The sequence below is a fragment of the Gadus morhua genome, chromosome 13 (assembly GCF_902167405.1).
Source record: "Gadus morhua chromosome 13, gadMor3.0, whole genome shotgun sequence".
Classification (NCBI taxonomy): domain Eukaryota; kingdom Metazoa; phylum Chordata; class Actinopteri; order Gadiformes; family Gadidae; genus Gadus; species Gadus morhua.
The window spans coordinates 1444514-1499513 of NC_044060.1; the positions used below are offsets into that span (position 1 = coordinate 1444514).

The 55000-nt window shown below is 45.5% G+C and overlaps 2 protein-coding genes across 2 annotated transcripts; one reads left to right on the forward strand and one right to left on the reverse strand.

Annotated features, from left to right (window-relative positions):
• Positions 1 to 28682: 28682 nt before the first annotated feature.
• On the forward strand, positions 28683 to 45551 carry LOC115557741 (putative beta-lactamase-like 1). Its single transcript, XM_030375811.1, has 8 exons — positions 28683 to 28987; positions 36318 to 36389; positions 38498 to 38663; positions 38922 to 39028; positions 40266 to 40423; positions 41674 to 41921; positions 42259 to 42364; positions 42848 to 45551. The coding sequence occupies exons 2-8, from the start codon at positions 36330 to 36332 to the stop codon at positions 43824 to 43826; spliced, it is 1824 nt and encodes a 607-aa protein (XP_030231671.1). The 5' UTR covers positions 28683 to 28987; positions 36318 to 36329; the 3' UTR covers positions 43827 to 45551.
• Positions 45552 to 46432: 881 nt separating this feature from the next.
• Positions 46433 to 50089, reverse strand: LOC115557085 (neuromedin-U receptor 1-like). The gene is made up of 3 exons (XM_030374670.1): positions 50080 to 50089; positions 48561 to 49340; positions 46433 to 46833 (listed from the first exon to the last, which is right to left on the reverse strand). Exons 1-3 carry the CDS (start codon positions 50087 to 50089, stop codon positions 46433 to 46435), a joined length of 1191 nt encoding a protein of 396 aa, XP_030230530.1.
• Positions 50090 to 55000: the final 4911 nt, after the last annotated feature.

The window sequence follows — 55000 nt, forward strand, 5'->3', positions numbered from 1 at the left end:
AGGCCCGTGTTGAAACTCTACCCTCGTGGTTCTTTGAAAATGATCCAGACGTTTCTAAACAGACACAAGCGTACATGAAAGGCACGAGATCATCCTCGTGGTTCACAACGTTATAAAAAGTCTGGTTTTCCCACATATCACAACATGATCGCTGAAATATACCTGAACCTAAAAATACCAACCAATGTGTCAACTGTTGAGCAGATGTTTATACATGGAACAGAATAATACCCATCCGCTGTGCTTTGAATGATGTTTAGAAATATACAAAACAATGCACAATAATGACATGCAATCTTTTTAAACACACACGCACACACACACACGAACACACACAATTAACAGTCCTAAAGGGATCCATCTGTTTCCATAACCAGATTATTTTTTAAGAGAATGAAATATAGCCTCCATAATGTGAGTTTACAGCCCATTTGATTGCATTTAATGGCATTTTCTTGTATTTGTTCATGCTACATGGAAACCAAAATTTGCCTTGCGGGGACAATAAAGGATCTATCTGGGTTATTCACTTGAAAATACAACCTAATGGCTGATTTGAATAACATGGTCGAAAGAGAACCGAATAAGAATTAGGTTCATTTTGTTTTCCTCAAGAGTCGACAAACGTTCATTGAGAAAATATGGTTTATGTTGGGATTCCTTCGGCAAACAGGACTGCCTCAAGTTCAGCTGTTTTGAATCCTGTAACGCAGGCAGCGGTCGACTGCAGCTCCTCACCTCACATTCATTTATCTATCAGCATCTGAAATAGTGTGGTTAGGACGGGACATATCTGTATTATATTTCCAGTCAACTCCCTTTACTCCCTTTAAAGAAAAACAAGAAAAGTCGATAAGTGAAAAATAAGATCTGTGGAAAAATAGTAGTTTGTAAGGACATGTCTTGGATGTGAACTTTGTAAAAAATAAATAAAGAATATGGGCTTAATTTATAATTTAATATATTGTGTGTTGGTATCGGTTCATACATATACAATATGAGAGTCAAAAACACACAATATATTAATAAAGGAATCATCTAATGAAAGCAATGCCTGAGGCAAAAAGCACAATGGATGGCTTTTTTCTCATTTATTTGCTAATTTGTTTTTGACTTATCACATTAATGAAATAAATGCTGCTTTGGATTTCAATTCAATTCAATTAAAAAACAACTAGGTGATGGAAGAAAATGATTTTCCTTTTAATATATTTTATATTAAAAGGACAATATAAATTAATTAAATTAATCAACAAATACCATACAATCTACTCAATATCCTCTGACAATTAGTGCATAATCTATTGGTGAAATTGAAAATAACCCATTTCTAAAAATACATAAAACCCCTACAGACTCAAAAGGATACGAGGCCCATAGACCCACCAATAGATTCCCCAGTGTGTTGTTGATCTACCAATGTTCATACTTTTTGTTTTGTCCCTATCTGACCGGGCCCTATGGCCCCCAATAGCCCAGCCACAAAGGTGATGCTTCCCCCGTTCACCAGCGTATGCAGTAGCTCCCGGATGGAGGCGCTGCCATTGATTTACACGTCAATTAGAGTCTGTGCGGACACTCCGGTTTGCGACATGGGTTTATTAATTCCCTCAGGTCATTTCTTTAGTTTGACTTCACAGTTGGCTCTCTTCATACACTCTGGGTTACACACAAATCAAGTGACAAACCAAAGCCGTATTTCACCCCAGCCCATCCAGCCTCTCACGGCACCATTTGGACCCGTTATTCCCTCGACAAACATGGCTGGAAAGTGAGATATATGAGGGTAACAGGATCCGCCCAGGAGGAGATGACATCATGCCAGGCATCCAGAGAGGGCCGGCCCCAACCAACAAGCATCCTCATTGTCACCGCGACACGGCATCGCTGATCCACGGGGATATAGCCCTCGCCTTAACCTCGTCCTCAAGAAGGTAGCCAAAGATGTTCCCCTGAAACAGGACACCTCGCCGCTCCGCTACTGGGACAACTGGTGCCAGTACTAATTGAAATTGTGCATGCAAAGTGACAATAGCCGGCCGTGGGCCGCCGGGATTAGAGGGTGAATAGAGAGAGATTCTTTGTGAAAGCCCGCAGTGGCGGTTTGGCGTGCTGGCTCTCTGCATCTGCTCATTGGTCAGACTGAGAAAACATAGGATTGTATTCGCTCGCTCATTTCATCTTCCGTTTAATCCTATTTCAGAGTCCGCTGCCCCCTTCCCCGTGTCTTCTGTAACTCTAACACAAACGCCGGTCCTCCCGTGTTGCACTACTCAGTGACCTCTCCTCGCACACGCACACATGCACACACGCACACGCAGACACACACACGCACACACACAATTACGCTTTGATAACCGCTCCTAGATTAACATACGAAAGCGGCTTCACAAACTTCTTGCAGAGATGGATTTACCAAAAACATTATGGAATACTGATCACGCTGAGTTAAATAAAACCAAGGAATGATGGAAAAGTGGATGACATATGCTCTACATATGCAAATAGTATTTATTATTCTAGGTGAATTTTCCGGGGGAGCTGAATACGAGTCAAATGCGAGTTCAGCGGAGACAGTGTGAATGGGACACCAGGCTACTGCAAGGTCTAGCAGTCACATAGTGTAAATCCACCAAGGTCTCCTGTAGGCCTGACCTTGGTGGATGCGATGGTGGAGGTAACCGGAGTACCCCATCAGAGACCCTGGGAGAACAGACTATACGGTACCCCCACTATGGAGATCCCACCGTAATGCTGTCTCACGCCATACAGTCAACAGAAAAACGGATGCAGCCAAAATCCATAATTAATTAATTTCTTTCAAAACAGAATTGTTCAAAAATTGTTGAGACTGAAGTTTTTTATCGATATTCCCCCCCGAGATCTCCCATTTCACTGAAGATGAAGCGGTCTATTTATGCACTTCTGATTTGTGGATGTTGGCTGTAAGTCTCCATGTTTGAGGTTACTCGGTATTTACCACCTCTTTACCTTATATCCCTGAGGAAGAGGCTGAGGAAGGAGAGCACACATGGATATGCTATCAGAGGAGAGTGGATGATATTCCACCAGGCTTTCGTGCCACGCTGCGTTTCCTTCAGCACAAAAATCTTAAGTATGGCGTCTACTGTAGGACAGAGATCTGCTCCTATAGAAACAACCCGCTACAAGACCATCCAGTCTGGACGAAGTTATCGGTGACAACTGAACTGAAATATGATAATAGTGTGAACTAAGGCAACCCGAAAGGACCAAAGGTTGGAGGCACTTCTCAAATGAATCATGGTGGGGACTAATGAAGCCAATGTTACAGTCCTTAGTGGACTAATGTAACTAGTGTTACAGTCCTTAGTGGACTAATGTAACTAGTGTTACAGTCCTTGGTGGACTAATGAAGCCAGTGTTACAGTCCTCAGTGGACTAATGAAGCCAGTGTTACAGTCCTTAGTGGACTAATGTAACTAGTGTTACAGTCCTTAGTGAACTAATGGAGGACAAGTTGACTAATCCGGTGTTACAGTCTTTAGTGGACTCATTCAGGAAAAGGTCATTATATTTGCATGATTAGAATTCCATTTTATACTCCATTTTATACGTCACTGTAATGCTCTAATCATAATGGGAAGGCTCTCTGATGGATACTTTTGATTGAATTGCGACAATGATTTTTATTTCATAAAAGCTTCCCTTTACATTAACTAATTGTATTATAGCAAAAACAATATCAGTATGAGAAGGACAATGGAGGCTATGGTTTATAAAGTTATGGTGCCGTGTTGTTCTCTGGATAGTTCTGCAGTGACCTCCTTCTCAACCCTCCACCTCTATACGCATGGCCTCGCTGACGTTCTCTTGGTTCTGATTGGTCGTTGGGTTGCAAAGTATTCTGATTGGTTGTGTGGTAAATGGCGACCACTGTGATGGCGAAGGGATCTCCTCGTTGCTCTACGATGAAAGAATATAAGGAAAAATGAATAGCCTCAACTCGCCTCTAGGTCAGCGAAGCATGCACATCTTAGCATACTTAAATCAGGAGCCACTATGGTATTTCTACGGGGGCCTTCTGAAGCTGATCCCGGCTCCAGGATACGCTGCAGAGAGGAAGGTTCTCAGTCGGCAGAGATGCTGCCACGTTGTGTGAAGCCTCAGAGGCTATTGGTTTGTCGTCTGAAATGGCACACAGAATACAGGCTTCCACTGGGTCTATGCAGGGCGATAGCGTTGCATATTGTTACGTCGCTGGGTCGACTCATGAACCAGTGGTTCGGCGGGCACTGGAGCGTGGTCGGGGACAGATGTAATTATGTTTGGGGATGTTGTTACTTCCTGTGGGATAAACTTGAGATAAACAATTCAGAGGAAGAGCTTAGATATTCACGTTTGGAAGATCTTTCTCAAATAAATAATAGATTGTTCAATAAACAATGATTATTTGACAATGGAAGTGTTGTCTGGATATAACTTCATTCTTTTTAATGTATTTTTTATGAAATGCATATTAATTATGATTCAAAACAATATATTACTGTAGATTTTGCCAAGGATATTCTTAAATAATCTGTCAGATGTATATTTATAATTGATATTTAACTCTGGATGCCTTATATAAAAAAACGTAGGTGTATTTGTATTTAAAGTGTTAATAACATTTTTGAAATTAACGAAATAGAAATTTCTTTATTTTTTAATCTAGAATGAGCATTTCATTGATTACAGCCAACGTATATTGGCAGGCCTATATAATATCTAATAATTAGATGGACTATTTTAAAAACAACTCCAAACGAATGAGTGTACCAACCTTTGAATTAAGAATAACATATTTATTATCCATCTATACTTGATCTTTTCTTATACAGTTCCCAACTGAACGTGTAAATATAAGGTCAGGTCCTTGTTGACAGAGAGGAGAGCCCTTAGGAACCCTACAGGACCGATTGCCTCCCCTCATAATTACATACCGGGCAGGAACCCTTCACCGGAGACCCCTGAAATCACCTGCTTATTTGGCTTATTTAATGCTATTAAGGGGAGATTCGCTTGCGTCCAACAGCCAAACACACAGAAAAAAACAACACTTATTCAACCTGTTTCATTGTCTGCTCGATCCGGGCTTCGCGTCCCAGTGCAGTCCGTGGCTATACGAGACTCTGAAGATGGACCCAGTCATTAACCACTCGCCTTCTACACAGGAGCCATCGCTTTGTTGCGCTGTAAATCGTTTCTCATGACGGCAGTGTTGTTATTCACCTTTGGTCTACACAGGGGTTGAACCGCTACACGTTCAGTCATCTAGGTTGAGAGTCATCTGTCACTTTGTGTGTGAGCGGCGGTCCTGTGGGCACCACCGCTCGCACACTGCACCGTGCAGCGGGCAACAGCGCTTACACACTACACCGTGTAGCGGGCCTACGGTTCCCACCTCCGGGTCTGACAATAGCGTGAGGCTGAGACACGTGCGGGACGGGTCTCCCACAGGTAGAGCGGCTGTTAGTCCGTCGTACATCACTACCTGAGCAGGCTCCAGTCATGGCATGTTCGCCCCCCAATTCCACACTACCAGGCTAAATATTGCATGGTTTTACCACCTGCAGAATGACAGTAATGCAAGCTTTGTTCGAATGTTCAGTGGAGAAGTAGGGAAAAAACAACCCGTTGATCTGAGTTCAGCAAAGAGCAGAATTCCACTCGTGTTTCATGATCCAAACGCCGGCAAGAGAAGTGAGATATCAAGCTTACCTTCAACAGCTATTACGGTGTGTATTATCCATAATATCCATAGAATATCCATTGTTGGTGACTTTGGAGAGAAGATTTGAAGGCCCAGACATTCAAATAAAATAGGTCCTGAAAGCCATTGACAGCCAAAGCCGAGAGAGGAGACGCGGACCTTTGCCTCCGAAAAGCTCTCAGAGAGCAGGAAAAAAGAACTCAAATCTCGACCGAGTTTGGGCGAGACCAACGTGTGCAGACAGAGGGGAGCGCGGAGCAAAGAATGCACTTTGCACGATGCTAAACGTTTACAGAATGTATTATCCTTTCAAAATTCGTTAAATATGCAAATTATTAAAAAAAATTAAACACAGTTTCTCACATAAAACGAAGTTCATCCATTTTAATGAACGAATCTTCCGCACCTAATTACGAAGCGACCCCCCTCTGTGGCCAGTAATTTCACCCTGCTGTCAGTCAGCAGCAGAAAGACTCAACAAACCGCCTCACCTACCAATAATTAAGTACTTTGGGACCATTCGGAGCTTTTGTAATGATTGGCCACCTTACTTTGTCGTTTCTTGCCCGGCGCTTTACAGCTATGTGGATATCGAGTTCAAATTGCTCTCTTAGTGACTGAGCCCTAACGATGAAACCCATGGGGGACTGGGGTTCCGCTCTAACAGGTGAAGTACTGAGATCGTGTGAAGCGTAAGTGCATAACCGTCTTATTATTACTATATTAATATTACTGCACAACGTGTTCAGTATCCCGCATTGACTATTAGTGCTGAGCTTTAGGCCTAGTAATGCACTGTTAAGTAGTGTAGAATATATATATATATATATATATATATATATATAAATATATTGATATTGATATATATACAGTAGAATATATATATATATATATTTATAGTAGAATATATATATATATATGTATATATATATATATATATATATATATATATATATATATATATATATACAGTAGAATATACATATCTGGCTACATTGTGGAATATATCTAGGCCTAAATAAAAAAGAATTGTTCCTGGATTACCATGGTCGAAGTGAATTTTACTATAGGCCTAATGATGAAAATAGAACGTAGAAAAAATTAAATTATTTAATATTTAGTCCTATCCATGATTGTTTTGAATACGCCTAGGACTGCGGTTTTTCCGACTGCCTAATTGTAAAATATTTGTCGACATTGGGAGGTGCAGTGTTAGTACAGCAAAAACACAAGGAACTGGTCCTGGCGTGTCGCCCAGCCTGGCCGGGTCGGTCTGACGTTTCGAACGATCCCGGATATTTACAATTCTCCCGTGGTCGAACACATGCATTGTTTATAAAGTATGTTTTCATCGCTGTGTATATTCAATACCAATTCTTATATTTGTAAATGCATTGTTAGATATAGGATCTTGCTCGAGTTTTAAACAGTGTCGTCTAATAACAACATCTATGGCTGCCCAAGACATTGTTTAGGATTTACATGGAACATCCCAAAAAATAATAGACTATTAATAGACTAATATACGTTATACCACATGAAAAGTGGTCCATAAATACATTACACATAACTGCCATACTTTCGACATTATTATATCACAAATATACACACACACACACACACACACACACACACACACACACACACACACACACACACACACACACACACACACACACACACACACACACACACACATACACACGCACACACACAGTCATGGATATATGAATCATAATTATAATATACAATTATATACAAATTGTATCAACCATGTTTGTACAATAACTCATCAATTTAAACAGCGTTCGTATACATTCTCCTAGCACCGATGCATACCTTCCTCCCTTATTGACATTTTTTCAGGTTGCATTTCCATTGCAACTGTAGCCATGAATCTGATACTGAGGCCAATCTGACTGTTCTGATGTGTAGGTTCCTTTAACTGGTTTGCAGCTAAAGGAAATGTGTCCACTTCCCCCCACAGTGTATTAAAAATGAGTGCTACAGCCTCTAGGATGGGCTCTCTTCTCTCCTTGAGTCTTTTGTGCTTACTGCCCATGTTTGAACGTTTCCCTATAAGAATCATGTCCCCCCCATTGTCTCCTTAAAGATGCTTGGTAAACCGCTGCCTCTATCTCCCCATGATCATGCTCCAAAATGAAATCAAATACAGGTGTCCTAAGGTAAGCTATTCTTCAGTCCTCATTCCATGAGGTAATCAGCATTTTAGGGCAGCAAGCACAAGGTTTCATCAAGTTATTTGTTACTGTATCCGAGTGGACACCATGAAAAAACATGATGTTTTCACAGTAATTCTGCTGCTAGTCATTCTCAATCGACTTCCCATCAATACAGATGCAGCGCATCTGTATTGATGGGATGACATATACTCCAAACCACAACTCATCCAATTGTGGATGGCTGTTCTTAAAGCTCTTCCATCGATGTTTAGCCAACAGAATGACCAAGGTGCTCCAGCAAGACTATAACTGACGTTTCTATAAAGTAGATGAGAACAGGTTCCTCTGGCGGGGCAGCTGCTGGGCTAATCCAGCAGTACTCCCGCCATTCAACATGAACAATAAAGTAAACAAAATCCAATTTGGATTTAAGGCTGTGTGTATTCAGGAGAACAGTGAACGACGTTCAAAAGCAGGAATCAGGCATTAAACGTGCCATAAAACCCACCATAATGGGCACCTGGTTGTTAGAATACATCCCTGTCCTCTGAGAGCCAACAAGGCTGTAGATCTCCCGGGTGAGTGGTGGTTTACATCAGGCCCCCACAGACCCAGGCCGTATTGATCCCAGGTCGATCGAGCGGCTCCCAGAGACAGCCCAAGTGGCCGGGGACAGGAGGGATGTATCTATGGGGACGGTATCAGGCAGCGGGAGAATGGGTCTGCAACCCAAACCATGATGGCAACCATCTTCATCAGATGGTCCAGGCTGGTCAACAACAGTAAAAGGTTTATCCTTAAGGCGGAGACTGGTGGTGGCTATTAGGACGGGTTTTAACCCGAGCTAACGGGTTAGTGGTTATGGTATTGAAACAGGATGATGGAACTGTAATGTAACGCTGCGCTGTCGTCCTATCTTGAGTAATGGGAGAGAGGTCACGTAGGATGCTTTAGACACGATGAGACAAACCGGGCTGGACATTCAAAACAAATGTGGGATTGGAAGGAATAGATTTTTCAGTCTAGTTTAGAGTCTAGTCTAGTATGCTCCAAATAATCCAGTTATCAACTAATGATGGAATTGATATCAAATTGTATCATTATATTATCTTTCATAATCATCATCATTCATACTTTTTTTGGTTTGTTGCAACAGCCCAGCAGCAGTGGAAAAACACAAGATAAAAATACAATACAATACGATAAAAATACAAAGCACTAATGCAAACCAAACATTTATGGTGAGGTAATGCTAAACTAAATGCTAAAGTAAAGACAAAACAAGACAAACGGTACCAACAGCGCAAACAGAACAGAAGTTAATGTTTTATTATTATTTGATATACAAATATATTCTATTTTTAAGAATTGTCATTTGCATATCATTTAAATAAAACTGGCTTTATTGAAAATCGAAAAAAACGAGTTTAGATTTAGATTAATTTAATGTATATATAAACGCATTAATCGAGCATGCAATATTTAGGATAGTTAAATATAATAATAAAACATAATTGTTTTGCCTTATACTGCTTCAATAGACCTTACATTTAACTTTCAGTAAAAATACCCAAATACAGTAGTTTTAACCAATTTCATGAGCAATTTGCAATGACTTGTTTGTGTCATTAATCTACCAAGCCCCATTATATAAGAAAAAATACAAGTGGTTTAACGGAAATGGAATGGATGAATTCGGCTTGGATTTTGTTGGAAGTAAAGTATGGCTCCAAGACACACAGATGGAGTGGTGTGCGTCTATATTGTGCGAAGGCCTACTTGCGTGTGTAAGATAATTTTTGTTAGATATGAATAATTTAAATGGTTAAATGGTTCACAGAGATCACACGAGATTTTCAAATACATCTTATCATTTTGGAAATAAACTGATGATGTATCGTTGTCGTTACATTGAAATACAGTGGAGGGAATATGCTTTCTATTTTTTTTCGAGTACATAGCGTCATTGCTTCAACACTGCCACCTAGAGTCTATAAAATGTAATGTGTACTCCAGTTCGTGGCTGTTGTGGTCAAACAGTGTGTGTGTGTGTGTGTGTGTGTGTGTGTGTGTGTGTGTGTGTGTGTGTGTGTGTGTGTGTGTGTGTGTGTGTGTGTGTGTGTGTGTGTGTGTGTGTGTGTGTGTGTGTGTGTGCGTGTGTGTGTGTGTGTGTGTGTGTGTGTGTGTGTGTGTGTGTGTGTGCGCGCGTGCGTGCGCGCGCGCGTGTGTGTGTGTGTGAGTCTCTCAACCTTGAAGCCGTTTGGTTCAACGTTTTATCAAGCAACTGATCGCAGGGGCATTAAATGCACTCAACAGACCCATAACGTTTTTATTTGCCTTCTCCACCAAGTTAAAAAACGATTCCCATTATCTCCCAAACCTCAAGCCTTGAGATATCATAGCTGTGTCTGACATAGCCTATCTCTATCAGCACAAACAATCCCTCCTAAATGAAGCACTGCCAGTACCCCCACGGGAGGGTTAAGGCCCCTTAGCCCTCTCGTGGGGACCCCTTAACTTAAGGGAGATAACCACCCATAACCACACCTCTTAACGATAAGCACGCGCGGCTGGCGCTGGTTCACCTTCCTCCCCGTAGAGCCCAGCGCGGGGCCTGGGGTCAGCAGCTGCAGGCAGCATGGGAGGAGGGAGCGATGGGGACTTATACTGAGGCCGATGGGCCCAGGACCTGGCTGAGAGAGAGAGACGTATGGAGATACATGGAGATGCAGCGGTCTGGATGGACGCTTGGCATCATGTAGATGTGAAACAGAAACGCTTTGATTGGCAGTATAGCATAGGGTAGGCTGGGGTTTATTAGGAGGTCCATCAGGAACCAACGAATGGCTCATCTGGCTCTGGTGTGCAAGATATGGCCTCAATTCACTTGTATATTTAAATATTAAAAGATATGCCCTGAAAATGTAACAAGTTATGTTTTCTTTTATTCTTCAACACACTCACGTAATTCTATGTTCCCCAAGCTGGAAAAGCACAGTTTAAATGAATAATTAGATGTCAAAATAGAACACCATGACGCAATGACGATTTGGTAATATTCCCATTGTGATATTATTTTAATCTCTCCATAAATCATTTTTACTGCCTACATTTAAACTAGGCTGAAGATAACGACACAAATACAGATATGTTTAGGATGGATTAAAATAAATGCTTTAAAATAATGATGTACATGACTGCTGACCCGCTAAGCATCCATAATAAACGAGTTATTCCATGCATTGATACACTGAGTGATGTTGAATCATAAGTTAGTTTTATTTTTTCTCCATTCAATTGCCCGCAATAACAACAAATACAGCAATTAAAGTGGTCAATAATAATAAATCATTCTATTCCAAATAAAACAAAATCAAACATTGTATTATCTGACCAGAAGAAAAGGGTATGGCTGAGGCCTAAGATTATTCTGCCTAAATAAATAAATGTAATAAACACAACCGCACGAGACTGAACAAAGTAATTAATTTTCCTTCATTCCTCAGAGTTGGTCCCAGCCTTTTCAGATTTCAAATGTAGATATTTTTGAGAAATTGATGTTATCACTTCATTATTTTTTGATAATTATTACAACTATTCCGTATTTGCCCCCTTTAACTGTCAAATTGTGTCTGTTTTTTTCCCACAACCCTAGGATACAGTCAGGAAGGGATCTGTCCTTTGCGCTCCACATTATTTGTGGAGTTTTCCATACAGTAAGGCACAGGAATTCATAAATAATGAGTTGGTATGATCAGCTGTATGTGTCCTCTTTTAATTTTACTTCACAACAAAAGGGATCTGTTTAGACTAAAGTAGACGTCTTGGTAGAGATTATGCACATTTGTAGTTTGTGCCTGACATTTTTATTTCATATTTAATATATTACAATAACAAACAAAAACAGACTATAATATGACAATTTAGCTTTGACAGAAATTCAGTATAGCATATTAAATGTTGGAAATATATCTTGGATTTTTTTATTTGTTTTGACGTGACTAAGATCATAATTTAATTTAGAAAGCAAATTTGAGGCGTTTCATGTTGGAAATGTAAGAATTGATTTGATTTGAAAGATGATGTGCAATGTACACATAGCAAATATTTCTGTTAATGTATATCCACATTTAACTGCCATAAAACAGAGGCTCCAAACGTCATAAATATTGTTAGCTGATACATGATTTATTATCACCAGAAATATACAGAAATGTACCCAATATATCATGTCAGTTTATGAATTCATATTTTCTATGTAGAATTAAACTTACGAGTTTTATATATATATTGATGCATTATATATCTGAGGAAATATGAACATGTCTATAGATTTAGAAAATGATTTACATTTTTTAATGATTTGTATTTGAAAGAATTCATCCAGTGAACAGCGAGCAGCTTCCCTCGACTGTCAAAGCGTTAACCCGAGCTGCGGACTGTAACCCTAACCCTCACCTCCGACCATCGCGGTCAAATCAGTAGAGATGTCCGATATTATCGGCCCACCGATATTATCGGCCCGATATTAGCATAAAAATGTAATATCGGTCAATATCGGTATCGGATTTTTTTTTTGCCTTAAAACCGATTATTTTTTTTATTTTATTTTTTTAATTTTTTTTTATTTACAGCTCAAATAAATGTTTTCAAAATTGTGCAGTACAGTGCACATTGTAATTGACTCATATTTGTGCATTTATTCAATTAAGGTTATTGAGTTTTAGTTAAAGAAACATACTGCTATGTTGCACATAGTTGTTCAGGTACAATGTTTTATCATTTGTGAAGTCAAGTTTGCCCTATTTGTTGTGGGCATTGTCAAGATTATCTCAGGGAGAGTGTAATCCAAACTGTTGTCTGAGACCATTAAAAAAATAAAAATAAACATGGCACTTTTCCCTTAAATTAAGTTGAAGTATTTTTCTTATTTTGCACAGACAATGTTAACATTTGGAAAGCCTTGTTACATTCAAGAATGCATCCAGTGGGGCATCACAATAACATTAAGCATGTTGTGTTAATTCCACAACAGGAGATATGTAATGTTACCTAAATTAGGTTTGAGGAAAAATAAATAACCCAAATATCGACATCGGTATCGGCTGATATCGGAATCGAAAATTTAGAGTTGGACAATATCGCATATCGGATATCGGCAAAAAAGCCAATATCGGACATCCCTACAAATCAGTATACATCAGTATACATTATAGCAGAAGTTACAACATTGAGAGAATTATCTTGGATATACAATTATGTATATATTTATTCTATGATATCCTTAGATATGAAATTAGAATTAAAGTCCTTTAAATATTGTCTTTGACAATCTTCAAAGATCTATAAAATGAATAATAATAATAATAATAATAATAATAATAATAATAATAATAATAATAATAATAATAATAATAATAATGATAATAATAATAATAATAATAAAATGAATATTTATTATAATTCAAATTATTATGATTAATATTATTTGAATATTCATATTATCAATAATCTTCATATTATTCAGAGTTACTAGAATAGTAAAGGTATTCAGTTCATAATTGACATTAATTGAGGGGTTCATTTGCCCCGCGTGGAGCCCTCCCCAGGGCCGCGCGGCAGCGAGGGGCAGCTGGAGGAGGGGCTCCGGGACGGCCACTGAGAGGATTCCCCTTCCTCAGCCCTCGTCTTCCACACACCACTTCCTCCACTGAGAGGATTCCCCTGCCTCAGCCCTCGCCTTCCACACGCCACTTCCTCCCGGTGACCCGGCCGGGGTCGGCTTACCGGGGGGGTCCAGGGACCAGAGCCGGGGAGTTAAGCCCCGATCTGACCTCCTTCTGGGGGTCGCGACCTCTCCTGGCAGAGCCACGGCCGACCTTTGACCTCGGGCTCCTTGGTGTGAGGGTCAGGGTTAGGGGCACAGGGCACCCCAGCAGACAGGGGTGGAGGGGGAAAGGCTTCAAGTCTTTGGCCATAGCCCCTCTCTCCCTCCCTCTCTCTCTCTCCCTCTCTTTCTCTCTCCCTCTCTTTCTCCCTCTCTCTCTCTCCCTCTCTCTCTCTCTCTCTCTCTCTCTCTCTCTCTCTCTCTCTCTCTCTCCCTCCCCTCTCTCTCTCTCTCTCTCCCTCCCCTCTCTCTCTCTCTCTCTCTCCCTCTCTCTCTCTCTCTCTCTCTCTCTCTCTCTCTCTCTCTCTCCCTCCCCTCTCTCTCTCTCTCTCTCTCTCTCTCTCTCTCTCTCTCTCTCTCTCTCTCTCTCTCTCTGTGTCTCTCTGTGTCTCTCTCTCCCTCCCCTCTCTCTCTCTCTCTCTCTCTCTCTCTCTCTCTCTCTCTCTCTCTCTCTCTCTCTCTCTCTCTCTCTCTCTCTCTCCCTCTCTCTCTCTCTCTCTCTCTCTCTCTCTCTCTCTCTCTCTCTCTCTCTCTCTCTCTCTCTCTCTCCCTCCCCTCTCTCTCTCTCTCTCTCTCTCTCTCTCTCTCTCTCTCTCTGTGTCTCTCTGTGTCTCTCTCTCCATCCCTCTCTCTCTCTCTCTCTCTTTCTCCCTCTCTCTCTCTCTCTCTCTCTCTCTCTCTCTCTCTCTCTCTCTCTCTCTCTCTCTCTCTCTCTCTCTCTCTCTCTCTTTCTCCCTCTCTCTCTCCCTCCCCTCTCTCTCTCTCACAATATTAAACTGCGTTTACTTAATTTTACATTCTTCAATTGCATTTGTTATAATTGTATATGAATACGGTATTGTATCGATTATAATGCATATCATTTAGAGCTGGGATCTTAGGACTTTGCAAGTTACAGTAACTCAGATGTATTATTTTCCCGCCATACATTTTTAATTTCTTCTATTCCATAAATGTGGACACAAATAGAAATGCCACTGAAAGACTCGCTGCATTTTAATATTTGATATGGTCTACGGTTTAACAAATCTCCTCAGGGTCACGAAAACATGAACACATGAACAAAAAAAAAACACACAAACACACAAACACATGAACAAACGAACACACAAACACACAAACACACAAACACATGAACACATGAACAAACAAACACATGAACACACGAACAAACCAACACATGAACACGTGAAAACATGCAAATGTTGGAAGAAAGAGGACCAGAAAATAGTCGCTTCTGCATTCATGCGGAATTCATGTGTGTGTGTTTGCCCACGAGCGCGCCAGTCAAACGTGCACGTGCACTCATGGAACCATTTGCATGGAGCCCGTGCGAGGGGGCGAGTCCCCAGAAGCGTCAGATGGAGACGGAGAATTAGAGCAGAAAGAAGAAGAAGAGGAGGAGAGGAAGGAAACATGACGGGAAGAATACAAAATGAGCGCGCTTTGAGAAAGAGCGAAACAGCAGGTCGGAGCATCCAGAGGTCATCGCCATGGCAACCTTTGCCCGGGGAGTACGGCTGACCCCCCCGCCCAGCCGTACAGATTGTAGGTCACACATGGCCCCGGCGGTCCAACCACGTCTTTTCCGGCTGGACCCCCCCGTAGTAACGTACCGCGCAGCCCCTCTGCACCAGATCCTCCAAGACACTGCGTGATAACAGGCCAGTTTATAACATCATGTTGACACAGTGAGCCCCCCCCCACACCCACACACACAGTGAGCCCCCCCTCTCACCCACACACACACAGAGACACGCAATGCCCCCCCTCCACAACACTGAGCAGGTCCCGGCGCAGCCCAGGACGAGCGCCGTGTACTTTATGGTATCACATGACCAAACATGTAGAAAGACGGCACAGACATTTTCAATGGCAGTTACGAGTTTAAGAATTGTTGCTTTGGGCCCACGGGCGAGAATAGCAGAGGAAGGTTCCATACGACGCACACACACACACACACACACACACACACACACACACACACACACACACACACACACAAACACACACTCACACACACACACACTCACACACACACACACACACACACACACACACACACACACACACACACACACACACACACACACACACACACACACACACACACACACACACACACACACACTCAAGAGGTAATGTACAGCTGAGAAACAACACAAATAAATGGTTAAAACGTGAACACAGATTCATACGTATTCTTAAAATAATAACCTAAAAACCCTTTTTTCTAAATTCAAAACATTATTTAAATAAATGAATAAATAAATATCTATAAATATATATATTTATAGATATTTATTTATTCATTCTCTTCAAACAGATGATGATTTCATTTTCTCAAAAAGAAGCAGGCCTCAGTCAGTGTAGCGTTGAGTGTGGATCTATAGAGTAGAAGAGTTCTCCCAGATCAGATAGAGCGCAGCTCTGTAGAGCGTGGATCTAAAGAGTAGATGAGTTCTCCCAGATCAGATAGAGCGCAGCTCTGTAGAGCGTGGATCTATAGAGTAGATGAGTTCTCCCAGATCAGATAGAGCGCAGCTCTGTGGAGCGTGGATCTATAGAGTAGAAGAGTTCTCCCAGATCAGATAGAGCGCAGCTCTGTGGAGCGCAGCTCTGTAGAGCGTGGATCTATAGAGTAGAAGAGGTTTCCCAGATCAGATAGAGCGCAGCTCTGTGGAGCGTGGATCTATAGAGTAGAAGGGGTCTCCCAGATCAGATAGAGCGCAGCTCTGTAGAGCGTGGATCTATAGAGTAGAAGAGGTCTCCCAGATCAGATGGAGCTCCGCTCTGTTCTGCCTTAGCGCCGCATAACAACTCATTCTGCTCTGAATGATTCATGGTGTTAGCATGCAGCAGGGAAGGCCACCACAGCCCAGCCCCCCGTTTTACCTGTTAAAGAGCAGAGGCATACAGCCCTCCGTTTTACCCGTTAAAGAGCAGAGGTATACAGCCCCGCCATTTACCCGTTAAAGAGCAGAGGTATACAGCCCCCTGTTTTACCCTTTAAAGACCAGAGGTATACAGCCCCCCCGTTTTACCCGTTAAAGAGCAGAGGTATACAGCCCCCCGTTTTACCCGTTAAAGAGCAGAGGTATACAGCCCTCTGTTTTACCCGTTAAATTAAAGAACAGAGGTATACAGCCCCCCCCGTTTTACCCGTTAAAGAGCAGAGGTATACAGCCCTCCGTTTTACCCGTTAAAGAACAGAGGTATACAGCCCCCCCGTTTTACCCGTTAAAGAGTAGAGGTATACAGCCCCCCGTTTTACCCGTTAAAGAGCAGAGGTATACAGCCCACCGTTTTACCCATTAAAGAGCAGAGGTATACAGCCCCCCGTTTTACCCGTTAAAGAACAGAGGTATACAGCCATGGAAATGGAGAATGTGCTGTACTGTCCAAACGAAAAACAGACAAAGTGAAACCCAACGGTCAATCTCAGAATGCTCCCGTCATGAATATTTCATAAACTCAAAACGAAAAATCAGTTGATGCAACACCAGTGACCCCCGGGCCCCCAAAACAGTCAAAGCCAAAGTGGATCGATTCGGGCTTGAATGAATTTTCAAAGCCCAAATCGAGTTTGTGTGTGTGTGTGTGTGTGCGTGTGTGCGCGTGCGTGCGTGTGCGTGTGTGTGTGTGTGTGTGTGTGTGTGTGTGTGTGTGTGTGTGTGTGTGTGTGTGTGTTTGCGTGAGAGAGGGACCCCTGCCGTTTCTCGTCCCATTGGTCCCCGGCCCGTTGCGAGTGATTACATGAGTGAGCGGGCAATAAGCGAGGGTGACCGGGTTCTCACCTCGGCCGACATGTCACGGTGTCGGCGAGGGGCCCTCCATTTAGCCCTATGGAGGGACGGATGGCCCCTTCCAGAACACACATTTCTATCAAACCTGGAGCTACGCTTGTCGCCGCTGTAGCAGAGGAATGATAGATGACACACACCTCGACTGTCAACGCACCAATCATAAATCAAGTGAAGAAGGGCTTATATTTTATGTTTCTGTCAGAGCTATAAAACGTGAAATACAACGGGCGTCAGGGCTCATCAGAGGTCAGCTCCTTCTAGCTTGTGATTTACTTTGGAAGAGGTACTGGTCTGTGTTCACTGAGGGGCACTCGTTGAACTGGAGGGTCGAGTTGTAGAGTAGTATTTGAAAGATGTGTTAAGACCAAGTTATTAAAAGGAAGTAAAGCTGCAATTGATATCAGGTTGCTTTTTGGGGTTTTGTATTATGAACAAAAGTAATTCCGAAAAACGGAATTTGATGTCCATCGCGTTACATTTGTATAATTTCCTCCTGTACAGCAGGCATCCGTGTCTTAATGTATTAACGGAGCAGAGAATGCCGCGGAACTTTCCAGGGAAGTCAACTTCACTCAGCGTTCCACGGCTGAACCCCTCGATGCTAACATCTCACACGGAGCGTTTCTCAAAGCACAGCTTCTGAAACGCCGGCGAGATTAAGGGAAACAACTAAACTCAAATCTAAGAAGCGCCATTCGAGCGAAAAGGTGACTAGTTCAACGACGTGACGATAACGCGATCCGAAACCGCTTGGAAGCGTCTCGTCTGCAAGTTGAAAGAATTGACCTTCTGCGTTGGGGCGACGCGAGGCTGCGCGGAGAGATGCCGCGGCTTAGTGGAGTTCTCAGAGCGAGACTCAGCCTGGAGGAGGGAGAAATATTTCATGAGTAATTTAATATCTGGCACACGAGGACACGACCCTCTATATCCGGTCGGGATCAGAGCCGGATCTTGGTAGAAGGAGCAGCGCTGATTGGACAGAGAGGCAGATAGTGTGATGTACTGTACACACATCCACCAATCACCTTCAAGCCTGCTCCGTGTGTGTGTGTGTGTGTGTGTGTGTGTGTGTGTGTGTGTGTGTGTGTGTGTGTGTGTGTGTGTGTGTGTGTGTGTGTGTGTGTGTGTGTGTGTGTGTGTGTGTGTGTGTGTGTGTGTGTGTGTGTGTGTGAGGTGAAGGGGGTTTGACTGTGGTTGGGCTCTTATAATCGGTCTAGTTTGGATGCTCTTTGAACTGAAAGGATGCACTCCTTCCGGCCCGGGGACCAACTCTTTCAGCGGCTCTCTGCTGTGCGTTACTCAACAATGTGTCCCAACGTGGGGAGCTCCTTATGCCTTCTGCATTAGGTTGGTCTGCTGCATGTCCTGCTCATTCCCAGGAGATCAAACCCGGCTTTGAGGTCATGTCCTTCCTAATCCCCCATCGGGACCTCACCGTACCTACGTGTTCACCTCTGACCCCACGAGCCAATCAAAGAAGCAAAAAATAGGAAGTAGTAGACTTTACGCTAGTAGAAAGTGGACGCTATCCTATAGTATAACTAGGTGGGGGGGGGGCTCTGGCCCAGGGGGGGGGGGGCTCTGGCCCTTTGGGGGGGTCTCTGGCCATGTGGAGGTCCTGTGAAGGAATGCTTTCTCTCAGGCGCCTCTGAGGCGAGAAATCGATTGGCCGCCATCAGGCATCACGCCGATTGGCCGGCCCAGACAACACACGGGCCGCTGACATCGTTGGGGTGCATGTGTGCATGTGTGTGCGTGTGTGTGCATGCGCGTGCTTGTGTGTGCATGTGTGTGCGCGTGTGTGCATGTGTGTGCGTGTGGACGGTGTGCGGCTCATATTTTACATTAAGCCCACAAGCTGCTTGTAAAATCAAATAAATATAGTTTGTGTAAACCTTATTTGCTGAATTGGTTTTCATTAAAGTATTATCTTGAGCACATCCATGTGTATTAAGACGGATAAAGTAGGACACATCTGCATGAAAATATCACCAGCAAACTCTAGCCTTTTGCACTTAATAATTCAAAGATTGGAAGCCAGGCTTTATACAGCTAGCATTCTTACACTTTTAAAGCTATGCTATTTCATTCATCCCGTGTTTGTGTGTGTGTTGGTAGCGTGTGTCAGTGTGTTGGTGTTCTTGTTGGTGGCATGATTTGGTGAGCGTGTTGGTAGCGTGTGTTGGTGAGTGTGTTGGTGGCATGATTTGGTGTGCGTGTTGGTAGCGTGTGTGGGTGTGCGTGTTGGTAGCGTGTGTGGGTGTGCGTGTATGTTATCTGTGTGTTCCAGGGCGTTGTGGGAGGTTCCCTGCGGGCGGCGTACTGCGGTCTGTCATGTGTGTGGGAGGCGGGGTCCTAGCATGACTCTCCCATGACTCTGAACATAAGCCCTCGGCCATCGCCGCCCGAGGGTCGGACCGGGGTCGGGCCGGGGTCGGGCCGGGGTCGGGCCGGGGTCGGGCCGGGGTCGGGCCGGGGTCGGGGGGGCGGGATGCACTTCATGACCACGAGTCGAGGCCGGGAGGGAAGAGACTAGTCCAGGGGGGGGGGGGGGGGGGGGGGCTCCTCCCAGGACTGACACTGACAGGGAGAGACAGCTCACCGTCTCCATGGAGACTGGGGGGCTCAGGCAGAGGGGCGGGGGGGTGAGGATCGTCTGCACGGCCCTGTCCTGTGGAATGGACACCACATAACTGAGTACATACATACGTACATACATACATACGTACATACATACGTACATACATACATACATACATACATACGTACATACATACATACGTACATACGTACATACATACATACATACATACATACGTACATACATACGTACGTACATACATACGTACATACATACGTACATACATACATACATACATACATACGTACGTACATACATACATACATACATACATACGTACATACATACATACGTACATACATATGTACATACATACGTACATACATACGTACATACATACGTACATACATACGTACATACATACATACATACATACATACGTACATACATACGTACATACATACGTACATACATACATACATACGTACATACATACGTACATACATATACGTACATACATACATACATACATACATACATACATACATATGTACATACATACTTACATACATACATACATACATACATACATACATACATACATACATACGTACATACATACATACATCCATGCATACATACATCCATACATACGTACGTACATACGTACGTACATACATCCATACGTACGTACGTACATACATACGTCGTGCATACGTGCATACGTGCATACATACAGACAGACGGACATACATACATACATACGTCGTGCATACGTGCATGCATACAGACAGACAGACATACATACATACATACGTACATGCATGCACCAAACGGGCACTCCCTGGTTTGAGCCCAGGAGGCGGGGACTCGACCCACGGCCTTGGCTTGGCTCGTTCATGGAGCGATTGATTGGTTCAACCCCCTGAATCACCCCAAGGGAATACGTTCCGGACCCACCAAGTCACAGCTGCCTTCGACTTATGAAGTGGAGAGTTTGCCCACATGGAGAGAGGACAGTACCTTCTGAATTGAGAGGGTCCAGGGATAGGTACTTTGATAAGTAAAAGATTATCCTTGGGTTGGTATAGCTCTGCATTGTTTGAGTCCTGTTGATGGTTTATCTTAGCTCCGGGCCTCCTAACAACATCACTTTCATTTCCACTGTTGATGCAAGAGGACTTAGATAACGAACCTGTCTACCCTGTCTAACCATCTATCCGTCACATATCCAGGTGGACACGCCAACTTGTGATGTCATAAGAGACCTATTTTCAAAACGGCTTGTAACGGCTAATCACATTAACAACTGGTGGCGTGTCATGGGACCTTTGAGGTCTATGTTGTCCTTCATTACTGCTTAGTAAGTCTTCAAGAGTGAATCACTGCTGTCTGAGCTATGTGTCACAGCCAGTCATCTGCAATGCGTCCAGATTTCTGGAGAGAAGAAACGTGTACGTTGTGTGAATTATTTGAGTAAGGAAAGGTAAACTGGCGTCTCTAAAGGCCTAAGATTAAGGAAATGACAAAACCCATCGCATTCACCGTACCAATGGGGAACTGGCATTTGGCCTTTTTAAGGTGCTATCTCTTCAGCCACTACGGCTTTTTTTCCACTTCCTGTTCCACAATAATACCAGTTTAAAATGTGAGAGAATAACTTCGGAAAAGACCTGTGTCCCCAGATAGAGGGCAGTGGAGGACAGAACAAATAACAACGAATGAATGGAAAAGAAACCGAATGACCAACATGTTCATTTTCCAAGGATCCTTCCATTTCCCTGGTCCTTCAACAGGAGTTTAGTCTGGGTCCTTTTCTGACTTAAACCTTATTAAGTCAGAGAGCTAAATTGTATAGAGTTATACGATGTACGAGGTAGTGATCAATGAATTGTTTTTCTAAATAGCTTATGACCTTCTTGGTTATAGTATATCTTGGTCACAAAAGCCATACCATTGCCTTTATCACAGATTTAAATCAAATGGCTTGAATTGCATCATTTACAGTAAAGTTCCCACATTGCAAAACAGCTGATCCTAGAGGTCATAAGGGCAGAACCAAGGTCCACCCCTGATCCAGCCCCGGATCAGCCCACAGATCCATCGTACCCCCAGGGAGAGGCCGGCTTCATAATAACCATTGACCGACTAACGATCCTCGAATGACCACTTAAACTATGGACTCGCACTGACGTTATGGTCAGCTCATCTGGCTGACCTATGGATGAGGAGTGGCGTCCATGTGAGTGTTGTGATGAGCCCAAAGAGCTGTGCTTGATTATCTCGACCGTGGACTACTTCGACAAGTGCCCGAAGCGTCATTACCCTTTAAACCAATGATTGATATATTGTCACGTTGTTATATTGCATCTTGGTACAGGTCATAATGGGTACATATTCAGAGCTGTAAAGTTTTTACAAAAAAATAAACATCAAGATGACGACATTGCCATTTGATTACAAGTTGATGTATAATTTCCTGAGTTGTTTATTTTCACTTTCATCATGCCAGCTTTATATTTTCAGCAATGCAGCCTTATCTGACAAACAGCTCAGACATATACCGGTATGCACTACGACTGGAAAGTTATTGTCCACTGATCTCCAACAGCGACTCCAACTGATGGGTATTCTGGGTGTTTGTCTGTTTATTGACCTGGTTTTACCGGCTGCTTCCTGACGTAAGGGGAGCGATTATGGTAACGGAGACGTGTTGCAAGAGAAGCCTGAAGAGTCAACAGGAAAAGAGGACGGTTCTCCCAACAAGCCACTGGATGAAGCACACATCAGCCCCTCAAATAGGGAGTGAAGGGGTAAGCCCTTCCCACACACACACACACACACACACACACACACACACACACACACACACACACACACACACACACACACACACACACACACACACACACACACACACACATTGTGCTCATCTGGCTTTGAGCACATCTGGCTCTGCCTTACCATACTCAACAGCCAACTGTATTAGAATGCAGCCTCACGCAACGTCTCACGTGCGCAAACATGCGCGCGCGCACGCACACACAAACACACACCCACACACGCACACACACAACAACACATGCACACACACACACACACACACACACACACACGCACACGCACACACACACACACACACACACACACTTGTGTGTATCAGAGGTGCGCGTTGCTCTTAGTCAGACGGGGGGTTGACCCTGGGGGGGGGGGGGGGGGGTGACCTACATACATACCAGGACTAAATAGCTCTTATTGGCCGCGCTGCAGCCAGATGCTCTCCTCTTGCCCCGCCCCTCCCCTCCGCCGCCCCTGACTGGTGTGAAGAACAGGTCGGAGGTCATCGGAGGACCAATGAACACAAGGCTGGCTGCAAACCACCGAATCCCTGTGGATGTGGGAGGGGGCAGAGGGTACGTCAGCTTAGGCACCCTGCTCAAAGCCCCCCTCCACAGCCCCCCCCCCCTCTCCCTCCCTCCCTCCCTCCCTCCCTCCCTCCCTCCCTCCTCTGTGGTTCTTATAGACGAATCACACGCACACCACTGATGACTGGGCATTTCATCTGCCACAACAAGGCTGCTCAACGAGAGCCTAGGGTTTGGTGTGTGTGTGTGTGTGTGTGTGTGTGTGTGTGTGTGTGTGTGTGTGTGTGTGTGTGTGTGTGTGTGTGTGTGTGTGTGTGCGTGTGTGTGTGTGCGTGCACTGAGGGTGTTCTGTGGACAGGTTCTTTGGTGATCATCATTTAGGATTGTGACATTTGTTAACTACCAATAAAAACATGAATTAATCAAAATAAATACAAAGTAAATCAATAATAACGAGATGAATAAATGATTGAGCATCATGATGTTGGTTTGCTCCATGTACAATGTATCCCCTAATATTCAACAGTTTAAATTACTGCTTGCAAAAGTCATGTAGTGCATAAGATGATCATCTTTAAATTATTCAACCAAAGAAAGGATGTAATTGCAGCAAATGCAGACATAAATTCTAATTTATTTTTAATTTAGCACATGTCAGTTCATCAGCCATAAACACATAGCTACATGTGAGAATGGCAAACACGCCATCTAGTGGTCAAAGATCTCTAGACAGTACACTTGGCCATGCATTTCAATGACTATCTCTTAAAAACACAACTGAAAAAATGGAATCTAAAAAGAAACTATGAGAAAGCATATGATTTAAGGCTGTTATGTCAATAGCATAGAAAATTTGATAAAAAATTACATTATTTATTTCAACCCATCCAATAGTTGTGGGACATTGAACATCCAGTAGTTGTAGTATTGTGGCGACCACGGGCGTGGATTGAGGATCCTGGGAGAGGGCTAAATCTTATTGTTTGGACCTTTCTGGGCCCTCCTAGGTCCTTTTAGTTACTGTTTGAGCTTTCTCTTCCAAAATAATATCCCCAATAACTCCTATCCAAAATTCCAGCTTGTATTTGCAAATAACAAAGTAATATGAACGATCATGCAGCTTATTGTTATATTGAAGTTATAAACGCTTCCACTTGTTGGCCACCAGGTAGAGCCATAACCAATCGAATTTCCATTCTTTTTTTGCTTGACCATGATTCTTTTAAGAATAAGCCATACACAAAGCATCAAATATATCAAAGAATAACTAATCATTACGCTTGGATGAATGAAATAGTATTTATTTTATTAGACAATGGGTGAGACAACAAGAATGTGTGTGCGTGTGTGTATCCAACTTGAAAAACAAGAACAAAGTGAAGGAACAGGGATGAATATAAGTGTTAACAAGAAAGTAATACGGTGAGGAAAGAAGACAATTAAAAGAGAAATACAAATAAAGTGGACCACTGGTTATAAAACCCTCCAGCAAATGCAGATTCCACTGCCTTACATCTGCACGCTGCCAAGGAGGATGCACCATGTAAAGCGGGACCCAGTGTTTGAGATGCTGAGTGTTTAGAAAAAAAATCCTCTCCACATATCAGGCTGAGGTTTGTGGAACCAAAAACAAGTGGGAACAAGTATGACTAAGAACAACGAAGCAAACATACAGCAAGTGTGAACAAGAACAGCAAAGTAGAGGCAGGGGGTATCAATAAATAAAACAAAGTTGGTCATGTGTGGAACAAGAACAACCAATGTGCAAACAGGTGTGCGTGTATATCTAACTTGTAAAACAAGAACAAAGTGAAGGAACAGGGAGGAATATTAAAAAATTACTAATAAACAAAAGAAATACTCCCCATCAGGCTGAGGTTAAGGATAGAAAAGTGCATCAGGTCGAAAGGAAGGACAACAATCGCAGCCGTCCCCGCCGCGCAGCGAAAGGCTCCTTACCCCGGAAGTAGGTGGCAAGAAACGCTACTACGGATTCCAATGGAAGTTTCGCCTCTCTGTTATATCTATCACTCTGGCTGTGCCCATTTTATCTTATTTAATATTTAAATATTAAACTGCATATTATTAATAATTTTAGTAATAATAATAATATCATAGGCCTTTAAAAAAAACCACATATATATATATATGTATATATATAGCATAATTTAAATGTGATAGTTTCTAGTCCAATCAATAACTCTTCTCCATTATGAAATGGTTTAAGCCTATATTAAAGAACCTTTGTTAAAAGCTAGGTGACTGTTAGGTGTGAGAAATGTTTGACCTGTTTGGATGTTCCGTGGTATTAAACCAGATTGCAATTGAATCCTGGCTAGCGATATGTGTACAAATCCACAGCAGTACAGTCTTCTTCAATTACATCAAAGGTTAGAGAGATTGTAATAATGTATTGTCTGTGGCACATGGCAAGCCTGCCTTCAACAGAAGAGGTCAACCTCCAGTTTAGTGTATTAACATGTGAGAGATTACAGTGAGAATAGCAGAATGGAAATATCGCATAGCAGGTAATCATGTCTTTCTCAGCAATCAAGGAAATGGACGAGGCCGCGGCATGTTATGAAATGAAATGCAAGTGGATCCTACTGGAGTATAAAGAAGTAATAAAAATCTATCCAATAGCCTCAATTTAGGAGAATATTGTCTACTTTTTTTACTCTCTCTCTCTCTCCCTCTCTCTCTTCCAAACAAGGATTGTTTTGTTGAAAACCTATAAAACAAAATGCATACATGAACCTGATGTTCAGGTGTCTCAGTGAATCTAATGTACAGACTACCCTCCCGGGTGAGTGAATCAAACCCTGGTGGTGTGATGCCGCTCTGGATAGCAGAGAGGGTATTAGTAGCACGGGATTAAGGCCTTGGTCATCAGGAGATCATGTAACACATGAGACGTGTTCCAGTGTGTAATCGCATGAGACACACATGCATCACACAGAGGAGGAGGAGGAGGAGAGGCAAATGAGGAGGAGGGGGAAGAGGGAGGAGGGGAGGGGGGGGAGAGGGTGAGAGGGAGGAGCAGGAGGCAAATGAGGAGGAAGTTGGGGAGGGGAAAGAGAGAGCGGGAGTAGGGAGGGGGTGGAGGAGGAAAGGAGGAGGAGGATGGGGAGGAAGAGAGGGAGGTGGAGGAGGGGGGAGAGAGAGGGAGGTGGAGGAGGGGGGAGAGAGAGGGAGGTGGAGGAGGGGGGAGAGAGAGGAAGAGAGGGAGGTGGAGGAGGGGGGAGAGAGAGGAAGAGAGGGAGGTGGAGGAGGGGGGAGAGGGAGGGAGGTGGAGGAGGGGGGAGAGAGAGGAAGAGAGGGAGGTGGAGGAGGGGGGAGAGAGAGGGAGGTGGAGGAGGGGGGAGAGAGAGGGAGGTGGAGGAGGGGGGAGAGAGAGGAAGAGAGGGAGGTGGGGGAGGAGGAGGTGGAGGAGGGGGGAGAGAGAGGAAGAGAGGGAGGTGGGGGAGGGGGGAGAGAGAGGAAGAGAGGGAGGTGGGGGAGGAGGAGGTGGAGGAGGGGGTGGAGGAGGAGGGGAGGAGGGGGAGAGGGATGGTTTGAAAGAGGAGTAGGAGATGGAGGAGCTGCTCCAGCCTCTGCAGAATGGAGCTCATCCTTTTTCCAATGTGTTGTTATGTACAATCATGAGTGGATTAACAACAATGTCTGCCTACCCCCAGTGGGAGAACCCATTCAGTGGTTAGTAAATACAAATAGACACATGTTGGTGCATAATGGATGGGAAGCACAAGAGGTTGTCCCCTGATGCTCTCTCTCCACTGTCTCTCTCTCTCTCTGAGGTTCTTTTGTCGTGACAGAAAACAAGTTGTGTGACGTGACACCGTTATGTGTTGGAGAGCAACAGCATGTATGATGTGGTCTGAATAAACGGGCCAGAAATCATGTAGTAATAATAATTGCATGTATTCAACCAATCCAAAGAGAGCAGAAGGAGAGAGAATAGGCTCTCTACTTTCTCTTTGCTTCTTCATCTTCTGATATGATTATCGTTATTATCACCAGTGGGAGAGCTTGACAGTCTAGTGATTGTCTCCCAGCCAGAAGTTTCTGGGTTCCAACCCGATAATGTGAGTGCAGGAGGACCTGCCCCCTAATGAGTGTGTCTAGAACGCCCGGAAGACGCTTTGGATTGAAGGATCTGCTTAATTACCAAAAAGTGAGATACAAATATCAGTTAATGTGTTTTCAGACATCTGACCCCACTTTTGATGTCGTTTCTATTCTAGTGTATCCACCTTTTAAAACCTTCTACGAAGGTCGTGTTCACATCTAGCGTTTTTTGTAATAGGATTAGTTCAGCCGACCGTTTTTTCAACAACAAAAAAAGCTGGCAGCGTTTTTTGTCCTAAAAATGGCGAGAGCGTTTTTTCTATCGCCTAGCAACGAACCCACTCTAGACCCGACGTTACTCGCCTACTAGATCAGGCTACACTACATTAGACATGTCTTAGATCTCGAACTGTTCTGTAATTAAAACTATTAATTGCTCCACCGGCACTTGCCCGAGTGATTTGTCCGCCATTGTTTCTTGTTTTGACTGGTCACTCAGGAAAGTGCCGGTGGAGCAATTAATAGTTTTAATTACAGACGTCAAACGCCAAGAGCGGTTTTTCTATTGCCTAGCAACGAATCCATTCTACACCTGACGGCGTCCCTATTACAAAAAAACGCTAGGTGGGAACACGGCCTGATTTGTCCGCCATTGTTTCTTGTTTTGACAGTTGAGTTTCCTTCGTGACGAGGCATCAATGTTCCGCTTGTGATTGGTCAGTTGACAAAAAGACGCCTGACGTCGGCCGCTTTCTTCCTGAAAGTTGAACTTTCTTCAACGCTCTGTACGGCAGAAAAAAACGCTGGGAGAGGCGTTTAAAAAAACAACAGTGAGTTTTTCCAGAAACGCTCTGCTCTATAGGAATATAATGCGCTGGCAGATTTAAAAAACGCTAGATGTGAACACGGATGAAGCAACTTTAGAGCAACAGTTTTAAGCTTTTCATTTTGCAAGCCTGGCTTCCGATGAGCCCATGAACGCACGCACGCACGTGCGCGCGCACACACACACACACACACACACACGCACACACACACGCACGCACGCACGCACGCACACACACCAACAGCATCAAAACCTGCACATTGCAAATACACATCAATGACATGCACACTCATCCAGAGGTAGGGGTGGGTGTGCCTGGTTTTAGCGTGTGCGTTGCCAGATGTTTGTTTGCCATGGCCGCCGTGCTTAATCCAAAACACGGAGGCAGCGGCGAGCAGGATTTATGTGCGGCCATGAAGCCGCCATCTGTCGGCTACACTGTGCGTCCGAACGCAGACAGCGACAGCAGGAGCAGCGCGGACCTCTGGGCGCCTCCAGTCAGCCGGACCCGGAACGCTGGGCTCACAGATCCAGAGCAGGGTGAGTCAGACGCAGAGAGACCCAGGCAGCTCCTTCAGAGGGCTATGGGGACTCTACAGGCATCGGGGCGGCCTGCGTGGTGAACGTTATGCAGGCTGAATGTCATCGCCTTTTCTGTCTAGCGCGTGTTTGATTGCAGCCTGTCATTAGAAGTGTACAGTTTCTGCTTTTACCTTTTACTTTCTATCTAATGTTACCTTGTGTTACTGTGCAATGTTAGGTGTTCAATAACTTCTGCAAACCAATGCACCACACGTGCATCTAGAAAGGCAATAGGCTAACCCTAACCAATAGACGTGTTTCGTTAATTTAATAAGTGCTTGTGTAAATGATGTGGTCTGTACCCATGGTTAGCCCGAGCCCTTCTTGAAATGGAACTGGATAGCGTAGCATGGCTCCCAGTCGGAGGAATCCTGCTTCCCAACTGACCGTCTGCACTCTGAATGTAGGAGACCCTGAGCAATTCAGCACATCGCGGATCACATCTAAACCACTTTACGTCGCTTTGGATCAAAGCGTCTGCTAACTGAGGAAACAGTAGACGGTAATCAGAGTTAAGTCGTTAATGTTGCATTATCTCCACACGGCGTCATAAATACAGAGTTCACTTTCTCTTCTTCTAAAGAATAAATATTAGTCTGACGATGACGACCCGTCCTCTCCTGGGGGCGTCTAGACGTCGGTTAACACGTGTCCTCCTGTTGTGTTGCCGTAAAAGAGGGTGAGGGGCCATGACCTTGTGCTGGGTCCGAAGTATAAAAGGGGCATTAGCCTTAATAATGATCCTAACCCTATGAAGCGACTGTACTGGTATCGTACCTCCATGGAAGCAAGAACTGTTTAGGTACAATGAAGGTACTATGGCGCACGCTTGCTGGCTGAAAATCTGACTTCAGAAATAAATATTAATAGCACGTAATGTTCTTTTAAGTTCACAACAATATGTGCTTCAATAAATGAGAGCTCAAAGTTCGAGGAAAAGGGTTCTGGGGGACAGAGGGAGTAACGTGGGACAGCTCTGGATTGCTCCTGTATTTATTACAGTGGTGCCCTCTCCAGGATCAACTGGTGGCCGCCGGATCTCTGTGACAACATACTTGATTATTAAATTAAATTAAATGAGATTAAGAGATTGATCGAGACAGTATCAGGAAAGCATAATCTGGAAGGAAAATGGGATATGCATCACATAAAAAATAGTCATGGGAAGCTCACATTTTTAATTCCGACTTAATCCATTCCAATCATTTGCAGGTTTGATTACATTAACGATTTTGCTCAGTATTTCATTCATAAAAGCCCTTGTTTTGTAGGCCACCAGTATGTATTTTTAGAACAATACATCTGGTGCTGCGATACATCTGTTTCATCAGACTGATGGGAGGGAGCCTGTGTCTGCATCTCCACAGGTCCTAAACCTACTCTGTTGTCCACTGACACAGCCCGTCCGTTGGCAAATGCCTAGGTCCTGATGCCAGGCTGAGGAGGAAGCATAGGTCTCATACGGGGCACTGTAGTGTGAATACTTTAATAGTTAGTGGAAGGAATCAAAAGAGGTTTTACATTTTACTTCACTTTGAATTCATTTGGCTGACGCCTTTGGCCTCATACAACATATTTGACAACAAGCAGTAAAAATTACATTGAAAACAAGCAGTAAAAATTATATAATAAACAAGCAGTAAAAATTACACAAAAACGACTTTATATCAACCCAACATGATCATCAGATTAAACATTTACTAAACGTAAGACCGTCCATAGCTGACATTGTATGTGGTCTTACTGAAAACTTCCAACCAAGTATACAGCGTTTTAAGTGGCCACTGGTTAGAAGAGCTCAATATAAATGCGGTCCATTAATCATTCAACATCTCACTAAACACATATCTAGTGCCTACAGCTGTTTGGCTGGTGGACTTGACTAATGGTCGGTTTGCAAGTTACCGTTACGAAATGTTGTGCTATTTCTTAGAATAAAATCACATGAGGCGTGAATACATGTGGCTAGATCAGTTAAGTCTCCGGTTCACGCTAGTGGCGGGGAGAACGCCGCTGGGCATCTCGTTCCACCATTGAGGTAAAATAAATGAGAACAGTCTTCCATGGGACCTGGTGACATCGGCCCGACATAAGAGTCACTCCTCGGAGGAGGGCAGTGATCTAGCGGGGGTGTAAGGCTTGATTAACTCACTAAGATATGGGGGTGCTGACCCAGTGAGAAGTCAGCGCCACCGTGGAGTGACCATGTTGGAAGACAGATTGCTTGGGATCCAACAGCTTGTTCTGAGACGGGCAATCATTCATTTGCTTGGACACTACTCTCTCAAGAAACCTTTGGCTGAAAAGGAAGGGCTGTAATTATTCACCTCAGTTGGTTTGAGTGTGTTTTTCTTGAGCAAAGAAGTGAAAGTGACCCTAGCTTGTTTAAATGAAAGTGTCACTTGACCTGTCCTGAGTTAATAATATGTGTGACCTTGGGCAGAATTGTGGTTGTAATAGACTGAAAAGAGAGGATGGGATGGGGTCGAAGGCACAAGTGGTTGGGCGTCGTTTTTTAATAAGTCGACAAATTTCATCCTCACTGAGAGGAGCAAAAGACTTCAGTAAGACTTTCTCGTTTGAACTAGTGAAATGCACTATTATTGTCCTCTGAGTGAATTGAGAACTGAAGCTGGCATTTTCATCTGCACTCAATGAGAGTGCAGATGAAAATGTGACCTACCGTGGTAGGCGGTAGGTCACTGCCATTGTCAACCTTTGTCTGATAGAAGTCCCTTTTTGCTAATGTAACTTTAGATGAGAAATGTACTAGTAGCTCATCCTAGTGTCTGAGACCTGTAATTAGATTTGTACCATCTCCACTCCGCTGCCCTAAGTGCCCTTCGAGCTTCGCGGATAGTGTTTGTGACATCTCAGTGTCCCATTTACATCTCGTTTTGCCGCTTTTTGTATGAGAAACTCAAAAAATCCACCAAAATGGATAAGTTATTACCGATCCATTACTCAACAATGAAAAAATTAACATCACTACCCACACATTAATAAACAATCGAATGCTTCTATGTTGATGTCACATCAACTGCCACATTGCTTTTCATGCAAAATTGCGCAAACCAACATTTTCATCAGACAGGTTACTTTATGCGTACATTCTTTCAGAATTTTACTCTACTACCACTCTCGTGAATCTTCCTCTCAAAAGGGTAGTGAATATCCTACAATACATCCCATGATGCATTCTGACATGAGCGCATCATCAATATGAGGTAGGATGGAGACGTATGAACTCCTGTTTCGGTCTCCAGTATCTCTGTACAGTATCCATCTGTCTACCCAGTGGGCCCTATTTTAACAGTCTGAAACGCAAGTGAGAAGCACCAAGCGCAAGTAGCTTTGTGGGCGGTTCAATGGCGATGTTGCTATTTTCCTGGCGCATACATTTATCTTGCGCCCTGTGTAAATCTAAAAAGGATTGGTCTTAAGTAGCCTAATTACCCGTAGGTGTGGTTTGGGCGTAACGTGCAATAAACCAATGAGAGTGCCTTCTCCCATCCCCTTTAAGAGCCATGAGCGCATTTGAATCCGACGAGTTGATATTTTGACAGTGCGTTTGCAGTCTCCGATGAGACAGATGCATGACCACATGAATTTCAAACTTCAAATGGCTCAGTTTATGGCCAAATAATATGGCCTAATTCTCACATGGAATAGCGTTTTTATTTCCACAACTTCAGAAACACACATATGATATGCGGTAACTGTGGTTCTATTTAATGATATACGCAATACATTAACAAACATTGTTTCTTACCAGTATTGTATGCATTATCGTTATCGACTTGTGTTCCTAATATGCATGTGTCCCCCCCTTAATATACATTGCCATGGACTGCATTATGCGTTACGTGTTTAGTTTGCGTGTGTTTAAACAGATGGACGCACACACGCGCGCCCGCTTTCATTACCGGTAATACTTTTACACATACACAGATGCTCGCCCGCATTAATTAATTCCTTTTAACACTCACTCGGGTTAAAACAATGTTTTCTCACGATCAAATACTCATCAATCCTAAAAGTTATGGCCTTGTACATGATGTCTGCGTCAAGAAAATATGTGTTTGCTGTACGGTGTTTGCAGATGCATTGATTTAAAAGTACGACTTATTACTGCTGTATCAGCTGTTTTCTCCCAATAATTTACCAAGAATGTGTGGCTAGGTAGATGAGAGCAGCAAAGTGTATGCGTGAGTTGCACAAGCAACATTATGTATGTGTTTCTGAAACTGCAAAATGGCACCAGGGAACGTTTGCGCCAGAAAACGCCTCCTTCTTTCGCTGTACCGCCCCTTGGGGCGCAAGATCATTCCCTAATTTACCGACGCGTGGCGCAGGAGGGAAAAGGACGGTCTGCGCCACTTGCAAACTAGCAACGACACATGCGTCAGTGTAGAAAGTCAATTGCGCCGGATGCAAGATAGGGCCCAGTATCCTTCTGCCCTTCCTCCACCAGGTGGTTTCTACCATTCTCTAACACCACCCTCAATGCTTTGCGCCCCTCAGCTGACGTAGCCCCTCCACTAGCAGACGGTGTTTCACAGGATCAATGCCCCACCCTGTGCTTCATTGGGCAGTAAATCAAACTCTTTTATACAGAGGGAGAGGTTTAGTTATGTGTTCTGACTTTAGACACTAAAACACCCGTCTATTATATTCTGGTCTCTCCCATTAGATTCTAATGCATTCTATTCTGCTCTACTTTATTATACTCTGTTTTGGTCAATTCCAATATGCTATATTCCATTGGAATATCCATTTATTCCATATTGTTGTTGTTCTACTCCACTCTTCTCCATTCCATTATATTCTACTCTATCCTGTTCTATTCTTATCCCTGTGTATTGGCTGAATACCCGTCCTGGGGTCGTACCACCTCATCAGGAACCTCAAAACTTTCTTACCCTTAGTTTACCCCCCCTGTATACACACAGAGAGACGCAGGCAGGCAGGCAGGCAGGCAGGCAGGCAGGCAGGCAGGCTATAATGTTCGTGACGATGTTGCCGTAGTTGAGTGCCAGTTGAACGAAATTAAATTGGATTTTGGATGAATAAATTGCCCCTGGGTTGTCCTAAAATGCTTTAAATGGAACACAATGGCCCACAAACCAATCCCATTCAGTGATAGAACAGGGCAGACGTATTCCTGTGTAGTAGCCAACAAAGCAACTCCATATTTGTACCACACAGCAGGACCCCTGAAAGTGAGACTCAGACAACACCTTCTAGTTCTGCTTCGTCTCTCAGGTCTGTTGCCCGATCAGCATCGTTAAAGGCCAAGAGCTTGAGTGTTTCGTCACTTTTTTGGTCGCATATGGATGGTTTCAAGTGTTGATTAACACGTCTGATAAGGGGTGTACTACGTATCACAGAATCTCCTTGGATCACTAGTCAGTTCATTGTCACCATTGATGTTCATTTCTGTTCACACAGAGACACCCAAATGATTTACAATAAGACATACCAAAGGTTGATAGTGTTATTTCAACATGCACCTGATTTCCTTACTTCTCCTTCACTCTGAGTCTGATGTAGAAAATGCTAAAGCTTCTCAAGATGTTTCATTAGGAATTTGGCTTTACATTTTGCGAAGCAAATCTTTGTCAGTGGCTGCAATGAATAGATCCTCCACCCAAATGATCCTATCACTTTCTGTTCCCCCTTTGAGGACACACCGGTCTGGGGTACAATACTGCCCTTCAGCTCTTGTCGATGCAGCTGGCCCAAGAAATGGGAGCAGTTGAGCTTAAACACTGTCTGCTGTATGAGAGCACGATGGTTATAGTATAGGATAACAAACTCTTAACCACTGTCTGCTGTATGAGAGTGCGATGGTTATAGCATAGGATAACGCAACAGGGATAACCTAACTTCAATCAATCATTCCATCTTTCACACAACAATACCCCCAGTTTATGAGGGGCTAAATATAATGTGTATGATTCGCTGGGCGAGCCTCAGGCCTAAAAAAAGATTTGGTTCGGTTACGGTTTCCGACCGACCCCGTCAATTTATGTGCGACCCCAAATTATTTTATGAGCTTAAAAAAAAAAATAGTTTTGATGCTAACTATAATTACGTTATTGTACAGCACCTCTTCATTCTGTACAAGGATGAGCGCATTTTCTCGGTTTTAAATGAAAATAACCTACCTATCATTCGCTGCCGCTGGAAAAAATAAAATAAATTCCTTTCCTACCCATGACCTCAGCTGACAACCAACAGGAACCAACCTTTTTTTTTTGAGTGCCGAGGTGTCCCTGAGCAAGGTACCTCCCTGCCCCCGGCGAGCTGGCTGCTGCCTCGGGGATAACCATACAGCGTTTTGACTGGTTAGGAAAGCTCAATATAAATGCAGTCCATTAACCATTCGACAATCTCACTAGAAACACATAGCTAGTACCTACAGCTGTTTGGCTAGTTGACTCAACTAATGGTAGGTTTGCAAGTTAACGTTGTGAAATGTTAAACGTAACGTCAATAAAAAGACACTTGCTCGTCCATGAACATCGTCTCTGCCCAAGTCACGGCCGACCTAAGTAAACCACGGTGAAGAACGCCAGGGTGATCAACGCTACACACAACGTCACCAACGACGTGTTTTGATATTCTTTTGACATTTCATACCTTTAAGTTTATTGTCATATGCAAATTCATAGAACAACGAGCAGTACTCACTCAATGAAATGCTGGATGATGTGTGTATATATGTAAGTGTGTGTTTGTGTGTGTGTGAGTCGGTATGTGTGTGTGCTGATGAATGTGAGTCCTCTAAGCGTGTTGTTTAATTGGGCCGTGTACTATGGGTTGTATGCATAGTACTAAATCGTCCAGAGGTATGAGAGGGCAACTGTGTTTCATCTGCGGTGGAACCTGTGAGTGATGTGTGAACGAAAGCGTTGTGTTAAGAAATAGTCAATTGGCTGTCTGTCTGTCTGACCGCCTCCCTGAGAATCAGAAGACGTCTCAATATCTTTACAAACGCTTTACTAATGTCCGGTAATGTCCTCACACGTTTATGGTGTAATACTGCGAGCATTAAGTCCAACACCAGGGTTACAGCGTCTACTGCTCTGTACGACGGGCTGAAACACGTTGACCATCTTAAACGACGGAGACCACGCACAACCTGCGGCTGGTTCAGGCTGATCTCTGTCTTTTAAAGGCTTCCGATTGGACCGGGTGCGGTCTGAGCGAACCCGCCGCGCGCCGCGGCCGCTCGCTCTGTGGCTGAGGATGTTGTTTGTGTTTGTTTGTGTCGGTCTCACAGCCTGGTGCCATCATGGGGAAGATGGGCAGTAAAGTGCTGACCGAGGCCTCTGTGGACGGAGCGCCGCCCCAGGTGAGAGTCCATCAGCCTGCACTGCACTGACTGCTCTGAACTATATCTCACTGTATTAAACAGACTGTTTTGTACTGACTGCTCTGAACTGATTGCTCTGTACTGATTGCTCTGTACCTCTTTCATGTCCATTCCATTTCGAGAGAGCTTGATCAGTGCACAGTCTGCAAAGAACAAAACACTTCACCAGACCTTTCATGTCCAAACAAAGCCTAACAAGCAGCAGGGAGACTAAGTGCCAGGAGGATACAAAGTGGTTTGTCTCAACCCTAGCAACAAAACCCACTTCCGTGAAAGAGAAGGGAATCAGCAAACCAGCAGGTGCTTCCAGTTATACGGTGCTCTGTTGTTTCAATCATGAGATGAGACCAGTGTAAAGGATCTCTCAGTTCTGTCGGTAATAAGAACACTTGCCCAAGAGAGTGTGTGTGTGTGTGTGTGTGTGTGTGTGTTAGTCTGCGTGTGCCAGCTGCCATCACTGTTACACAACCAGCCTCCTCCTATTGGACGGCTCAGACAGCTGGCCTCCGATTGGACGGCTCAGACAGCTGGCCTCCTATTGGACGGCTCAGACAGCCTCCCCCTATTGGACGGCTTAGACAGCTGGCCTCCGATTGGACGGCTCAGACAGCTGGCCTCCGATTGGACGGCTCAGACAGCTGTGCTCCTATCACTGTGCCTCGTTCCCTTGAACCGTACACCCGCAGGGTTGCTGGTTGAATCTATTGATCCCTGTTAGCAGTTATCCATGAGCAAAGCACTTGCCCCTAAACCCTGTGCTACACTGTAGTACCAAGTACCAAACTGTACTCTACTGAGCGTTCAGAGGCTCCTCAGGGGTTCTTGTGTTCGCTCAGAACCCGATGGCTTCCATCTCCTCGTCTTTCTCTCCTTGCTGCCAGCGTCCCCTGGGGGGGCGAGTCCCTGGGGGGCCCTCGTCCAGAGATGGATACCGACCCGCGCTGTGGTCCCCTTGAACACGTTGAAAGAATTAAACTAGCTGACAGCTGAAAGTAACGAAAGAGGAATGGTGAGAGATTCAAGGTTTTTTATGCTTTATCCAAAAAGACTAATGGGTAAACGTGTGGGTGGGCTTGGAGAATTACTGTTGGAAAGAAAGTGGAGAAACCATTTAATCATCTCTGGAACTGACCATGAAGCTGAAGTGGAACCGAAGCTATTCACCTTGGTTTTTCACCACATTTTCACTGAGACCTTCAATCTACGTATGGCCTTCTGCGTACATAAATACATGTTATTACTTTCACCCATTCATTTGTTTCCATGAAAAATGTTGTGGTACTTTGTGCAAAATCCTTTTTTTCCTTGCAATGAAGAGAGTGCATGCATTCCAAACACAAAGTGCCTCCAGTGGGAATCCAACCTTTACTGTGGCCATGTTGGATACATGAGGAAGACTCACAGGCCCCAACCCCGGGCCCCACAGCGTACCTCTTCGTTGCCAAACGTTGCCAAACGTGCCGGTTCTCAGCTCTGGGGAACTCCTCTGGAACGAGACTGAACAGAACTGAATTTACTCTTGGTTGGGGATTATAGATTAAGATTTCCACTGGCGCTCAGATGCGCTTTGGTGGGTAAATCTGTGGATTATGATGTCAGTGGCCTCTGGCTGCATGGACAGGAAATTGAATTGCGAGAGGCTGCTGTGCTCTGGGATTACAATCAGTCAGTCGGGAGAGAGGCCGTTGTTGGTCTCTCTCTCTCTCTCTCTCTCTCTCTCTCTCTCTCTCTCTCTCTCTCTCTCTCTCTCTCTCTCTCTCTCTCTCTCTCTCTCTCTCTCTCTCTCTCTCTCTCTCTCTCTCTCTCTCTCTCTCTCTCTCTCTCTCTCTCTCTCTCTCTCTCTCTCTCTCTCTCTCTCTCCCTCCAATGGAAGTTGGGGGCAGAGAGAGACCCTCCAGACACTTACTGTGAGGTTCTGTTCACCAATCATATTGTTTGTGTGGTGTGTGTGTTTTTATGCAGAAATCATACACTGCTGTTTTATTTGCCAGCACTAATCATTAAATATATGTTTATTCTAACCTGTGTGTGTATGCATGCATGTGTGTGCGTGTGCGTGCGTGCCCGTGTGCGTGTCTCATCCCCAGCCCCCCCCACCCGCCCCTGTAGCTGCTGTTAAGTTTGAGGATCTGACCAAGACCAAGCAGATGAAGGTGAAGTTGACCCAGCTGGGGCTCGTCTTCTTCCTGCTCCTCTCTCTGGTCATGACCGGCTGCTTCCTGTGGCAGTACCAGCTGCCCAAGCTCCATGCAGGTGAGGCATGTACACACACACACACACTCATCAAGAAAACACTCTACTACTGCAGGTAACAACAACGCTGCTTAAGGTCAGCTCAGGAGGCCGGTACCGGGAGAGGACCCGGGGAATGAATACAGCGCTGACAGGCGACCTGTATCTCTCACAGCTCTGTGTCAAACAGACCGTATATCTGTTAAGACTACACCTGGGCCTAACGCCTCTCCCTCTCTCTCTTTAACCCCCCCCCCCCCCCCCTCTCGTGGAGCTCAGACGCGGGACTGGGTCGTAACTCCCGAGCGGAGGAGATGTGTCCCCGGTACCCGGAGCCGCGCCCCCTGGAGCACCCCATCCCCATTCTGAAGGAATCGCTGGAGAAGGTGACCGGGTTGTTGCAGCAGTACCTTCTCCCCACCACCAGGGGGAAGAACATATATTTTAGATATTCATGTTAATATAAGTATATATTACTTGTATTTATATTTATTTATATTATGTTACATTGACATTTTATGTGAACTCTTAATTCTTGTTTCAGTAAATCATTCTATAATGTCACCCCAGGTGTGATGTTGATGGATAGCCTTCCAGTTAGTACAGTCCAATGGAAGGGCTTTAATTGTTTAATCAAATTTAGCAAGTAAACTGAGTGTTTAAAGCAGGTCGAGGACGAAATAGCACAATACAGATAACGGATCGCTAGATAGAAGGTTCGCGAATGTTCGTGAACCTTTCACGTCATTCGACGCGATCGTCCGTTGCCAGGCAACGGACGACGCGATCATCTGTTGCCAGGCAGGTTTGGAATGGATTACGTATGGATGACGCGCCCGGTACAAATTTGGCAGCCGGTACAAATTTGGCATGACAGCGCCTATTATTCATCGACAGTTGTATGTTAATGTTTTGTTAATGATAAGTTAATCAATAATTAGAGGCTTGTTTATAATAATGAATCAACATTAATATAAAGTGTTACGCTTGCTTCAACAGCTTTTATCTCTTTAAAACATTTGTTCATACAAGCGACACGTTCTACTCATCAAGTATTGTGTACGTGTTTAAAGTAATCACATGACTCCAAGCCCCCAGCATCAAAGACTGATTATTATCTTAATTACTGTAATCATCATCAGGGAGTGGGATGAAGGATTTACTCATTGCACAGTGAACACAGAAAAATAACACTTTTAAAAGTGTAGAAATACAAATCTGTATTCTTAAAAAGCATTAGCATAGGAGCTAGGTTTGGGGGTGAGCTTTTGTGGGTTAGCTTTTAAATAATGTATGAACACCATAACTTAAGTTAGGGTTAATCATTCATAAACATGAACACCATTAGTAAACATGAACACCATTCATTACTAGACTACATTAGTTAACTGTCTGTTAGCTAATGTGTACTTAAGGTTAAAAAATGTGTCCTTTTTGTAAAGTGTTAACAAAGAGTATTCTTATAAGAATGTGTGAATGAGGGCCAGCAGCCTTGAAGCGGGACCAGAAGAAGAGAATAAGACATGACAATCAACGGAGCCTAACGAGCAGCGCTGGCTGGCGTTGGCGTGAGCCGGCGTTGGCGGTGGCTGACGTACTAATGGCTGCCCTGTCATGGCGTAGGTGGACGCGCTCCTCCGCCAGAGCGTCAACGCCGTCAGCCTGCCCGCGCTGTCCGCCATCGTCATCTTCAACGACACTGTGCTGTGGACCGGCAACTTCGGGAAGAGGAACCGGACGGACCCCCTCTCCGGCCCCCCTAACGAGTACACCATCTACAGGTGAGGGCCCCCTTAACGAGTACACCATCTACAGGTGAGCCCTAACGAGTACACCATCTACAGGTGAGCCCTAACGAGTGCACCATCTACAGGTGAGCCCTAACGAGTACCCCATCTACAGGTGAGCCCTAATGAGTACCCGATCTACAGGTGAGCCCTAACGAGTACCCCATCTACAGGTGAGCCCTAACGAGTACACCATCTACAGGTGAGGGCCCCCCTAATGAGTACACCATCTACAGGTGAGCCCTAACGAGTACACCATCTACAGGTGAGGGACCCCTAACGAGTACCCCATCTACAGGTGAGCCCTAACGAGTACACCATCTACAGGTGAGGGCCCCCCTAATGAGTACACCATCTACAGGTGAGCCCTAACGAGTACACCATCTACAGGTGAGGGACCCCTAACGAGTACACCATCTACAGGTGAGCCCTAACGAATACACCATCTACAGGTGAGGGACCCCCTAACGAGTACACCATCTACAGGTGAGCCCTAACGAGTACACCATCTACAGTTGAGCCCTAACGAGTACACCATCTACAGGTGAGGCCCCCCCTAATGAGTACACCATCTACAGGTGAGCCTTAACGAGTGCACCATCTACAGGTGAGGGCCCCCTAACGAGTACACCATCTACAGGTGAGCCCTAACGAGTACACCATCTACAGGTGAGGGCCCCCTAACGAGTACACCATCTACAGGTGAGGGCCCCCTAACGAGTACACCATCTACAGGTGAGGGCCCCCCTAACGAGGCATTCAGGGATCAATTACAGTTTTTTTTCAATTGTCTGACCACTACTGATACATGCGTAGACCAAAGTAACACAACTTGAAGTTTTTGTTCCTTTACCTTAAACCCATGTAACCATTCCTTAAAAAAGCGCTGCTTTGCACTTTAGTTGCTATTCTGCAAGACACTTGCTCCTTTCTGCAGCACACTTGCTCCTGCACACTACACACTATTTCAAACATAAGACAATTAGTTAAAAAATGACATCTCAGTATATCATTGGGAAACACATCTGATCAAAATACTCAAAATACTTAAATACACACCTGAAAACACTTACTTACAAAACTGAACACCTATCAGCCAGCTACAAAAAGGCCAAAGTGCAATTGTGCACGTCCCTGGGCAGGGCGGGGGAAATATATCATTGTGTGCCGCCATAAGCCCTCGAGCGCACATGTGGCGCACCCCAGACCGCGTGACACTAACATGTCTTTGAACGGACCCACAGGATCGCCAGCCTCTCCAAGATCTTCCCCACGCTGATGCTGTACAAGCTGTGGGAGGACGGGCGCATCGGCTCCCTGGACGACCCCCTGGAGAAGTACATCGAGAACTTCACCATCAAGAACCCGCTGGGGAGGATGCGGGACTCTGAGCTGAAGTACGTGACGGACGGGTTGATCTTCCTGGACAGCGGCGAGGTGTCGATCCGCTCCTCCTCCGTCACGCTGAGACGGATGGCGAGCCAGCTCTCAGGTGAGGGTGAGGGCGAGGGTTAACCCTCACCCAACCACTAGTTGTGGTTGTTTCTCTTAGCTGTTCCCCTCTCCTGGGTTTCATTTCATAATTATCGTATCTCAAGTCGAGACAATAACCAGACGTGGACATGGCATTACAGTTTGAATTACCCCCTCGGCTCGTTTAAATCACAGAGAGAACACGAATGAGCATGCGGTTTTCCATTTTGTTTGATGGCGGTGATACAAACCAATTTACCACTGGCACTATAAAAAAGACCCAATAAGCTGACTCACTCTGCCTAATAGAAACACAAGATGGTCTTCCTTCTTTGTTGCCCGTCTTCCTACGGCAGGACTCCCGAGGAGGCTGCGAGCCACCAGCCTGCTCTGGAAGGGGAAAACCCATTCGGCCCTCAATCTGCTCCAGGACGATGTGCTGGTGGCCGACCCGGGCACCAAGTAGGTCCCCTCTGCTGAAAGGTCCCCTCTGCTGAAAGGTCCTGCTCTATTGGACTACCCTCCTCTCCCAGTCTGACCGTGACAACCATGTAGTGGTTTATCAGAACGCTGTTGTATTTGTTGGTCATCCCTGTCCAATGTTTTATGTTGCAGGGTTTTTATCTCATGAACTACGCTGCTTCCCCCATGGGGACTTTTCTTACTTTACAAAGGAGTGAATCCACTGAACGGCTGTAGGTTTTTCATGCTGCTCAGCATGTGGGGCTTTGCATGTCCTGATCAGAGTTACTGTTTTGCTACTGTTCCTCTCGCTGAATCACTTTGTTCCTGCAATTTAGAAAAAAGTTATCACTTATGAATGTTTGCATAAGTCGATTTTGTTAGCAGAAAGATGATTAGTGTATAATTGTGAACCTTGGACGCCTACCTCGATGTGAGCGATGAGACCCTCCGTCCTCCACTCACTCGTACGTTCCCTCCCAGGTGTCACTACAGCAACCTGGCCTTCTCCCTGCTGGCCCACACCATGGCGGAGCGGGTCCTGGGCGTGGACTACCAGCGCTGGGTCATGGACAACGTCCTGGAGCGGCTTGGCATGGAGGACACGGGCTTCGACCTCGGCCCCGGGCTGCAGGCCCAGCTGGCCGTGGGCGTGTACTCCAGCGGCCAGCCCGCGCCGCTCTACGACCTGGGCTGGTACCGGCCCTCGGGGCAGATGTTCTCCACGGCCGCGGACCTGGCCAAGCTGGCCATGATGCTGCTGGGGACGTACCACCGCAAGCTCCTGGAGCCCGACACCCTGAAGATCATGCTCACGCCGCTGTTCCGCTGCGAGAAGGACTACTTTGCCAACCGCACCGGCACGCCGTGGGAGGTGAACGAGCAGCTGGGCTACGAGGTGGTGCGCAAGGACGGGGACCTGGACGGCTACTCGGCCACCTTCTCCCTGGTGCCCCGGCTGAAGCTGGGCCTGGTGGTGCTGATGGCCGGGGCCCGGCCGGCGGGGCAGGACCTGGTGGCCCAGACCTACGGCCTCATCGTGCCCGCCCTGGAGAGGGCCTTCCGCGAGGCCAGGAAGGGGCTGTCCCCGCCCCCCAACCCGGAGGCCTACGTGGGCTTCTTCACCTACGGGAACATCACCTTCTACCAGATCCGGGCGGGCCCCGACGGGGTGCTCAGCATGCAGCAGTTCGGGCCCCAGATCGAGGAGCTGATCCCGGAACGCTACCGAACCATCAAGCTCAACTACCTGGTGGAGCGGGTGTTCCGGGTGGTGTTCGAGAAGGAGTACCCCTGCGTGCTGCGCGTGAGCACCGCCTCGGTGTCGCTGGAGGCCCAGGACGGGCAGCTCTTTAACTTCTACACGCTGGACCGCCGGGGGCTGTCCCCCGGGTTCGACGCCCCGGGACTCAACACGTACAACGTGGTTCGAATTGCGCGGAAACCCTCCTTCTCCAGCTAGGCACGGCGCTGCCGCCACCGTCCGGTCGCTGGGATTGACTCCAGCAGAGGGGCAGACGGATCTGAGCAGCTGAGAACGGGACCTCCAGGACCTTCAGGAAGCCTCTACGGAGCAGGAGGACAATGGGAAGCGAGGCGCGGTGAGGAACGGGAGACGCGTTGTGCTGACCTTTATTCGTGAAGTCTGTTGTACAGAAGATCAATTTATTTATTTTGTGTAAAGAAATGACCCATGTCAAACGCCGTCGATCAGTTTGATATATCACTTATACATACTGGTATTTTAGGGATGCACTGATATAAATGTTTGATGTACAATATTGTATCAGTAGATGTGGGTAAATTGCTGATATCAATCGCCATACACAAAAATGTCTCTGTTCATAAGAACCAAAACACAGACGGCGTCAAGCAATAATCAATACTGGTATCAGTCCACCAATATACTAAGAGGCCACCCCAGATGTTGACTATACCTGTGGTGAGTGTGTCTTGTCTTGCCTGCCTTTCATATGCTGTCTTTGCCGTATGTATACTCCTCTTCCCTTGTCATGGTCAACATGTTCCATGGGTTTGCGTTACAGAAGCTCAGTGATCCAATGTCCTCATTCAGCTGCAGAACCGGTCGCGGGTCGTGTTTCGTTCTGTTCGTCTGGTCCCTCATTGGGGGGGATCAGGCGTTGGGTCTGCAGGTGGACATCAACAAGCTCGTCATTGGATGTTCTTTGTTCTGTTCCGGTAATTTATTTTGTACAGATGGCAAAATAAGGAACTATGAGATCCTTTCATTAATGTAAGTCTTTGTCGTCTTTGATGCAAATGCTAATGTTTGGGTCATGCTGCCGTGGCAACAGGATGTTGCAATAAACAACAGAGATGGTGTGCCTCGCCTTTATGTGTGAAATACGTTGACAATCAGTCGGCAGACGAACAGTCTGACTCAGCAGGAATGAGACCACACTTTGTAATCCCCAAGAGAAGAATCCCCAACGACCTCGGTTGAAACGCAGAATATACTCTTTTAATAGACGCCCATACAATGTGGGAGAATGAATCAAAAAGGCAAAGCTTCTCAAGCAAGAATGGCTTTAAAATAAAACACAACGGTGAATTAATCAGGACTGTAAAACAAATGACACTTAAAAATGTACGTTTGACGGACCAAAGTATCAGATTCAAATGCAGTCGTCTGAACTGTGAAATTGCGGTTGAGATTGAAAAGTGTCAGACAAATCCGGGCTAGAATAAACAATACATATGTTTAGGTTTATTCAATACTTAATCATGGCCAATTATGTAATAAACTTTGGACCTAAATATCGTATGTAATGTCAATATATTATCGTATGATTTCATTGCGGACATAGCAAAACAAATGTAAACAATTGAACAATTTAAACCTTAATGTTATCGTTCCTTTTACCTGTCTTATGCTGACAGTGCTGAGTACAAGAGGCTCCACTGTGTAAAGACTTCAATGAAATAAAGCAACAGCACACTTTTTACCAACACAATAAAGAATGGCACGAAACCAGTTTATTTTTAAGGCATGAAAAGGAGACGATGAAAATGCACTTTGCAATCGCATCTGCCGTTGTCATATGCAGCTGTGATTCATATTATGTCCTCATGGCCCTGCTGCACTGTGGTGATCATTGTAAACAAATGGTGATAAGTGGTCTGCTACTAGTGACACTTAAACATTAGAGGATCACCTGTACAGTACATTCATGGTTCAGCATCTTCACATAGGATGGAGGTTCACGGTTCAATAATACACATTCAGCAAAAAAAAAAGAGGAAAATAAATTACCCGATAACATAAAACGAATGAGGCAATAAAAGGTATAAAAGACATGGGAAACAGGGAGCATAAAATCTCGTTGCGCCGATAAATCCTGACCTATGTAAGTGACCCAGTCCTCTCGGTCCCTGCACTGATAGAAACCATAAATAAATATGGAGAACTCTGGTTATCAAATCAATCAATCAAAATCAGAGGCAATGATGTTAGTTGGACATTGGTCAAATCAAATGTCAGGAAGGCTTGATTTCCACTGGTCACAAGGATTTAGATACTTGGGAATTATTATAACAGACCTATCACAATTGTCTAAAGCCAACTATGGGAAATTGATGGGATACCTAAAAGGGGACCTTACAAGATGGCAAATCCTACCACTCTCCCTGATAGGAAGAATATAAGCTATAAGAATGCACATTTTACCAAGGTTGCCATTTCTCTTCCAATCACTACCCATCTATGTTCCTGCCTGCACCTTTTAGATAAATGGCTGTCCAGGTTTATTTGACAAGGCAAACAACCCAGACTTAAATCTAAAAGACTACTCTGCCCAAAAGACAGTACCACAAATTAGGACTTTTACAGAATTTGAGGGAAAAAAAAACGTTACAGAAACAATAGGGGACCGCGGGGACCCCTAAAAAATAGGAGTGCGTGTTCATACTCGATGAAGGGCGAACAAACCGAGCCAAAGCCGAACAAAATAAACACTGCATTGAAGGGCAATGAAGGACATCTCTGCCCGCTGAACATGAGCTGCTGATTGGCTGGTGTGCCTCCGACCCGCCCCCCCCCGTACCCAATCAGCAGGCGGAGGTCACGCAGTCGGCCCCTCCGCACCGCAGCGGCAGAGCGGCGTCCGGGCCGGGCCCGGGGAGAGGACGGAGGTCGGGTTGGGGGGCCGCCCCCCCCGGACCCGGGGGGAGCGGGGGGGAGTGGCGCGGGGCCGACCCGGCGGCGGGGGCGGCGGCGGCCTCCGTCCGCCAGCACACGAGCTGGCGGAAGCCCTGGCGGAAGCGCGTGGAGAGCAGGCTGTAGATGAGGGGGTTGACGGCGGAGCTGAGGTAGAAGAGGACCCCCGACAGGATGTGGACCCACTGGTACACGCCGTGCATGGCGTCCGTCCACTGGCTGACGGAGCTCCACAGGAGGCGCTCGGCGTGGAAGGGAGCCCAGCACAGGCCGAACACCGCCACCACCACGGCTGGGCAGAGGGGACAGGGGGGGGGAGGGGACGGGGGGGGGTTAGGCTGGGTCACGCTTTGGAAGAGATGGAAGCGCTGGATATGATGAACGTAGCCCCCCTGACCTCAGCCCTCACTACAGGGGGACTGTGTGGGGCCCTGGTCCCTACAGGGGGACTGTGTGGGGCCCTGGTCCCTACAGGGGGACTGTGTGGGGCCCTGGTCCCTACAGGAGGACTGTGTGGGGCCCTGGTCCCTACAGGAGGACTGTGTGGGGCCCTGGTGCCTACAGGGGGGCTGTGTGGGGCCCTGGTCCCTACAGGAGGACTGTGTGGGGCCCTGGTCCCTACAGGAGGACTGTGTGGGGCCCTGGTCCCTACAGGGGGGCTGTGTGGGGCCCTGGTGCCTACAGGAGGACTGTGTGGGGCCCTGGTCCCTACAGGAGGACTGTGTGGGGCCCTGGTCCCTACAGGGGGACTGTGTGGGGCCCTGTTCCTGGGTGTGGTCCACGGCCTGTGCGGGTCTGCCCTGCTGACTTTGTGTGCTGACTGAGTTATCTGAATAGCAGCGTGTGGATCACATGAAAGGCAGAATACCAGGGTACGTGTGTGGGTTAGAACGTTTTTCTTTTTTCTTAATGGATGTGGATGATATTAAATTAAACTCCTGTTCCTGCTCTTTCCCGCCTGCAACATTCAACGCAAAAGTCCAAAAGGCATTCATAAGCAGTGTTGGGAACGCAACTTAAAAAAAGTAATGAGTTACAGTTACTCACTACTTGTTCCAAAAAGTAAAAAGTAATCAGATTGCTCCGGACTCGCCATTTCTGCTGCTTCATCGAATCTGTTTGGTGTGTGTGTGTGTGTGTGTGGCGCGCGTGACCTGGCTTGAGTGTAAAAACACTGGCTCCGATTGGCTACCATGAACCATGACTCTGCCTTAGCCAATCATAATCGCCGTTCTTTTAAACAGCGTTATTAAAAACACTGTTCACAAGAAACAATGCATTCTATAAATAATTATATGTAGCCTATGTAATACTACTATACTACACATACTACTTCATACAACTAACTGACGTAGTCAGTAGCCCTTCTGATTGGTCCATTGCGGGTCATGTGTGGTGCAAAAAGAAGTCACAGAAGTAAATTGCAGCTCAATAACTCCAATGAGTCATTGCAGTGTAGTGTATGATTCAACACTCATCATAGCTGTGGGGTGAAGCCCTACTCACTTCCAGTAGCATCAACGGATAGCACACTGAATTGCCAGCCGACAGACCATCTGATTGTCCGACTGTGATTTGATATTGTTACATCCCTGCTTCATGGCCTTTCAGAGGCACGATGGATTTGTAGGTCCACGGTTTCACAATACAATCTAATTAGTTTCCCCAAGAAATATAACTCGACGGTGGCCAGCGCCGAGGCAATACGACCGGAACACAAAAAGACTCAAAGGTCTTTCATACGAAGCGCCGTACAATGGGAAAATAAATAATAGAAAGGGCGGGAGCAGCACTCATTGTAAATCTTTTTTTCCCCTTAGCACACACTATTATCCGGGGGCGACTCATCTCAAATTGTTTCAAATACATATTAAGGAGTGGGGGGGGGGGGGAGGGGAACCCCAGAACCTTCCAGCGGGGCGCCCCACCCCCGTACCCCGAGACCCTCTGGCCCCCAACGCCCCTCCTGCTGTATCTCTTTCCCCGTCGCCGTGGTGACGAGTCCAGCTCCAGACTCACCCAGCATCTTGGTGACCTGCCTGTGGCGCCCGCCCTCCCCCTGGGGGCGCGCCCCGGGGCTGCAGCTCTTCCCCTGGTGGCCGGGGGCGCTCCTCTCGCGGCGCAGGTGCACGGCCATCACCAGGTAGAGCGCGCTGATCACCGCCATGGGCACCAGGTAGAAGCAGACGGTGGTGACCTGGATCAGCAGCTTGTAGACCCACAGCGGCCGCAGCACCGTGCAGACGGCCGACTCCTCCGCCCTCTCGGGCAGCCGGTAGACGCCGTGCAGCAGGGTGTTGGGCACGGCGCACGCCATGGAGGCCAGCCACACGCCGCCGAGCACGCGGCGGGCGTGGCGGTTGGTGGACAGGTGGCGCGTCTTCAGCGGGTGGACCACGGCCACGTAGCGCTCGGCACTCAGCGCCGTGACGCTCAGGATGGAGGAGAAGCACACCGTCTCGAACAGGAAGGTCTTGAGGTAGCAGCCGGCCTCGCCGAAGGGGAAGGGGTAGTTCTGCCACAGGTCGTACAGCTCCAGCGGCATGGCGACCAGCAGCAGCAGCAGGTCGCAGGCCGCCAGGCTCAGCAGGTACAGGTTGGTGGGCGTCCGCATCTTCCGGTGCTTGGCGATGACGGCGCAGGTCAGCAGGTTGCCCGACAGCCCCGTGAGGAAGATGAGCAGGTACACGGAGGCGATGGGCAGGGCGAGGGGCGACTGCTTGGGGCCCAGGATCTGAAAGAGGAGGTCAGAGGAGGAGGAGGAGGAGGAGGGGGGGGGCTGGAGGCTGGCGTTGAGGCCTGGTGAGGGGGAGGAGGGGGGGGAGGAGGAGGAGGAGGAGGGGGGGGGGCTGGAGGCTGGCGTTGAGGCCTGGTGAGGGGGAGGAGGGGGAGGAGTGGGTGGGAGTCTCCGTGTGCTGCTCCATGTTCAGAGGCAACCTGGAGGGAGGCAGAGTCGAGGACGGGCTGCTGACTTGAAGAACATTGGTTTCCATTCACATTACATCAGAGGTGATATGGATGCAGAGGTGACGTCCATCTTACTGTGAAGACTTCTGATGTAAACGACATTGGAGGTCAATGGTATTGATAAGGGCCTCATAGGAAAGACTTCAATAGCTGAGTGGTAGTGTCACAATCGCCAAGCAACCTTGAGATGAAACATTTGATAAGATGGGGACATTGAATGAATCGATTACCCTAAAGTGGACCGAGAAGAGGACTGCATTAATTGTTAATCATTGTTCTGGTCAGATTTGACATTTTTTTTAATAAATTGAAGATCGTAACCATGAGTAGATGCGCATCTACTCATGGTTATGATCTTCAATTTATTAAAAAAATGTCAAATCTAACCAGACATAGCATTTGATCAGCGCTGATCATATGTTACGTCTTTCCATTAGTGTGCGCGATAGGGGTGCGTGTGCACGTGAATGGAGCATTGGCGCGATTGCCATTCAGTAGTCTTATTACAATTTTTATCCAATGAGAAGCGTTGGTTTGCATCAGTGTTTATCATGGCGCATATTTCTCTCACCAACATACATTCGTTTATCGTTTGGTTCAAAGGGAGGCTGTAAACGCTATTAATAAAAACGCATATACCACAATTCTACACACACAATAGCAATAACAAAAAATAGCAATAAAAAAAATTGTTTGATTCGAAAATAACAAAGATATAGGCCAGTTAAAAAAACACATCATATATAACATTATTGATAGACAGTTATAAGGACATTATTTTATGAGTAGTAATTAATAACCGTAGCCTACCTTGTTTTTCGTATGCCAACCTTCTCGTGAGACGCGCTCCTTTTGGATGATACTTTAAATGGTTACAGAAATGAAAAAAAAAACTGGCAACACGTGTTCCGAACGCAAAAGTTGTTTTACTGCACGTGGAGCAGACCGATGTGAATTACAAAGCTGTTTGCGCGTCTCGATGCTGCTGTATTGACGCCATGCGCGAGAGAGAGAGAGAGAGAGAGAGAGAGAGAGAGAGAGAGAGAGAGAGAGAGAGAGAGAGAGAGAGAGAGAGAGAGAGAGAGAGAGAGAGAGAGAGAGAGAGAGAGAGAGAGAGAGAGAGAGAGAGAGAGAGAGAGAGAGAGAGAGAGAGAGAGAGAGAGAGAGAGAGAGAGAGAGAGAGAGAGAGAGAGAGAGAGAGAGAGAGAGAGAGAGAGAGAGAGAGAGAGAGAGAGAGAGAGAGAGAGAGAGAGAGAGAGAGAGAGAGAGAGAGAGAGAGACCCTTTTAAGCTGAATTGGACGATATAGCAAGCAGGTTAATCAGCATCCTTTTAGGCTGCATTTTTCTTCAATGTCTAGTCACACATAATGACTTATTCTATATGCATAGCCTTCTCAGATGAATGGCGGTTAGATCAGTCAGACAGTACTACGTACACTATGTACTGTCCTATTTGTCTTAAAATAGTTCTTTCTTCCGTAGGTGTGTTTCTCTCTCAGATAACTCTCAGAGAGATCAATTTTGTGTGTGCGCTTGTGTGCATGATACGTGTTGGTGTGTGCGTGTGTGTGTGTGTGTGTGTGTGTGTGTGTGTGTGTGTGTGTGTGTGTGTGTGTGTGTGTGTGTGTGTGTGTGAGTGTGAGTGTTTGCATGGGGTGCTGATGAAATGCACCCATGATGCACTCACTCTGGTCAGAGCATGAGAAGAACTATGGGGGCAAGAGATGAACCAGGCACATGTTGATGTCGTAGAAAGCAAGCGGAAGAATTCACCTCAATGGTTCTTCTTTCCATCAGCTCACTAACGTGTGGGCTCTCTCTGATTGCTCGTTTCCATGGCTGCAGCACACTGTGTTCGAGTGCCAATCAGTCTAATATCTGGGGTATTAGGGTTAGGGTAGCCCTTACCCTAACACGGGGTATTCTGAGAACAGGGCCGCAGAACAGAGGAAAAACAAAAACAAACACCATGACGCCGAAAGAAATAACAAAATGAGAACGTACATTTGTACATATATACGGCGTATCATTGGCCAGTATTTAGCACTGACTCTAATCTCATTTTATGATTTAGCACAGTCTTTATGTAACATGAAGCTAATTTAATCGCATTTTAACGTGCTGATCATTCAAAGACTGATCCATTAAAAACTGTACGTCCATCACTGTAGTTTTAAACAGCGCGATGGAAGATGACTGATGAATGGATGCTGCCCAGATGACCTCTGACCTGGATCACGTTACTGTTGGAGTTCTTGGCGTCGGTGCTGACGAAGACCGTGAGGAAGGGTGAGGTGTGTGTGTTGGTGTGTGTGTGTGTGTGTGTGTGTGTGTGTGTGTGTGTGTGTGTGTGTGTGTGTGTGTGTGTGTGTGTCTGTCTGTCTGTCTGTCTGTCTGTCTGTCTGTCTGTCTGTCTGTCTGTCTGTCTGTCTGTCTGTCTGTCTTTCTGTGTGTGTGTGTGTGTGTGTGTGTGTGTGGGTGTGGTCTGTGTCTGTCTGTCTGTCTATGTGTGTGGGTGGGTGTGTGTGTGTGGGTGGGTGTGTGAACAACCTGCATTGCTCAATTAGAGGCTAGAGGAGTAGGATGGATTTCGATTTCTCTCTCTCTCTCTCTCTCTCTCTCTCTCTCTCTCTCTCTCTCTCTCTCTCTCTCTCTCTCTCTCTCTCTCTCTCTCTCACACACACATATATTCTTTCTTCACTGCATGATTGTGTATTTCCTCTTCATGAGGAACATAGTATTTTTCTTTGTATTGCCAGTAGCTTTCAGGTGTTAACCATTATCATGGGTTCATTTAGAAAGCGCTTGTTGGAAAGCAGCCATCTTATATTACATGTTGCACTGGAACTTTGGTTCACCTTCAAATCGCTGCAATGACACCAGATGTGTCCGGCTCTTTGCTCCAGACTGAGTTTGGACGGACGTCTTTAAGTGTTAGTGCCGCAGAGTCATGGAATATCTGGCAGCACCTAAAGATAAGATAAGATTATTATGTTAGTTTTATGTTCTCTATTTGGTTTAAGTATTTATTTATCTAATTGACATGGTATTATTAACATCTATTTAGGGCATTTAGCGGACACTTTTATCCAAAGCGACTTACAATAAGTACATTTGTCAGAAGAAAGAGAAACAACAATATATCTGTCGGTGCAGTAAGGAGGTTCATAGAACCAAGTGCCAGCTAAGCACTAACAAATGAGTCTTGAGTTTCTTGTGGGAGCCGGTGGGCGACTGCGGACATCAGCGGGGAGCTCGTTCCACCAGGCGGTGCTGAAACACAGAAGAGTTGAGTTGTTTGGACCTTTGGTTGCTCTTAGCGATGGCGATACCAGACGTCCAGCTGAGGTTCCTACTAACCTTGAATAGAACGCCTTCAGTCAGCCAATGCCTTCTGGGGAGTTTCAGGTTCATAACTGCCTGTATGCTTTGGTTTGACACCAATTCAACTGCTCTCTGAAGAAAAATGTAACCTAAAAGGATGCTGATTAACCTGCATGCTATATCGTCCAATTCAGCTTAAAAGGGTCTCTCTCTCTGTCTCTCTCTCTCTCTCTCTCTCTCTCTCTCTCTCTCTCTCTCTCTCTCTCGATTGGACGCCATCGAGGGGCCCCTCCCCTGTGGTTTGACGCAGTTCGTCGGTATCAAGGGCAGTTAAAGAGCTTCTCCTTACACTTCCGATTTTTCAAAGCCATTGTTTTATCAGTTCTACGTTTCGGATATTTGTGATCACAAAGCAATAAAAAGAAAAGTTGACATAAAAAAATATCTCAAAATTTGAGCTTTCCCTTATTTACTTTGTGAATCAATAAATCAAGAACAAATATGTGTTCAAATGGGCTGTTTGCATGTGAAGTGTGGAGACAATGTTTGCGGTTTTATGGAGACAATGTTTCCCATGAAAACAGTGTTTTATTTTTTCTATTACGACCCTCATAAAATAGACACATACACTCAAAGAGATTACTCCTGGAACCTTTCTCTCTACAATCACAAAGAGTAAAGGATCATGTCTGGCTTCTCTTAAATGGACCCAATACACTCAGCTCTTTATTGGGACTGAATTAAAGTTATTTAGAAGCAAATATCTGTGCACAGTGATGGTAATCGGGCTCCTGCCTGTACTCCCAAACAGCATGATTACATGCAAAATAGAGACTTAGAAAGTGTGTGTGTAAGTGAGTGTGTGTGAGTGTGTGTGTGTGTGTGTGTGTGTGTGTGTGTGTGTGTGTGTGTGTGTGTGTGTGTGTGTGTGTGTGTGTGTGTGTGTGTGTGTGTGTGTGTGTGTGTGTGTGTGACAACCAGGGACATTATTTTCCAGCCCAAACAGGAGGGAGGTCTAGGCGTTCCAAACGTGGAGTGGATCTATAATGCCACCAGGCTGTCCCACCTGACCAATATGCTGAACAGTGATGACCGGACTGTCAGGGAACTTGCACGTTCTTCATTGTTTCTGGACATGAAGCGACGTAAAGTTCCCCTGGCAGGAGAGGGTGAGCCGAGCTTCTTAGGCTTTAGAAGGAAGCCCAACAACAAGATGGACTCACATTCTGCTGGGTTTGGGGTCTCGTCGGACTGGCCCGACCTCAATGACCTTTGCGTGCGAGCTGGAGTCTCCCTGGACTGGGTGAAGTCTGCCTCAGACACTGGTGTCTGAGGATGTAATAACTGACTGTACAATCTCAGTAAGGGTAACTGTCAATGATACTGAACATCATGTATCACCAGCTCACACACGCAGGTACCTGCTAGGGTTAGAACAGCAGAGGCAGCAACAACACTGGACTGGTCTAAAGCTACAGGGAAAGCTAGCATGTATTCCCACTGCAGATCACACAGTTTCTCACACAATATTCAAGAACTATGCAGTTGATGAGGATATTCTTACATTTGCAGTTAAAGCCAGATTACAAGTTCTTCCAACCAGACTCAATCTCTCTCTGTGGTACCCCAACAGATTTCCTCCTCATTGTCTGCACCACGACAACTCAACCATAGAATCACTGTCACATATTCTGAATGGCTGCCATGTATACAAGGGCATGTATATTTCAAGACATGATAGAATTGTTGATTTACTGGTTAAGAACATGCTTTTATATACCCCACCTTCCTCCGTTAAAGTATATACCCATTCAAGGGTTTCATCTGACATGTTCACTCTGTGCAATAACGAAGTTGACTATTTTTCAAATGTGACAGCCAATACACCAGATGTTATTGTTGTTGATGAGGTAAGCAGAGAAGTCACCATCTTAGAAGTAAGCTGTACGTTTGACTATAGTCTGGAGGAGGCATTCCTTGCCAAGGTTACAAAATACCAATTTCTCAGAAATGAGATTGCACAACTGGGGTACACCTGCAAACTACTTGTGTTTATATTTGGAAGCCTTGGCCATGTCCACAGACTCGTCATAAGGGGTTTGCAGATGGCTGGAATTCCGAAGCCAAAAGCTAAAGCACTTGCAAAATTCTGCTCCATATCTGTATT

Bases quoted from the DNA above. Each gene is read 5' to 3' on its own strand.
- LOC115557741 (XM_030375811.1), top strand. From the start codon at position 36,330: ATGGGGAAGATGGGCAGTAAAGTGCTGACCGAGGCCTCTGTGGACGGA. The intron at 41,922-42,258 runs GTGAGGGTGAGG...TTCCTACGGCAG, and splicing joins GATGGCGAGCCAGCTCTCAG to GACTCCCGAGGAGGCTGCGA. The intron at 42,365-42,847 runs GTAGGTCCCCTC...GTTCCCTCCCAG, and splicing joins GTGGCCGACCCGGGCACCAA to GTGTCACTACAGCAACCTGG.
- LOC115557085 (XM_030374670.1), bottom strand. The intron at 46,834-48,560 runs GTGAGTCTGGAG...CCCTCTGCCCAG, and splicing joins GCAGGTCACCAAGATGCTGG to CCGTGGTGGTGGCGGTGTTC.